The 60,948-nt window shown below is 29.1% G+C and overlaps 2 protein-coding genes, 2 long non-coding RNA genes, 1 other non-coding gene and 1 pseudogene across 6 annotated transcripts; 5 read left to right on the forward strand and 1 right to left on the reverse strand.

Annotated features, from left to right (window-relative positions):
* Window positions 1–2,352: 2,352 nt before the first annotated feature.
* LOC145953208 (uncharacterized) lies at window positions 2,353–10,864 on the reverse strand. Of its 2 annotated transcripts, XR_014430770.1 has the most exons (4): window positions 10,294–10,864; window positions 9,918–10,109; window positions 9,635–9,838; window positions 2,353–3,637 (listed from the first exon to the last, which is right to left on the reverse strand). It is a non-coding gene; the product is annotated as an uncharacterized LOC145953208 (long non-coding RNA). The 2 variants fall into 2 exon arrangements; XR_014430769.1 differs by having other exon boundaries at window positions 9,635–10,109.
* Window positions 5,637–7,763, forward strand: LOC145953207 (uncharacterized). Its single transcript, XR_014430768.1, has 2 exons — window positions 5,637–6,626; window positions 7,416–7,763. It is a non-coding gene; the product is annotated as an uncharacterized LOC145953207 (long non-coding RNA).
* A 28,074-nt stretch (window positions 10,865–38,938) lies between the features above and the next one.
* LOC109795856 (S-adenosyl-L-methionine-dependent methyltransferases superfamily protein) lies at window positions 38,939–41,990 on the forward strand. The gene is made up of 4 exons (XM_020355414.3): window positions 38,939–39,459; window positions 39,550–39,954; window positions 40,377–40,649; window positions 41,588–41,990. Exons 1-4 carry the CDS (start codon window positions 39,385–39,387, stop codon window positions 41,921–41,923), a joined length of 1,089 nt encoding a protein of 362 aa, XP_020211003.2. The 5' UTR covers window positions 38,939–39,384; the 3' UTR covers window positions 41,924–41,990.
* Window positions 41,991–49,868: 7,878 nt separating this feature from the next.
* Window positions 49,869–49,940, forward strand: TRNAD-GUC (transfer RNA aspartic acid (anticodon GUC)). The gene has a single exon. It is a non-coding gene; the product is annotated as a tRNA-Asp (tRNA).
* A 1,177-nt stretch (window positions 49,941–51,117) lies between these two features.
* LOC145953471 (uncharacterized) lies at window positions 51,118–52,461 on the forward strand. The gene has a single exon (XM_083067431.1). It carries the CDS (start codon window positions 51,118–51,120, stop codon window positions 52,459–52,461), a length of 1,344 nt encoding a protein of 447 aa, XP_082923557.1.
* Window positions 52,462–54,455: 1,994 nt separating this feature from the next.
* On the forward strand, window positions 54,456–54,923 carry LOC145953472 (secreted RxLR effector protein 161 pseudogene; annotated as a pseudogene).
* The last annotated feature ends 6,025 nt before the right edge of the window (window positions 54,924–60,948 follow it).

The following is a 60,948-nucleotide window of genomic DNA, read 5'->3' on the forward strand; positions in this document are numbered from 1 at the left end:
AAAATGAATAGGTAAATACTAGTAGGCTATTTTTATTTATATCTAGTAAACTAAATATATATATATATATATATATATATATATATATGTATGTATAATATCCAATTATATTATAAATATTTATAATATCTTATTATAATTAGATAACAAAACAACTTATTATAAGGTAACAGACATATAAAATGGAATGACTTAATGATTTGTCTAGTTATACATAGAGATTATAAGGTATAGGGCATAGGTTCAACTCTTGTTGGGTCTTCCTATATACCTATTTTAATAATTAAACAAGTTTTTCTCAGAATATAAAAAAAAAACAGAAAGAGAAAGAGAAAAAGAAAGAAAGATAAACAACCTTAAGGTAAGGGGGATGAGAACTTATCTCTTTAAAATTTTATATACTACTTTGTTTATTTATTTATGTTATTTTTTATGTATATATTTATTTAGTGAGGTGTCCTTAACCTCATTTATTTGCTTAATCTATGATTATTTTTATCCATAATAATTATTAATATATTCATATTTTATATTGTTTAATTATTTTATAATGATTATCATTGTCATTTAATTAATTGGTGCTCTTAATATATTTTATTTACGTATATGTTATTTAATTAAAGCTTAAATAATGATAAATTCTCAAATTTATTTAGCGTGATTGTTTTTATGATTGATTATAAAATAAGTTTTTTAAAATGTCTTTGACTCGTTTTAAAGATAAATATTATTCTATGGCTATAGAAGATAAAATTTGAATTATTTGTAACTGGAGGCTTGACCTTGGGGATTTAAATGAGTAAGGAGTTAAGATTAAAAATTCTTTTGTTGGTTGATATTGTAATGCTCATTTATCTTGACTAGTCACTGCAAGTGTAATTCAAATTTTTATATATTTTTTTTCTAATATTAACTATTGTTACGCATGCTCTGTGATTATAAATATTTCTTTGAAAATTGTTCTCACTCCTTATCTTTCTTGTTTAAAATTTTTATTAATTTATATATAAAATATATATATATATATATATATATATATATATATATATATATATATATATATATATATATATATATATAGATGAATGCGCCCCACATTCCAGGACCTTTTCCCTCAATGATATCTGCAGTATTTTCTGGAACTACATGGAGTGTTGATGCGGTAGCAAACGCAGTCACATTTAATGGAGTGGTGGTGTCGAGTTTTACCTTCTCTCCAAACCAAGAAGTCCTTACAGTGATCGACGGCCCAATAATAGTCACTTTCTTTTTACCGCCTGCTAACCATGTGAATCCAATTGTAAATTTGTTTCAACCACCCATGTAAATATTATAATAGAAGTAGAAAAAGTAACTATGTAAATAAGCACGTATTATAAATATTTTTAATAAAATGTAATATATATGTAAAAGTAAGTAACTACGCACGTAATGGTAAATATTACTAATACGTTATTATGTATAATATTACTACTAAACATGTATTTTCTATCTATAAATATTATATATATATATATATATATATATATATATATACGTATATTATTGGGACTAATATTAGTGGATTGGAGAAAAAGAAAAAGAAAAGATATGAGTGGATTGGAGAAAAAAGAAAAAGAAAAGAAAATTATAAGGATATTGATGATGACGATGTTAAAAGGAAAAATGAATTACAAGAGTTTCGGAGGGATGACTACATGTAATGATCGAGTTAAATAGGGGCTTGAAGGTGATCAAAATTCAAAGTACTTTCATACTTATGTAAATTGGAAAAGAAGGAAAAAATATTAAAGGCGTTGCATATTGACAATGCTTGGGTAGAAGATGTTAGTAGAGTAAAATGGGAAGTGGGAAATTTGTTTTGAGGGTAAATTTAGAGAAATAAAAATGTTTAGACCCAAGTTGGAGGGAGTGTGGTTTAAGAAGATTTATGTGAAAATAACATGATGCTTGTAGCTAAATTTGAAGAATTGAAGGTGATCGGGAAGTGTTATGGGAATGTGGTATCTTAAAATGTGTGGCTTGGATGGTTTCAACTTTAAGTTTATTTAATCATTTTGGAGCATTTTAAAAGATGACATAATGAGATTTCTTTATGAGTTTTATGATCAAGAAGTGTTGTGGAAAAGTGCATTCTTGGGTGAAAGGTATGTACTTCATAGTATTTTGGTGGCATATTTTGGTGGCATATTTTGGTGGCAAATGAGATAATAGAAGAGGCGAAAAAATTGAGGCATAAATACTTGGTTTTTAAGGTTAATTATGAGAAGACTTATGATTAAGCTAATAAGCAAACATCATTTTCCTGTAATTAAAATTTGTTTATTCTAACATAAGAAATCTTTAACTAAACTTACAAATAAAATAGAAAATTGCAAAGATTTTATTAAAATGTTTAATTATGATTGTGAAAAAATCTCAATTGTCAATACTCCCCTTTGAGATTTTTCTTTATCACTTCAAACTTTGATCTCTATTCATCCTTTAGACTTTTTTATTGGGTCACCTTCAAGTAAATGAGAATCAACAAACTTAATATCCCTAAACTTAACATTGACTTTACCAGTTCAAATAAGAATCCTTGAAATTGTTTCAATCCATTTCTGAAAGACCTGTACCATAAGAACTACAACAATTTTATCAACATTATTTTCCTTTACAAAGTTCATTGTTGTATTGACAATAAGAGGTATAATAAATTCAACTAAATTTTGTCAATCAAAATTTTTTTCTCCCCCTTTGGCTAAAGCCACAACTACCATGACCTATAAAAAAGGATTTAACATACATCCTAAAAGCTTTAAAATCTTATTTTATTTGTTCTCTTCATGTTTCTTGTGCCCAAAGGTGAACAACTTCTCTTGAGTAGCTTTTATTACGAGATCATTTGATTCAAAAATTAAAGTTTGAAATGCCTCTTCAAGTTACTCACTTCTCACATCTTCATTTGTTTTTATTTTTTATTTTTGAAGAAAAAGGAGGAGGAGGAGGAGAAGAAGAATTACAAATTGAAGTTTGAAATGCCTACTCAAGTTACTCACTTTCAAACTTTCGTATATTGGTATGATGAAATACCTCATTAACATGTACAACATGACTCAACTCATGTGTCTGTAAACAAAAACATTAATGATATGGGCTTTTTAACCTAAAAAAAATAATGAAAAAAATATTATTTTGTAAAATAAAATAAAATAAACTAATTATCAAAATAAATCGTTTCGGCCATGTAGGATGAGAAAAAATGTCATCGAAAGTGACGACTTCTGGAAAACTTCATCGTTTGTGACACCTTGCTTGCTGCTTACATGCTTGTGGTACTAGAAGCAGAAAACGTCAAGTGCATTGACGTTTCCTTCATGTATCCCATTAACGAGCAGGGGAGCAAAAAATGAAGAAGAAAACGTCAGCATGGATGATGCCTTTTGTTGAAGGTAAAAAATGCTAGCCTGGTTGACACCTTGTGCCTTGATCGAGTCCATTCAACATGTAGAGGAGCAGCTTTGCTCATGCAAGTTGTGCATGCAATGTAGTTAAGCATGCAAAGGAGCAAGCCAAGACCATGCAGAGGAGACCATTCATTGCACCTCCCAGTGCTGCTTCCCGAAGCATAACCCATTATAAGGTGAGGTTGAGCCTGAGGGAGAGAGACGTGTTGAGCTCCGAGTGAAGAGTGAAGAAGAAAAAGAAAGAAGAGTAAAGAAAGAGAAAGAGAAGAAGTAATTTTAATTTTTTTAATATTTTAAAATAATTATAGTATGACTTGTTCATATTTATTTTTAGGTTTAAAATAATATTTGTGGAAAATTTCTTTATGATTAAAATTTAGTATGTGAAAAAAAAATTAGGATTTAGGGTGAAGTAATAAAATTTGTATTTCTATGGTTTTAAATATATAGTTTTGATATAGTAGTATAAGATTATTTTGGTTAGGGTTAAATTTTATTTTTTTTTTGTTTAAATGTTATTTTTTTAATAATAATATTTATTGTTTGCATTTATATTTTTAGGTTATAGATTTGTTAAATATTTGTTGATATTATTGATGGTTAAAATTTATAGGAGTTTAGATTTTTTTTAAGTATTTAGAAATAGAAGAATGAATAATTGTGGTTTAGGGTTTTAATTTTGATTTTGATGTTGAGGTTGAGAAGATGAGTAGTTATAGTTTTGTGTTAAAAAAATTTTATTTATATGAGAATAAATTTTTTGTTAATTAAATTGAAGTTTAAATATGTAAGTTTTGTTAAGTTTTAAAAGAATTATATTTTGTTATTTTCATGTATATTTTGTAATTTTTAAGTTATCAAATTTTATATATGAAAAATATAAAATTTAGTATATGTGAAAATAATTTATGAAGTGTTAAAATTTTTGTTTTGATGGTTTTAGTTATATAATTTTTATTTAGTAGTATAAGATTATTTTGGTTAGGGTTTAAATTAATTTATGTTTAATTGTAATTTTTTATGTATAATAACAATATTTTGTTTTTTGCATTTATAATTTTAGGTTATAAATTTGTTTACATGAAATATTTGTTGATATTGTTGATGATTAAAATTTGAAGGAGTTTAGATTTTTTTTAAGTTTTTAGAAACAGAAGTAATTTTGTTTTGTGTTATAAAATTTAAATTAAATAAAATTAACTTTTTTAGTAAATTAAAATTAAGTTTAATTTTTTTTGTTTATGTGGTTTTAATTATATAATTTTGATGTAGTAGTATAAGATAATTTTTTTTAGGATTTAATTGATTATTCATTATTTAGGGGCTTAAATATTTATTATTTTAATTTTATGCATGCATTTCTTGATTTTGTATAATTTCATAATATCTCGTCAAAGAGTTAATTCAGGACCCATTGATGATTCTTTGTTGACTATGCAATCAATTCACGTCTTTAAGCACATGTGGAATTGTGAGCCTGATAGAGTTCTTTGTATTAAAATAGCTACCAAAAGCGGTCATCAAGTTGGGTCAATTCCTAATGAAGTAAGACCTTATCTAGCACAAGCAGGAATGTTGGAAGTGGTAGAAATGTCATACTTTCCTATTGACCACCAATTAATTTTAGCATTATTTGTGCGGTGGAGACCAGAAACACACACTTTCCACATGACATTTGGAGAGTGTACAATTACATTGGAAGATGTTTCAGTTTTGTTTGGTCTAAAGGTACATGGAGACCCAATTACTAGTTGTTCGACATATAAATGGGTCACACTTTTCAAAGCTTTGTTTGGAATAACACCACCAACAAATGCAATTAAAGGTGGAAGGATGAAGATGAGTTGGGTTGATAAACATTTTTTTTTATGTTTCCATCCATGTGCACAACGTGCAACAAATGGAATGATATGCTTGAGTTTATATTTTGCGGTTGCTTGGAGGTATACTTTTTTGACAAGTCTTCAACTCTAGTATCAATGCGATATTTGGTCATGTTAACAGATTTAGACCAATGTGGTCACCTTAGTTGGAGATCAGCCTTGCTTGCTCATTTATATAGAGAACTGTGCATTGCCACTAATTATAACAATAAAGAAATTAGTGGGACATGTATTTTACTGCACCACTAAAAATACTTTTGGCATTCCTTTAGGTGCAAGCTAATATTTTAAATTAAATTACCTTATTAAATATTAGATTTAACATTAGACAAATACTTTTAATTAATTTGTTGATTTTTTCATATTTTTAGGTAGAATAGTGCCTTGTAGGTGACACAAAGAACTTTTGTTCAGATTCGCGATGTGTTAAATAAGATGAATGTAACACCCCAGTTTTCCAAAATGGTTACTATTATTATTATGATATTTGGTAGTTATCTTTTATTCCAAATGTAGCTAATTCATACTCCATTTATGCTTAATTATAGGCTTTAGAAATATATGTATATTGTTGGGCTTAATTAGATAGTTGTAAACTTTCTTTTCAATAAAATCGTTTTCGCTGGGCTGACTGGCAAACCTCGGTGTTTAGGGCATAACTTGGGCTGTGATGGTCCAAATGATGCAAAATTGGTGTCAATGGAAATCTAAGAGAAAAACTCACAACTTTTACAGAAATAGCCATTTGCAAAATCGGTCGTTTAGGAGGTCAAAATTGGAATTTGATTGATACAATTGTTTCTCGCTGGACTGATTGGCAAGCCTCGGTTTGTGGGGTATAACTTGGTCGGTGGTTGTTCAAATGATACAAACTTGGTGGCTATGGAAAGATAAGAGAAAATCCTACAACTTTCATGAAGGAAATATTTTCAGATTCGGCTGTCTATAAGGTCCAAATCAGTAGCTAAAGTCGGTGAGGAAAAGAACATGGCACCAACTCCATTAATTCATCCCACCAACTTTAATAATTCATCTCACTAATTCATTCCACTTAGTTTTGTCTAAGATTTTTTCATTATTTTCCATTTTTTTAATGTGTCTTGAAGGCTATAAATAGCCCTTCACTTCTCCATTGCAAACCATCCCTCAATTCTCATTCTCTCTTCTCTTATACTCTCTTCTTCTCCTCTTCTTCTCTTTGAAGACCTAGAGGAATCCATAGGAGGTGGTTCTATCCTAGTAGAAGGAGCCTAGAGGAGGAAGCTCTTCTTTAGTTTCAGCGCTTGTCATCCAGGTAAGGGGGGAGTGAGAAACCTCGCTCTGGGTGTGGGATTGTATGCTGGGTAGTGGGATTGGCTCCCAATCCTGTGTTTGTTATATGTCATATTGTTTGTATGTTCTAATTGCTTGGTTAATATACGTGTATGAATAGAAACTATGTTGAGACTATGATTGTGAAAGTTGTGAATATGATGTGATAATGTGAATGTGATGATATGATATGATGATAATATGATATGATGTGATGATGAAATATGATGATGTGAAATGACCATGAGATAATATGAAATATGATTGAGACATGAGATATGAAATGTGATAATATGTTAATGAGATATGAAATGACCATGGAAAGTGATAAAGTAATATGAGAATGCATAGAGTCTTGTTTGACATGCATCATATGCATACAATACTCCAGGTGTGCCGCGAGGCCGCATACCCACGACTAACAAGGTGTACCTTTGGGTCACTCACGATATGATAACTAGGTGTACCTTTGGGTCACCCACGATATGATAACTAGGTGTACCTTTGGGTCACCCACGATATGATAACCAGGTGTACCTTAGGGTCACCCACGATGATATGAGAATCTTCCGTATGGCGCCACATGCATGCATTTGTGAGTCTAGTCAAGAAAACCAATGCATGATATATGTGCAAATATGAGATATTGTTATTTTACGTATGTATTGTTTGTGTTTGGCTATCTAGTATATATTCCTACACTGTGAGCCGAGTGAGATGTTTTCTCACTCCCTTTTTCTTTGTGTTATTTTTTTCTTTAACCGTTATACAGGTGATTATCAGCATGAGGCTGAGGATGTTGGTGGTGAAGCTTAGGCTTCTTTATGGGCTATGCTCTGATAGGACATGTGACATCGGGGTATAGATAAGATTAAATTAGGTTGTTAAGGTTATTTTAAATTACTTTGAAAACTTTGAGATTTATTTCTTTGTAATTTCCGCTGATTATGTTTGTTAAAAATGTGATACTCTGTAATCATGTTTGATTATTAAAGTTATATTATTTAAATTTATTGAAGTAGGATATGCGGGGTAGAGGGTGTCACAATGAAAGATAAAGATTTACGTTGAGAGTTTGTGTTGATTATAATTTTCAAGCAGACATCTTGAAATTACTATTCATTTATGACTTTTTGTGTTTTTTGTGTACAGTTTGTTTAATAGTCATACCTTCAATATTTTCATTCTCTATCACCATATTGTGTAGAAAACACAAATATTTAGAAGGCAGTAGTTCCATTGATAGACTTTCATATTATTGAGTATCACCATCATGACCGTGTGATGCACTATAGTTTGGCATGATACAACAGATTCCCTGTCCTCCACGCCCGTCAGATAATTTGCACGATCTAACTTTACATGGCAAAGATGATATTGATTGGTGAGTTCAGCATGCTATCTTAATTTGTACATGAGTGGGAAACAAGGTTAGACCATATTTGGATACAAGAAGCTTGTACTACTGCACGTTTAAGTAGTAATTTAGAGTACATATGGTGTGGTGTAAAAGACATACTAGACATTGGATTGCGCACATTACTGTAAAATAAGGTTATGTGGTAAGTCATATATAACAATAAATGTTTTATAAGTAATTGATTTAGTGTTTTTAATATTAAGTTGAACATGTAAAATTAACAAAAATTTTATTTACAAGAGGACACTATTAAGGAAATGTATCATAAGACCAAAACATAACCTAGAAGCAATTTTTCAATGGAAGAATTGACTGATAATATTGCTAACTACTTAGAGATATATAATGAATTTCACCAACTTCAATATCCTTATACATGTGCACTAGCACCATCGTAAGACGAGCCTGAACCTGTTGTTATGGAAGATATTGGTGCGGGCCGACGAAAAGGTCGTGGCCTTAGATGTCGACGCAAGCGTATAGATCACCAGCCTGTAGATATATATGTTCCATCACATGACCCCCCCTTTGGGTAGTTATTATGCTTATCGAATGACACCATTCGAGGGTTATAGTCAGTAGGTATATACTTTAGGTGATAGTGTGATACTATTATTGATAGTCATACTTCTACTGCTTACGTTTCATCTCTGTTTGATACATATTTACCACCATCTACTACATATATACCTTCTCCACCAAGACACACACCAGATGCTTATATGGGGAACATGATGACTCCGTCTGCACCATATTATCCATTTAGATATGGCAGAGATCATATGCAGGGTACTTATTTTAGATCTACTTCTTTTGCAAGTACTTCTTTTGAACAGCCTGCTTTTGGAGGTACTTATTTGAGATAGGCAGCTTTAGGGTATGACCTAAACCAAGCCTTTGCAAGCGAGCAATCAACAAAAGTTATAGAAAATGAGGACCCTATAAGAAGGAATCCAGATTGGGGTGGTAGGCATCGTGGACATCAATGTATTTTATCACCTCATGATCCGACAGATCCACAATGAAGGCCTAAGAGATTATTCATTTGTATCTGTTTTATTTTTGTTGTTTTTAGTACTTTGAATTATGTAATGAACTATAATTTATATTTCATATTATTCATTATTTCATATTATAACATGTGTGTTTGAAAAATATATAAAACTTACACATGACTGAATATTACATGACCTAAACTCTATAAACACATTAATAATTAAGGTCATCAATGATATTTAATGCTAGTTGAGGACAATTTGTTCTATTATGACCTTCAACCCTACAATGTCCACAACATTATCTTCGTTGTGAATTTGTCTAATCCATTTTATGTCCTATATGGATTAATTTTGGACGGCCATTAGCACACAACATAGTTTGGTTAGGGACAATGCGAGGTTCGTCAGTAGGATGAATGTTGTCATCACTATCAAGTAGGTACCATTGGCCTTTGATATATGCATTTGAGTAGGCAGCATTAACATAATTCAATGGATCTATGCGAATATAAGTACATGCGGCAGTGGTATATGAACATGGATATTTGTAAGCTTGGAAAGAACCACACTCACATTTTCGTTCATTAAGAATTATTGTCCAAGTGTGACCACCTCTTTGTGTAACTGAATTGAAAGTTTCTTCCACTTCAAATCTGGTGGCCTCATAGTCATATCTTTGAACGAAATGAAATGTTATTTTCTATTGGTTGTTCTGTATAGCATCCATTAACTTTTGACAATATCGTTGACCAACTGCAAGCTCTATGTTTGCTTGACCTAACATTTGCAAAAAAATACTCAACTAACCTAGCATATGTACATTTTATAAGAGTTGTTATTGGCGGATTACGAGCACCTTTTAAGATCTTGTTGACAATCTCAGACAAGTTTGTGGTCATGTAACTGTATCTGCAACCTTCGTCATTATAGCCGAGACTCCATTTTTCTAGCAAAATCCCATCAATCCATCGACGAATTTTTGGGCTAATCTCACGAAATCGTTCAAGCCTCTCAAAATAGTTATGTTTGCAAGTTGTATGTCCAAACTCTATGACAAAAAAAAGTTAATAGGATAACATATTATATAGTTCGAAAAACATAAAATATAAGAAGAAAATAATGTTATACCCATGTGAATCAACTCTTCTTTGAGTTTGACATTTTTAAACCAATGGTTAAAATTGCTTGTAATGTGACGAATACAATAAATATGATAGCCATAAGGTGGTTACCAATCATTATTTTGATTTTCCATGACTGATTTGATGCTTTGGTGTCGATTTGATATTAAAAGAATGTCTTTCTTTGTAGTTACAGATCAACAATTGTTGGACAGGAATCATGACCAATCACCCAATGTTTCACCTTCAACTACAAGAAAAGCAATTGGTAAAATGCGAGCATTGTCATCTTGTTTTGTAGTAATTAGTAGAGTGCCGCAATATTTCTCATATAAAAATGTTCCATCAATTTGTGTGATGAGTTTTGTGTAATTGAATGCATCACAAACAAGTTTGAATGTCCAAAACACACGATGAAACTTTCGAAAACATGCGTCAACAACATTATTGGACACATAATATGTTGTCTCAAGTCTATAAATAGACCCAAGACAACATTCTAGCATCATATTCAACCACCTTGACCAAAGGTCGTATGAATCTTTCCAATCACCAAAATCTCTTGAAATGGTTTTTTGTTTTGTTTTCCACACCTTTCTATACGAAACCTTATAATTAAATTGGCCACTTATTCTTTATTGAATTAACGAAATTGACACGGAAGCATCTTCCTTCACTATTCTTGAAACGAAATGTTAAGCATAAAATTAACAGTTATTAGGAAAATAACCTTTTTTAAAAATATTTGAAAGAGTATGTATAGATAAAGTTACCTAATATGCAAGAGTAAATGAATTCAGAGTCCAATTTTTTGTTATCTTGAGACAACATTACATTAATGCATGTGTGTCGACCACCCTTTTTCTTTATGACCCACTTTTTCTTCAACTTAGTGGACACAATAGCCCTTAGTTTCCAAGGGCAACCTTCATTTCTATTAGGACATCTTACAGACAAAATCTTTAATCTAGACTCAACAACTACAAATGTTTGGTGAGCATTCATAGAGTAGTGTTTAATGGCCATTTGGACATCAACTTTTATATGAAAACGTAGCCCTAACATATAACTCATCCTCAAGTGCCAAGAATTGGGAACATCTAACCCACCATACCGCATCTCTTGATTTGGATGAGACCAATCGATGTAACTATAATGTGGAGTATTGCTCCAAAGTGGAGGTTGTGATGGACCTACATGGTGGCAAGAGACACAAGATGAATAATAAATATTACAAAATTATAATGGTGGTAGAAAAAAATTTGTAATTACCTATTTCGTTCATTTTGAGAGGCTCAACTTCAAATGGTGATTGTACGTCTATCATACAATTATCATTGCTATCAATGTTATCTTCATCTAATGAGATATCATTTTCAATTTCATCATCTTGATCGACATTGATATCATCATCATCACTTAAGTTTATTGCAAAATCAACATTTGAATCATGATGATTTGTTGGTGGCGAAATTATTTGCTCAAACTGATGGTGACTACTCATTACATTTGAATGTGTTAAAATCGGGGGTTGATGTGCTTCTTCTGTTGTAGTTAAATCTTGTAAAGATAAAAGAAGATGTACCAACAATATCAACATCAATATATAATTCTACCATAGTCATATGACATTGTCGTTCAAAACTATCAAGCATGCACACATCTTCATTGTCAGCAATTTCTCCAGCTAGATAAAAAATGGGATTAAGAGAATGTAAATATCTCAACTGATACTAGAAACAATTTAGTTATGATGCAAGTTCAACTTGGCATGCATTTTTTTTTTAAAGATTCAAAATCCAATCTACGATTTACTTGGATTGTTTTTGTGTCACTTGTAAAAATATAACCTTGATCATTGTTAATTCTACAACCATTATAATACATTAAGCAAATGAAAGATATTTTGGAAATAAAAGTAGATTGATGCAAAAAAACACAAAGAAAAATGTAAAAAGATGCAAATATGAAGAATGAAGAGAAAGACTTGGGATGGAGATATGAAGAGAAGAAAAGAGTTGAGACATCTATATATAGTGAATCCAACTACTCAATGAGAGCTTCACGGGAGCACTCATGTTTCATAGGACTGCATATCTTCATTACTTATGGACAATAAAATAGCTAAGGAAATTCATGAGACTAAAGCGGATGGGACTTAAGCTTCAAAGGACTGCAACGAATGCGACTTAGCTACCACTGAATGAAAAATATTGCATGCAAAATGTCAACTATGGACACATTTTCAGTTCCATGGAAAATGTCAACCATAGTGACGTTTTTAGGTCTTCTTCTACATACAAATCACGTTCTAAAATCCAAAATCTTTCATAAAACGTCAAGCATGAAGACATTTTTCAATGTCCCAAAACATGCATAAAATGTCACCATTGTAGACGTTTTCAAAAGCTTTTAAACAACACACAAAGTGTCATCAATGTAGACGTTTTCTTATTTTGCTTTTAGATTGCACAAAACGTCACATAAAATGACATTTTCTTCATCCTACTTTCTACCGTGGCCAAAATAATTTATTTTGATAAATTATTTTTTATTTAATTTATTTTACTAATTTTTTTATTTATTATGGCCAAAAGGCAAATAATGTTTCAAATGAATGCCATAAAATTATTTTTCTTAATGCAAATGGTGTGCTTGTGGGTGTCCCACCTATGCACACATGCTTCCACCCTTCCTAAATGTTGGAATTTTTTGGGCTTATGTACACTTTGTACAAAAGTTAGCTTGATTCTACTTTGCTAACAAACTACTTTATACTCTATCAAATATCTACTTCAACTTTTTTCTAATTTTTTAGGTTCTTATGAAAATTTCAAAGTATTTATGAAAAACTTGAGTGAAAGTTCTTTTAATTTTATCCTCATCCCACGGGTCAATAACGAGAAATTAATAATAAAATGAAATATTTAAGCTCAAAATTTATCTCAAAACAAATAATTCAATTTACATCCTAAGAAATTAACAATTAATATTCAAAGATATATTTGTCGTGTTGCATGCTTATGATGTTTTAGAAGAAAATAAAAAAGAGTCAACTTCTTATTTCTAATAAATATTTTTAATTTGATAATTTTCTAAAGAGTTAAATATTTATTTCATCTCCACAAATATGTAAAATTTTGTTTTGTCCCTTTTCTTTAATACGTCAATTTTTTGTCATTGCTTTTATAATATGTGTCAAATTTTATTCTCAACACAAATTATGTTAATTTATTTTCTGGGTGACGTCCGATCACCATGCATATCATACATGTATGCATGATAATTTAAAGTCCTAAAAATAGCCGTGTTAGTTGTGCACTACTATTAAATTATATTAACGAAGTTAACAATGATGAAAAAAATTGACACATTTTAAAAAAGAGAGAACAAAAAATTGACATTTTAAAAATGAACGACTAAAAGCGAATTTTTAGATATTTATAAATATGAAAAGAAATGCTTAACTTTTTTTTTAATATATATATAATTGATTAGCTTAAATTTAATGTTTTAATCTTTTGTTTGTTTTTATAAATACTATATAATCTTTTAATATTAAAATTATAAATAATTGACTTAGCTTCGGTAAAAGGCGGTATTACGAACAAACTAACTTATAATCTCATAATTCTATCATTAACTAACAAAGATAACTAATGATAAAAAAAAAAAAAAAACTTTTAACTTTTTAATAGCAGTGAAACCAATTTTGGGGCGAACCAATCAACAATTAATTCATTTCGAACAAATTGTTTTTGATAAATAATACTTGTAGTTTATATACATAACAATTTGTTCAAGTTAAATAAAAATATTATAAGCAGCAATTTTTTTTATTTAAATAAGATATAAGACATACAAATATGATTTAAAAATAAGAATATGTGTTGTTAATATTTTCTTGTCAAAAAAAATTCCAGTTTTTTCATTGAAAATATAGCAGAAAAAGGCAACCACCAGTTTGTTGCTTTCACTTTACAATCAGTGTGAAAGAGGAGCTATTTATGTCGGTGGAATAATTTATTTTTCGACAAAAATCATTTTTAGTCATTTTAAAATTTTTAAAATTCATTTTTAATCATTTAAATATTTTCATAAAACTAGTCCCTCTAAAATAAAACATGTTGAGACTAATTCTTATTTATAAATTTAGAGGACTAATCTTACATGTATATTTTAGTAAATAAAAATCAAGTCCAATATATTTTATTTTTAGAATAATTAATTTAATGAAATAAAACTTAAAGAACTAAAAATGAATTTGGACAACTTTAGAGGAATTAAAACTAACTTCTTCACCTTTTTTTTTTTTTTTAATTCATTAAACCATGGACTCTCTTTTGTGTCTTGAGCAAAGTACCTAAAATGGACACTCTTGGAAGCCCATTTATGTCATTGGACTGTATGATTATCCATTACTACAAACTCAAGCCCCCACCCCTTAAAAAAAACGCATAAGGGTGATAAAGAATTGGATTAAGACATACCATACATTGAACCATTTATTGATTTTTCAAGACTACGACAGAAAGAAGAAAACGTATTAAGACACTGGTGGAGTAAACTTTATTATTTAATTCATTTCGGATTTCAAAATATTATTTTATATGTGATAATGTGATTTTCTACATCATCCACTTTCTTTATAATTTGACTAAAAAAAGAGTACGAACGTGTTAGACATGCGGAAGAAATGGGCTAAAAACCTATTTTGGTCCCTTATAATAATTTTTTGTTTTAATTTAGTCCTATTTTTATTTTTTGTCTCAATTTGGTCTCTAATAAATTAATTGGTCTCAATTTGGTCCCTAATAAATTAATTGGTTTCAATTTGAGATTTCCGTCCAAATTATTTAAACGGAATTAACTGTGTAGTCACGTGGATGCCACGTAGATGCATAGGTGTGAATGTCACGTGGATGCCAATTTTTTGAAAACACCTAGAACCAGAACAGTCCGTTCTGAAACCAGAACGGGTCGTTCTGGTTACACTTTTGGTATGTTAATTTTGCATCCGGAACGGCCCGTTCCAGGTGCAAAATTTACACACTAAAAGTGAAACCAGAACGGGCCGTTCTGGTTCCAGACTGCTAAGCATAAACAATCAATGATTATAGTTCACGGTTGTGAATCATGGAAGGAAAAAGACCCAAGGTACAAAACATTTCAAACACTGAATTTGGTAATATTGTCAATGGAAATTGATAACTTCAATTGCTAAACAGTTAGGCTATACAGTGTATTATTAAGGACATTGCAATATATCACTAAAGACAATGGTAGCAGATTTTATTTCATTTCAAACTGGAGTGAACCACTTACTACCAAATTGACACTATACAGTAAAGAATGAAATGACAGTATTTTTTCTTGAAGTCATTAACGATGTACCCCAACAACAACAACCTGTTCTTGAAGAGGTAGAACCTGAAGTAAAGGAAGAGGATATACAAGACTAACATTTCACCACAACCATATGCAGGGACAGATCTAATTTATTATATTTATCCTATTAATTTTTATCATTTTATTCCTCTAATTTTAAATAAGTTGCAAAAAATTATAAAGTGACACTTAAATATTTCTTCAGACAGAAAGAGAAAAAGAAAAGGTTATTACTCTATTTATAAGAATTGTATTTTATAAAAATAAATAATTTTAAATTTTTACCATAAAAAAATATTTTTCAAAATTATTATATTTTTTAATAAAATTAATAAAGAATATTCTATTCTCATTCTTGGAACGGCCCGTTCTGAATCCAGAACGGCCCGTTCTGCAACCAGAACGGCTCGTTCTAGTTTCAGAACGGACCGTTCTGGTGTACTGGTGGTGTGTGCATTTTGCATCTAGAACGGCTCGTTTCAAATGCAAAATTAACACACCAAGAGTGCATCCAGAACGGCCCATTCTGGTTTCAGAACGGACCATTCTGGTTCCAGGTATTTTCACAAAATTTGGCGTCCACGTGGTATCCACGTATGCATCCACGTGGCTAACAGTTAACTCCGTTTAAATAATTTAGATGAAAGTCCCAAATTGAAACTAATTAACTTATGAGGGACCAAATTGAGACAAAAAATAAAAGTAAAACTAAATTGAAACAAATAATTATTATAAGGGACCAAAATAGGTTTTTAGTCGAAGAAATTAAAGACCTAAGAAACTCGAATCCTTTAACAACATTTAGATATGAATCTACGTTGCACATTATAATGAGGGCTTCAAATGCTTCCACATGCATTTTTATAATTTGCCTGTATTTTTCAAAACTTTATACCAATAATATCAACTAAGAAAAAACTTTTAAAATATCTTAACGTTTAATAATAATTGAAACTTTTCTTAAAACATAATGACCCATACAATGTTGTCAAACGTGGAAGTCTATATAAAGTTATGGAGTTTCTGTTGACTCAACTCTTAAAACTCATTAAAGTTTATTTATTATAAAAAAAATAATATTAAAAAACTTATCAATGACATATATGTATTGTATAATACTTTTAACACAATAATAATTTAGCATTTTAACTCTATGTTAAAATGTTAAGACTTAAGTTCGATTTTCGTCGTCATTTTTATAGATAAATGTTTTTTATATTAAAGAAAAATCAAACTAAAATAAGAAAGTGTTACATGCACAATATAAAAATTACTTTTACTTAAAATTATATTCTCATAATTATTAAAAAGTAAAGATATAAGTTATAATAACATATATTAATATCATTCAAAATTAATACTAAAATTGTGTATTAATATATATATATCAAATAAATTTATATTTATATATATTATATTTATAGTGACACTTTAATTTTTATATGTCATTATACATAACATTTCTTAGAGTGATAAGATTAAACTACATAAATAATTAAATTATATAAATTCATAAATACAAGTTCACATTAAAAACTCATTATCGGAAATATGATTTTGAAAGTTGTAAAATTCTCATGTTTATTATAAACATTAATCTTAAAAAGTTTAACTAAAATTAACAAATTTTCTTAACCTAAAATAAAACTTAAAAGAGTTTCTTAGTTAATTAGAGAGTTTGAGAATCTTAAACGCATAACTTGACACCATGAATTGTTCATTAATAACGAAGGCTCTTCCTTTATCTAATGCAACAGATATGCATCACCCTTAACATGGTTGAGTGACCACCACCTCCAACAACACCATCAATGACCAGCCACCATTTCTGAATTATGCTCCAACCAACGTGCTACTCGACAAAATAATTAACTAATGCATGCAGTACCATTCATCTTTTCACACCTTTTCATCCCTTCTTTCTTCGTCCTCTATATTCTTTTTTTGGGGACTACCACTTTGGTGAGTGTTTAAGTTACAAAGATATATAGCTTCTGTTTATGATTCAGATAACTTGTTTTGTTTTGTATATACTACGGTTAAATCGACTTCATGAAGCGTTGGATTGTGTGAGCAGTGAAATTGGTGAAAGGAATTGCATGTATGGTTTTAGTTTTCATCAAATATATAGTAGATGTAGAAAGTGGGAGGAATGCAAAATATTTATGCACATAAATGAGGAAGAATGAGAATGGAAATTCATTATAATATAGCGAGTGACGAGGAGTTTATTCTGATTTTTGTTTTCCTTTGAAATTTGGTATTAACAAACTTTTTTTTTTTTGTTGCTAGTTATGGATTTTTATGCATATAATTCCTTGGATTTTTTCTCTATTTTTTTCAATTCTGTTGTTATCTTTACAAAAAAATAAATGCTTTAAAGTTGATATGTATACACAGTAAATTAAGGATATGTTTAGATAAATTTCTATGGAAACATTTTTTGAAGAGAAAAAAATAAAATAAATCAAAATAAATTTTTTTATCAGTTAAAATTAGGTTATACATTAGTTAAAAAATATTTTAGAAGAGTTATTAATAAGAAAGAATTTCTACAAAATAGACTATGCATAAATTAATGTTAGTTTATAGGCAAATTTATTTCATTTTTTTCTTCATATTTTGCTCTCTCTTAAAAGTGTTTGTAGAGAAATTTATTAAAAAAAACCCTTAAATGGTTGTTGGCCAATTTTGTTCACTCTATACTTTAAACTGCAACTTTTTTTTTCCCTCCATTTTGTTCACACTTCACGGTTCATATTAGTTGTCTCAGTTGGTTTGCATCGCTATGTATGCTTATATAGTACATTGATTACAACATTTATGTGGCTTTCTTAAGATAAGAATTTGGTATATTAAGTTTTTATTATATATTTCCTTTTGTTATTTTGCTAATGGCATGGTGGGTCTATATATTCTGTGCACGGTGCCATAATAAAGAGAATGATTACCATAGAATAATAGTTGAAATAGATGTGTTATGCAGTAACAAAACAAGCACATTAACTCTTAACAAACTTATAGTGGACAAGGACATGATTGAGGTCTTATTTATACCCACAATAAATTGAAAATATATAAGAAAAGTAGTTAGATAGATATAAAGTTTAGTCATAGGTATATTAATTAATGAAAATGTCCTGTCACATATTGAAATATAAAAAAGGTGGTTTTGTACACCACATGGGAGATTCCTTCATACACAAACGCATTCAATTAATCACCTCTAAAACATGAGTAGTCAATTTCTCAAAGAAAAATCTCACTTTCATGAATAATGGCATATCATGGGAAAATGATCACCGATGCTAATAATTGACAAGCAACTTGCATATTGTGTCATCAAGTCTTGAATGAAATCATCGAATCTTTTAATTTTGCATATGTAAATAAATGTATATGTGCACGCACTGCATGTCTTTATATATATATATATATATATATATATATATATATATATATATATATATATATATATATATATGAAGAGAGATCATTTTACTCCAGGAATAAGTTTACCTAGGTTTACTCTGTTCAATAACTCATGTTCTACATCAAATTTCAACAATCTAACTATTTAATTTAAAGTTCTTAATGTATAGATCAAATATGCAAATTTTTAGAAAATTTGAAAATCATTTAATACTTCATTTCATTAATTTGAATCAATATGTAAAATAATTTTATGATTATCCGTCAATTTGAATTAATGAAATAAAGTATCAAATGATTTTTAAATTTTCTAAAAATTTACAGATTTGATCTATACATTAAGAACTTTAAATTGAACGGTTGGATCGTTGAAATTTGATGTAGAATATGAATTATTGAACGGAATAAGTCTAAGTAAACTTACACCTAGAGTAAAAACTAAGATCCCTCCTCTCTCTCTCTCTCTCTCTATATATATATATATATTTGTCTTTATTTTGCAATTTGCATGTATGTTCTGAAATGTTAACTCTTCTCTTTTTTTGCTTGGCAACTACCAATATTAATTTGACAGGTTTTTGCCAAACGTGTTGAAAGGAATATGGTTGTACTTATGGAAGCTATAGAGCATCAAGGCTATACATAATTTGGATGCAAAATTGTCCACTTGTTTCAATGTTTTCAACCCGAAGGAGGTACAAGTTCAAAGATGCCTTACTAGATTAAGGTCATGCAACATTTTAAGAAAAATAAAAATGAATTCAAATAAGTCGAGTTTGGTGTGTATAGTTAAAATTAATTTATCATCTTAACTTGCATAGAAGTTATTGTTATTTAACTTTTCTAAAAGTTAAGGTGCATATAAATTCATTTTGATACATAGAGACTTTTAAGACATTTTTCATTTTATTTTCTTTTATTGTAAATATTTATTCAAATATATTTTAATTAAGAATGCGAAAATTTTCGTTATTTGTCCTTTAGAATGAATTCTAGAATGTTTATCAATTTGGTACATGTTATCTTAATTGGTATCCTAGCTATATCCACTCACCAAAAAAGTATCTTAGCAATATTGACGTACAAAATTTTCTTTATTCTAATATTGTACAATTCTGCAAAGCTTTTCACCATCTTCTGTACTTTAATTTTGATTACTTTACTAATGGTCCTTTACTTTACAAACATATATGAAAGAAGGGTATTAGAAAATCCTATATGGTCTGTTTCAATTTTTCAAATGCGATTTTTATATCTGGTAGATAATTGTCAATTAGTTTTAAGATAAAATCTAAGTAATATATATAAATTATTATAATTTTTTATACTGAGTTTGATTCTCACTATTATAAAATTATAAAAAAGAATTAATGAAGATATATTAAAGTATGTGGGTCATAATCTATTATAAATTTAGCGAAGAATCAAACGGATTACTATAGTAAACAACCGATACTTACATCTAAATTTTGATATTTAACTTTATTTTAATGGTTTCTTTATTGTCACACAGGATTTAAGAATATTCATTCATTTTTACTTCAATAGTATAATTTAACTTTTCATTGAAAAAATATAATTTAATTTGAATTCTTAACTTACTTTTAGTGAGTCTGGTTTTATTTTTTAATCACACAAAAACTCTTATTTTAACTTTAAATTAATATTTTTTTATAGTTAAGCAACATTGGTTGTAGTTGCTTATACAAACAAACTTCCATAAGAAGCCTTAGCCTATAAAAACTTATTGCTCCAATGGTATTTTCGAGTTGTTTAATTTAAAGAAGCCTAAACAATTCATTGCAGTTGCTTTTGTAGCATCTCCATTCCAGACCAGTATTTTTTTTGTATTATTTATTATACATATCTTAAGTGAACATCATTACACGTCATTAATTTTCACATTTTACAACTAATTTTTTTTTTCCAACTCAATAATTTTAAAAGATGTTGAATACATCATTTGGTTTCTAAAGTTTTAGAAATTTTTAATTAATTTTTAAAGTAAAAAATATATAATTAGGTTTTTCATTTTTTTATATTTTCTTTTTGTAATTTAATCCTTAGAGTTAAAAAAAATTGTTTATAATTTATGAAATTTCACAAAATATTTTTAATACATATGGATAATGATATTGAATAAAAATCTAATATAATTATCTAAGTATATATATATTAAAAATATTTTATAAAATTTCACAGATTTTAAATAAATTTCTAGTAACAGGGACTAAATTGTAAAAATATATTAAAAAATGAAGATCTAATTACACTTTTTTTAATTTAAAACCCTAATTGAACGTTTCGAAATATTTAAGGATAAAATGATATATTGAATTAAAATAATTCTTAAGGATTCATAAATAACCTTACATCTTTAAATTTTATTTATTATTAATTTTTAATATTAAATAGCGGAAAACTTGTGAATTGACTGCTTAAATAAGCACCTACGTTTTTCTTAAGATGCTTAATAAACACAACTCTTATATGGTGGGAGCATCATTGCTTAATAAGAAAAAGTAACATGAGCACCTCCCCTGTAGAATTGTTGTGCACCTTGTAGAGCAAAACGAACTGAAATAAATTGAATTTATAAAAATTGCAATAAACTTAAAAGAAATTTGTATGAAATGAGTTCTACTATATTAATTTAGATGAATTGAATTGAGTTGCTCTTTTGTTTATTGAATTAAACTAAATTGTACTATAAAAATTTGAATTCAATTGCAATGAATTGTTATGATATTTTAAATTAAATTATTTTAACTCGTTGGCCTATTTAGATAAAAAAAACAATTGCTAACTTTATTTTATTTAAATTTTTTAAAGGAAAATGTAGAAGAAAAATAATATATCAAGTCAAATAGATTCACTAGATTTCAAGCCTAAAAATTAGTGGTCTAACATAGTTCAATTGGCCCGGTAGATTTGGTTAAATTGGCACAATTTTTTTTTATCACTTTTTCTCAAGGTTTGGATCATTGGATTATAGACTAATCTATTAATATGAAACATTTTAGACGCATTTTATATTTACTCTTTTATAAAAATAGTTTAGTTTTTGTAGTTTAATTTAGTATTTTTTTAGACACACATGTTTGAATCAAAATCCTCATAATTTTACTTTTGGTCATTATTTAAAAGGTCTCTTAACAATTCACTATATATTTTTATAATGCAGTTTAGTTCAATTTTTGGTTCATACACATTTTTTCACATTGATAACATATTGTCTACTTTGAGTTTAAGTCCTCGTGATTTTACTTTTAGTCATCATTTAAAAGACTTCTTAAAAATGGAGACGTGTGTGGGTTTATAAACCCCCACCCTCTTGTTTTAACAATATGAGACTTTGATTATATCCTAACAATTCTCCCTTCAAATAAAGGATCATAGTTTAACCTCTCCATTGCAACGGAAACTATCATTCTATGAGTATATTCAATGGTGGTTCATAGAACTTAGTCACACTCTAATTTCTTGTACTATTGCTTCATCGTTAACTCAGGATAGTAGAGCACGCTTTCTAACTCTCCATGTTACCAAGAAGAATTCTTCCATATGTGAATCATCATTAGGAAGACGTTCGACATAGGGGATCATGTACTAGGATCCACATGCCAACCATCATACTCACCAAGTCGATCACTTCTTAATCGATCATCGACTATGATATCACCTGTTTTGTATTGAGGGCTCACACACACAAATGTCTGTATATTGATAAAATATTATTTATTTTATGTCTAAGCTTTCATGATTCTTTTTATCATTACCCAAAAAGTCTCTTAACGATGAAAACATGTGTGTTTATAAACCTATGTTCATCTTCTTAATTTAACAATGTAAGACTTTGGTTGTATCCTAACAAAAACATTACTTATTGATTTTGCCTAACCCACTCTTTCATTAGAATATCTCCATCTCAAGTCTCAATAGCCAACATCTTTTTATTTACTTTTAACATTTTAAATGTATTTAATTATTATTCATTACTCATTTTTACCTTTTACAATTTAAGTATCTATGTTTTCAAACCATTATTTTTAATTAAATGGGCCCAGTAATATATTTTAAATTTACATGTCTAAGTTACTAAAAATATAATATTTATGATATGTTGAATAGAAATTTTATATAATATATAAATTTTTATACAAATTATTATATATTATATGTAATATTTTAAACATTAATATAAATATATATATATATATATATATATATATAAAGAAGAATCTACTTTCTCTAAGAATAATGTACTTAGACTTACGATCTACTCAATATTTTACATCAAATTTTAATGATCCAATCATTGGATTAAAAGTTCTTAATACGTAGATTAAGCATGTAAAATTTTAAAAAATTTAGAAACTATTTGATACTCCGTTTCTTTAATTCAAATCAATGTATAAAATATTTTTATGATTATCTATCAATTTAAATTAATAAAAGAAGTATCAAATAGTTTTTAAATATTTTAAAATTTTGTAGACTTAATCTATGTACTAAGAATATTTAAATTAAAAGTTATTATCTTTGTTGCAACAACAACAAGAACAACAACAAGAATAATAATGATGATGGTTATAATAGTTATTATAATACGATTTGATAGTTACACCAAACTAACTATTAAGCTTTATTATTATTATATATATATATATATATATATATATAATGTTATAAATAAGAAATTTCTTAATATATTAAAATGAGAGTTATTGATATAATAATCTATAAAATAAACTGTTAAGATTAAAAAATTATAAATAAAAGTATCATATATTATTATTATTATAATTATCTTTATTATAATTGACATTATTATCATTATTATCGTTATTGTTCCCACAATTATCACCATCACTGTCATCATTATTACTTTTATTACAATATCAACACATACCCATCCCTATCATCTCTATTATTACCATCGGTTACTAATTCAATCTCAACCCACACATGTGCATATTCATCCCCAATCTCAATTTAAGTTAGACCATGTTTACACTTGTTTCATATGTAATAATTTCTGCCTTAGATATATATATAAAAAAAAAACTATTTATTGTAATTTTGCTATTGACGTAAGGTTTTACCTTCAAAATGTGTTAAAAAAAATACACAATCTTAAAAGAACATAGAGTTAATCACTTATACATTATCAGTATAAATTTTTTTACATTAGTAGTCAATCAAAATCATTAATAGTACTTTTTTTTATTTTAATTTAATTAAATAAGTAGATGAAAAGATATTATTAACAGCTCTAATTGACTGTCAATGTAAAAAAAACTTCACACTGTCAATGTATAGGTGATTAACTCAATAACATAAACGTGAAAATAACTCGTGGTAAGGGATTTAAGTATATTACAATATGGTGGAGTCTATTCCCTTGTGCGCGTGTTTGACGTACTTGACATAAGCCATGAACGCGCTTTCTTATCTTTTTCACAACATCACCCACCATATCTATTTCACTTCAGCCCCTCAGTATTGGATGCTGCATGTACTCCTTCATTAGTTTTTTCTATTTTACATTTTTTTATTGACACGACTTAATAAAAAAAACTGACATCCCAATTTTGATTATATGAGTTTTATTATTATAAAAAAAATTATAATATTTTATACACTAATTGTTTTATCACTTCATTAATCTTGCTCAATATCACAGACACCCATCTCTTTATTTTCCATAATATAAAATATTATAAGACTCTATTGTATAATTTTTTTATTTTGTATTTACACTTTAATTTTAAATATATATGAAATAAATAAATAAATAAATAATATACTTTTAGTCAAATCAAACTAGAGCATATGCTTCCAATTCCTATTTGGCATTGACAATGTGTCCAATTCCTATTCGTGTGTGCATTCCGATTCCTATTCGGCATTCGCAATGTGTCCTTAAGATTATGAGTTTTGTCTATTATAAAAACCTTGGTACGAGTGAGTTTCTTTAAGGTATCAAAGTTCCACATTTATGAATAAGAAAACGTGTTTCATTAAAAAATAATCTATCTGATTCTTTTAGCAAAATTTTGTTATCAATAAATTTGGTTAATATTTTGTAGTAGTAATATAATATAAAAAAAAATGCTAGATTCTAAATAGAATCACTATATATGGTTAGGCATGGAATTACTCCAATGATAAATGGAATTAGTAATCGATTCAAAAGTTTTTTTTTATCCAAAAAGATTTCAAAAGTTTTAAGTCGTAAAATAATATTTAAATATAAATTTATAATATAAAAATATTACATGTCAATAATAAAATATAAATATACATCATAATTATTATTTACGAGTTATCATTTTCATCAATTATCGCTAAAACTAAAATCACTATAATTATAGTTAATTTCATTTTAACATGATATTATATTTCTTTTTGAAAGATGAGACCAATAAAATAATATTGTTAAAATCATAAAAAAAAAAAAATTACAACAAAGATCACTTAAGAAATAATCTAACAAAACTATTAAAAAAATACATTAATACTTCTTACAGAAAAAAAAAACTAATTATAAAATAAACTCTTTCGATATTCAAAACTCAATATGATCAAAGGTTTAAATGATTTTGGGTGAGAAAAGGTAAATACAAAAGTTATTTAATATTCAAATTTTTGTAACACATACAAGCGGAAAACGAAAAAAGAAAAAGTATATGATTATAATGCAAGTTTTTTATTTATCAAAATTTGAATTCTGTTTTTTAAGAATATATTACATTTTATATGAGAGCATTAATATATATATATATATATATATATATATATATATATATATATATATAATATCTGTAACGTAGTTAGTAAACTAGAACAAAGCGTTTCTAAACTGGAACAGGCCGTTTCAAACTACTAAATAGGCTTATAAATTCTAGTTGAGAACGAGCCATTCCAAACATGATCGTTGTGAGTTAAACTCAACTTCAGAATGAGTCATTCTAGTTTAAGAACGGGTCGTTCTAGATGTGAGTTTTACACATGATGAAGGAGTACGGAACGGGCTGTTTCGGATCCGAAATGGACCGTTCTAGCCACTCCAGACTTTTATAAATAGGCCACATGCATGAAGTTGAGGAGAAAAAAAAAGGAACTTAAAGAGGTTTTAGAGAGAAGTTTTAGAGAGAAGAATTCTAGGTCCGTGAGCTCCTTTCTCTCCCAAATTTCTCTGTATGATTCTTCTTCTCCTCTAGATCACTAATGTCTTCTGTCTCCTCTTGAATTTTCAGACTAGGAAGCTTGCTTTTGGAAGATTGAAGTTTCCAGGTTGAGCTTCGGAAGGAAATTCTGCTTCTTCCTAGTTCTTGGCTATTTTGAGCCAATTTTCAGGTGAGGGAAGCTATGATCCTCATGGATTGGTTGCATGTGAGTTTAGAAACTCAATTGATGCATGAATAGGAAATTGATTTGCTGATTTGAGGGGTATTTTTCCTTTTTGGGGTTTTTGAGCTAAAATGGGGTTTTGGTCGGTCTTGATGAATTAGATGGGTACATGTTGTTTTTAGGACTTGGATTGAATTGTTGTTGGTGCATGGATGTTATTTCTTCCATTGCATATGTGGCTTAAAAAGTTGCTTGATACTATGTTGTATATTGGTTCATATATGTATTATATATGATGTAAATTGGAACTTGATTCATATGTATGCTTTGTAATGATATATATGAATGTTTAAATATGATATGACATGTGTATATGTTCATATGAGAATGATATTGATCATGATGGTGGATTGACCATGCATGATGCATGATGTATGATGCATTATTGCATGTGATGCCTTATGGCATGTGTCTAGCCTAGGACTTGAGGAGAATGAAAATATTTTCAAACTGGAAGAGCTCACATAGAGCCTCTTGAGAGTGGTGCTTGGATAGACTACTGATATAAATGAGAGTGATTCTTAGATAGGCCACTGGATTTGGGTGAGAGTGGTGCTCAGGTAGGGTGAGTCTCCTCTAAGTCCTTAGCTAGTGTTGGAGCAGAGTATGAGGTCGAGGGTTATTCCCTTAACCAAGTATTGGGGAAGGTGCGTGGATCCTTGCGGATAGTCGATGAGCGAACTCCACAAGTGACTTGGTAGTGCATGCCAAGGTCGTGGTAAGCCTGTACCCAGTTGTGTTATACCTGACGGTAGATCCAGACTTCCAATTGTGTAAGTGACATCATCCGAGTAAACCTGAGTGAGGATTATATCCTGTTTAGTTGTGACCGAGAGGACGCATTGGGCGTGAAAACGGTTGGGTGGTTTTGGTAGGATGGGATGTCACTTATACTGCTCTGCTGTTAGGGAGATCTCCTAGGTGTATGCGTGACGATGCATTAGATGATTGATATGTATTGATATCTGTCATGAGTTGCATGTTATTACATGATTGTTATGATGATGAAGTGTATGGTGTTTGACTTCATGTTTGATGAATGGATGATTGATTGATATGGAAGTTCCTTTGGGACTTGATTTGGATGCATGTGTAGTATAGATTTTATTCTGTACTTGTATGATTGCTTTTTGAATTCTAGCTTACCCTTCTGTTTTCATGTGGATGGACTGCGATGATGATACTTGTATGGAAGCAGGTCAGGGCTAGCTTGGAGTTGAGGTGACCGCTGCGAGTAAAGGAGTTTGGTCCTATTGGTTGTGCTTGACCACCACTAGGGTGATGTTATTTTGGGATAATTGTACATATATGATGTTATATTTTGTACATAGAAACTTGGTTATTTTACTTACATATATATATGTCTGTATGTATGAGTTGTCCAATTTTAATATTTCTCTTAGTTCACTAGTAGTAGTGCGATTCCACTAAGTGTAGAGATCAAGGCGAGTCGTTAAAATATCTCTTTTTTATTTAGGACAATTATATTGTTAAATATTAGGCAAGTTTACTAGTTTTCCATTCTATATAAATTGATAAAAGTTCAAGTATTGAATTTATAAGAACTTAGTTTACAATTGATTAATTTAATTTTAACACTAATTAGGTGATTTTATAAAAAGTGATGATTAGATAAAAATTTAGAAAGTAATTTAGGGTTTAGAAACAAGCAATAGGTTAAAATAATGATTATACAATTAATTGATGAGAACTGCCATAAATTTATTTCACTAATCTCACATGAATTCTTATCCATTTTTATTCAATTTTAGTAAATATTGACTTAATTCAAATGGTTAACAAACTTACTTAGATCTTAATTCTTTAAGCGAAAAATTATTAACTCCTTAATAAAAATTCTAATTCTTTGATCAAGTTTATTAAGCAGTCAACTTTAAGATCAAAGACCTAAAAACTAACTAATAATTCTTATTTTATTCCTAGTGATAAGTGTTTTTATCCAAATCATATTGTAAGAGGGTTTTCCAACCTCAATTAAAAGTATGAATTCATGCAATGGATGATCACACCACAACAAGCATTAAGAAAAGAGCATGAACAATTGAGGAGAAAAGAAATACACTAGAAGGGGGTTGAATAGTATTAATAAAAAATTCACACCTTTTCAAAATAATGAAGTAGTAGTGCAATTATAGGAGTGTAGATGAAAAAATAAGTCAAAAGAATACAAAGTATTTTTATACCGGTTCATTTCAACTACCGAAACTACTTCCAGTTCTTGAATAAACCCAATCAAGTTCTACTATCTTTTATAAAAATACGAGTATTTTTTCACTTGTTACTTCTAACTCAAATAAGTATTCTTTTATAGACAAGCTCTCTAGACTCAAACAAACAAGTTTTTTTACAAACAAGTCTCCCCAAGCATAACGCAATAACACAAAATTAAAGTTAGGTAAGATAATTATGTTGTTCGTCTTACTTTTAAGACATGATACAACAATATTAAGTACAAAGCTTATACACAAAAAGAATGAATATAATTTTACGATATGTTCTTCTTTCATTTGAGTTCTTCTCTATTTTTTTCTTTCTGAATCTTCAAACTTTCTTATATAGGTGCTTTCAATGAAGATGACTATTACAAATCTTTGAGCATCTCTCATAAGCTTGCTTTGTGTCTCTTCAATTTTTTTCCTTGTAGAGAGAAGTGTCCATTAGTGCATTAATTATTTACATTAAATGTGTTTTACCAAATTGTCACTTCTTATCTGATAAATGAAACTACTTATCACCTTTAAGGTACCAAACGGGTAGAGTCATGCATATGTCACTTCTTCCTTGTCTTGTTTTTTTTTATTGTGGGTACCGAAAAAGCTATTTCACTTCAATATATTAAGGAATCATATACACAAAGATTGATTTAGTTATCAAACATCTTAAATGATACGAATTCAAAATAAATGTCTTACATGTGAAGTGTTTAGTTTGTTAGACTATTTATGTCAAGATAATTGATCGTCTTAATGCATTCGTCTTATACTCATTGTCTTATTGAAATGATTTGAAAATCTTTTCTTTAGAAAATGTTTATATTTGTTATCAACAAAACTTATAACTTGAGGGATGTAAGATCGTCTTTTGATCTAACGATAATTAACTACATAAATACTTTATTGAATGAGAACAAGAAGAATCACATGAAGTTTGACAACTACATCAACCTCTAGCAATAAGACTTAACTACTTGTGACTAAGGAGTTCGCTCATAATTACAAAAAAATATCGTCAAATGATCCGTGATTATAAGAATTATTCTCACTTTTACCCTTTGAATAATCTGAAAATGAAATAACTTCCTATTAACTCGAGCCCTTCTTTATAATGTTTTTAATAAGCTTTTATTTGCATAATCTTGCTTAAGAAACAAGGTTAGCTCACTTAAGTGAGCTTGTTGACAGTCTAACATGGACTCGTTGTGTTCACTTGCTCAAAGCGACCAAATCTCTTGTTTTACGCAAGTTGCATAGTGCTCCTAAAGGATATTTATGTACTTACTCACTTAAACGATCATGTGACTCACTTTAATGAGCATAAAGTCATTCAAAATGTGCTTCTCTTTTGCTTTGAGAGAGAGCACCCAGTATCCAAAGTGCTTTTAGTCATATCTCTAATTATCCTTTTTCTATCACCTTATTTTCTCCCCTAGCTCTTTCCTCTTTTCCCTATATCTCAAAATTAACAAAAATCATCAAAAATACTTAAAACTTAAACAACATTACTAACTAAACAAACTTAATTTTAAATACTTATTTTTTATAAGAAGAGGAATCTAAAGCACAATATATGTTTGATAATTGCTTAAATTGGATCAAAGATACGGACATATATTTGAAACTTATTATATACCCTTTAATGAATTATAAAAAAATAAGAACCCTAAAAAATGTATAATTTATATGCAAGATTACATATATAAAATAAAATTTGTAACTTATTTACTAAATAAATATGATGGTTTAGTGGTTAAAGTTGTTTTAACTACTTAAGGGATATAGGTTCAAGTCTCTTTCCCTAAATTTTTTAAAATTATTTAGAAACTAAAATGAAAATAAATTGTATGTTATATTATTCATCCATGTAAGTTGACACAAAACTTGACACATAACGTACTAAAAAACCCTAAACTTCTATGACAATACCCTACATAGGATTTAAAGTAGTATTTTACTAAAAAAAACTCATGAAAGTGCATCTAATTAATTTTGTTTTTTCTTAAATGTATTGTGTTCAGTGACAGATCCAGAAATTTTAGATAATGGAGACAAAATTTTACATATAACTTTCAAAAATATAAATATATATGATAATTATTTTTTACAAATTTTTATATTTACGATTATGATTAAGGATGAAAATAAACTAGGTCAGACTAGGTTATATTATAATTTAGTAGGTTTGGACCTAACCTTCTTTAAAAATAATGTTCTAAATATGAATTTCTTATTTATCTATCATAAACACTTTTTAAATATTTGGTTAGAACTACAATTTTAAAGACCTGCTTTATGATGATTTAATACTAATAAAAATATAAAAATAAATATGTTAAATTTTATAAAATCAAGTTTAATTTATTTATGACATAAACATGTTTTTAATATCTAATATAAATTTTGAGATGATAATTTATTTTAAAACATATTTTATAATAAAATTTATAAATAGAACATAAATATTCCAATCTTTCCTCTTTTATTTTTTTAATTAATGTATACAATCTTATGATCTTTACTATTTTAATTTTTTTAATTAACGTATACAATAATTAAGTAGAAAACACAAAAGGTAAATACGTATATTATAAATTTTTTTATCAAAAATTATTTTTTAAAATATATTACGTCATATATGTGAGCATTAATATATATTAATATAGATATATATATTATAATTAAACTTTTAAAAAAAATTAATTTATTACTAAAGAATATTTTTTTATCATATATGAGAACTAATCTCTTTCAAAAGTTTGACAAATATCAAATAAATAAATATTTCTTTCAAATTCATATTTTATACATAAGATAATTTAAATATATATATATATATATATATATATATATATTTATTTTATTAAAATATAATTTTTACATTTTAAAATATATATTTTTTAAATATAAAAAATATGTATATATAAAATGATAGTGGGGGTAAGCCCCACACTCATGCAAGTGGATCCATGACTGATTGTGTTACATACTTTTACACTTTAAACAAAATCGAGTTGAATGCTAACGTAAACACCAACCAAACTAAACCACTTTACGGAGTACCACGAGAGAAGGTTTATGAATCTATCAAGTGTTGACTTTGTGTAGGGTACACATTGGGGCAGCTAATTAAGTGCGCATGCCTCCCATTCAAGTTATTCGGCTAAGTTTTATGTCCCCACTAACACCATTTTCAAAACTCACTTCATACCCAACATTATTATATATATTAAAAATATACTTTTTCCTTGCATTTAAGATTTTCGCAAGAGATTTAAGAAATATGATTAATATTTCTATTCACGAGACTATCCAAGTCAAAATCTAAAATATGTTCAAAGAACGGATAAAAAAATCCCACACTTAAAAAAATCTACTTATTTTTCAAAAGAATATATAATTGAAGGAATTAAAGTCAAGAGAGCAATTGTCAAATACCTGTGGGGTCCTAAACCCTCCAACTAGTGGGATACTACGGACACCAATTCCCCTATACTTAATTAGTGCATGAATGCATAGTCCATATATGCAGGTGATATATATTTTATACATATATTGGAGTCAAATTAATTGAATGTCCACTCCCCCATCACAAAACCAATCTAAATAAAGCTGAAATGAATAGTGTTAGCAGTACTATACTTCATGTGATTCTCAACTACTGGTCAGGTGTTCTTGCAGGAAAATTCCATATATATAAACTGCTTTTTTAAAATTTGGGGTGGTACACATGACTCTATATATGGTAGAGGTCAAATCCTTACATTATCATGACAAGTTGTTTGAAAGTGACCAAAATCGAAGAACCATGAGTTTTAAAATGTTCATAGAAATTTATGTGAAAGTTTAAGCAAATTGATCAAGGCTAATCTAGTTGAATATATTATATTTTTAATTTGAAAGTTTAGGAGATAATAGTTTCCTCATTATTGATGTTTGTCTTATTGCCTTAAACATGGGGCAATTATCCTAATCTAAACTAATATGTGTTGCACGTTTGATTTATTAGTGGAGGAAACACTCATTATGTATAATTAGTAGTTGAATTACATTGTGAAGAAATTTTATTTTGTGGACATATTTTCTCAAAGAAATTTCTTAGCATAAGACTAAATTTTCCGGTAGTCCCATGTTGATCTTCAAATTGATAAGTAGAGTGTATGTCATTGGCTCGTGGGGTAGTAGTTATGGTCATATCCTCTCTCTCTAGCATTTTATGAATGAAAAATATCATAAAATATTACAATCAAGATATCATGCAAGTTTTATATCCTATGCTTTCGTAGGTATATATATATATATATATATATATATATATATATATATATATATATATATATATATATATATATATCTTTATCTTGTTTTCCAAATACATGGGGTTTATGCTTAATTCTTGTAGTTATGTGAAGTATAACATTTAACATGGTGTTGCGTTGTTAGTAGAGCTGTCAAAATGGGCTTGACTCGCTGAGTCAACTCGACCCACCACGGGTTCGAGTCGGGTTGGGTTGAAAAAAATTTGAAAATTTCAATACGAATTAAATTTGAACTCGACTCACAACAACCCGACTCACCCGGGTTAAACCCGTGGTGAGCCGGGCTGACCCACCAACCCGTAATTAATTTTTTTTTTAAAAAAATACAATAATTATTGGGCCATAGTGCAGCCCAACACGAGACAATAATGATTTAATGTTGGATTGTGATTTATAATTTTTATGATTTTGGATTGTATTTGAAGTTTAAGATGATTTTGGATTATATTTGAAGTTTAAGATGATTTTGGATTATATTTATCTATTTGAGATTATTTAGATTTGATTTGATTGTATTTAAAATTATCATTTAATGTTTGGGATGAATGATTCATTTATGGATGTCTTAATTAAGAATCTCAAATTTTTAATTAAGGTTTAAATTTTTGGACTTTAGTTGTATATTAAGAAGAAAAAAAATTTAAAGGTGAATCAACCCGTTTAACCCACCAACCCGTGGTAGGTCAAACCGGGTTCAATTTTTTTGAGCTTACTAATAAATGAGTCGGGTTGGGTTGGCTCACCAAATAATCAACTCGTGATGGGTTAGGCCAGGCCGGACCGATAACCCGTTTTGACAACTCTAGTTGTTAGAGATAAGACAAAAGGACATGATCAAGAAACAAGATAAATGCAATGTATGGAGAAAAGATAGAAAAAGGTACGAAAGCAAAGACGGGGGAAACGGTGACGGGTCTCACTTGCCATCATTTTGTATTTCTGCTTTTGCTCCTCTTTAATCATTTTGCTTTTCATGTGGTGATATATTATGCATTAGTAATATTTTTGCTTAAGTTGGGTAGGAAGTTAACAAATATTTTAACTCAAACGAATGAATCTCAACTTGACATAATTAATTCTTTAAGTTAATTATTGCGGTAATATAAAGAATAAAAAATATATGTATTGATAGTGTAAAAAACAAATATTACACTATCATCTAATAACAAGTTATCACAAATAATTAAATTTTTTTTTTTACTATGTAATCGTATGAGGTAATGTAATCATCACCAATTTGCTAGTAATTAATTTTTATTGATGTGCATTGTACACATCACTTCCATAAGTATTCAAAATTTTCTCTCTCAACCATATTAAATTATTATATGCTTTTATTATTATTTATATTTATGATATTCTTAACATATGATCCTTTTTAATCTACTCTCTTTTGTTTCTACCCTTAAATTAAATTTTAATATTATTTAAAAAGAAGTTATCAGTAATTAGAAATAATTTATATTATAATTTAAATTATTTATTATAGATATAAATTAAAATAAGTAAACTAATTTATATATCTATTATTTTCCTCCATGAGTCTCTAATGTTCTTGAAGATAATAATGATCATGTGCTTCATAATGTAATAATTATATTCATGATTTCTCAGTTGATGCAGACATTATATATATAATTTAAATATATAAAATTAAAATATATTTAAATTTAAAATATTAGAGCTTCTTCCAAGTTGTATGAGGAAGGCCTCCCAACATCAAGTTTGGATCCAAAGAGCTAAGATAATGAATGGTAAACAATAAACAATTAGAGAATGAAATTATGATAGGAAAATTCTCACGTGTACCAAAAAACCTTGTACACTTCCTTGGTCAAGGGAAGGAATATTCTCACGTGTGATGGAATTTGACAGGAAAAACAGCTGTGAAAGGGTCTGCAATATCTGAAATTCCATTTTCTTCTCTCAATAAATCTCAATCTTTTCTCATATCTGTTAATAAATCACGCCTGCGTCTCTTATCCCTTCATTCTGCCACATCCATTACTTTTCTCCAACTTTCTCTCAAACATTGCCCAACACCACCACAAAGCTTCTTTCGGATAAGGCGCACCTTCATCAAAAGTACACACACACTATTAATATTGCAACTCAATTCTTAACCATAACTTACTAATTTCTAAATTATTCTTTAACCAAAACTTAAAGACTAACTTCTATGCTCTACCAATTTGAGAAATATTTACTCATCCATTTTCTATCACTAGTTAGATCATACGATGTTTTCTATGGTTGAAATTATAAGATCCTTAATACTATTGTTTTATGCTCCTCTTGTATGGTTATAATTCACCCATATATATGCTTATAAGTAAATTTTTGTCCACATTACAAAATATACACTTTTTTGCACATACCATTATTTTGCAAGTTCATACATTAATTTGGATACTGATACAAGTACCCCACAACAATTCCAGAAAGTTTTGGGGTCAGCACCTTACTCACTGTTATCTTCATCAACAAATGGGTCTAGTGGGTCACAAGAAATATGAAATGAAAGTTCGATTAGATCAATTGAATTTTATTAAAATTTGCAATTAGTTAAATATGTCATCCGTTCTATAAAATGGATAAATTTTTATTTTAATTCTAAAGATTTTTTTTTCTTTTAAAAAATTTGAAATCGATATTTTTTATTGTTATAAAATAAGTGAATTTTAATTTTAATTTTTTTTTATAGATTTTCTTTAATTTTCATCCTTTCATAATTTAAAGTTTTTATTTTTAAACCTCATATTAGGATAAATAAATTACGTACATTCACACTCTAAATAGGATAATTAATTGAATTGATATTCTAAATTTGATAAGTTTGAGGGCAAGTGATGAGAGTGGTACACCTTTAAGGGTGTGGGTAAAGGTTGATTAGACTTGCTCTTTACTGATTTAACTCTCTTATCTTTGGCCGTGCGAGAAGGAGGGAAAAAAGCTGGAAAAAAAAATGAAAAAAATGAGAGTTTAATTTGTATACATGGATTGTTAATGAAATTATTGTAACAAGAATAATAATAATAATTTATATTCATTCTTTACGTATTTCATTAAATAAAAGAAAAATATAATTATATTGGATTTTTTTATTTTAATGAATAATAATAATAATAATAATAATAAAGTTTTAACACAAAATATTGATATATTACTCGTATTATTTCAATATCTATCACTAAAATCAATAATCACCTCCAAAAATGTTGATTGTTATAATAATATAGAAAATATTAAAATAAAAGCATTTTAATCATTATTAAAAAATTATTTTTCTCCTCATCAATTTCTTGAAACTAGAGTGTCTAAAATTAAAATCTGACTTAACTTGATCTATTTAATAAAAAGTTATACTTTATAAAAAAAACATGTTAGACTTAATAGAAAAATCTATTTAATTATATAATATAATAAAATATAATATACATATTACATTATTAATAATATAATTAAAAAAAATAAAGTTGTAATACAATAAAATCATATTTATATATTTTACATTTTTATTGCACTTAAATATTTTACATGTATGAAAAATAAAAATTCTAGCATCTCTATTTTTGCTTGTTCTTTTCTTTCATCTATATGATGATTGATTATTTAAACTATTCTAAATTGAGATATATGAAAATTTTAGAAAATCATTTTTTTTACTAAGATTATTATCTCTTTAATCACAATTTATGCTTGAGTATATGAATATATATATATATATATATATATATAAATTCTCTATTTTGCATTAGTTTTTATTTTTCTTTAAAATCTAAATTTTAATAATAATAGAGTAAATTGTTTTTATTACATAAAAATTTAAAAATAACAACAACTTACGTACTTAAAAATAGATATTTTTAACTTATTTAAAATTAAATTTATTGAATTTTTAATATAAGATAAACTTTTAAATAAATTAATAAATTAGATATTTTTTGTAATAAAAAAAATCATGCCAAATTTATATATATATATATATATATATATATATATATATATAAGATAAATAATGAGAAGGGTTCAAACGACACCGGTGTAACTTTTACTAAGTGTTACACCGCTCAATAACTTTATATTAAATGTGAATTTTGAAAATCCAACCGTTGGATTGAAAATTCATATCTCTTAGATCATATATGTCAAATTTTATATTAATCTAAAATGATTTAATACTTCATTCTCATAAAACAAAATTGACGTAATATATACATTTCAAAATATACTAAAATATGAACACTTTGATTACCTTCAAGTTGTTGTTCAATTTTAACAAAATTTGACATATATGATCTAAGAGATATGAATTTTCAATCTAACGGTTGGATTTTCAAAATTCATATTTAATATAAAGTTATTAAGCGGTGTAACACTTAGTAAAAGTTACACCGGTGTCATTTGAACCCTCCTCTAAATAATAAATTAAAATTTGATTTTAATTTTATAAAATAAGTATATTGGAAACCTTATCTAACTGGTCGTGACCTATTGTATCTCTATTCATCCTCTTATATAACCAAAAAGTGAGATATTCTTTTGGGAAAAAAGAAAACAATTTTTTTTTTGTATCTTAACTAATTCTTTGAGTCCAAAGTCGACCAAACCAAACATGGTGTTAATAATAATGATGGGCCCTCTCATTCCCAAAGTTTTCAACCCAATCACGCTTCAACACTTTTTAAGGGTAAATTTTCTGTTTCGGTTGAGCACACATTAATTTTTCCACTTTGTACTTCACAAATCACAACCACCGTTGGTTTCGTCAATTTGCGCACACTCTAACCTAAATAAATTTCCAATCAAATAAAATTAATATTATTCTAATTTTTAATATAATATTAATTATATTTTTTTTATTTATATCCCTAATAATATTATTTAGGAAATGGTTAGTATGTTGTATCATTTCTAACGATAAAATTAATTAGAAGGTTAATTTTATAAAGTTATTATTTCCTTCTTCTACTTATTATTTTTTTAATCTATATAGATGACTTATGACAACACTTATTATGAGACAAATGGAGTATTACAGAGAAATTTGGATCCTCTCCATTTCAGGTGTCCATTTCTTGTTCATTATTAAAGTTAAGTATCTAAAAGACATATTTTTCATAATTGATATTTAATTTCCTTTGTAGATTCAAAAGAAAATGATAAATAAATGAAGGAAATCCAAACTCGAGAATGTTGCAATAAATAAAGTGTTCCATGATTAATAAATAACTTTATTTCTTAAACATATGATTATAAGATCTGATCTCTTATTCTTGTGTATGAAAAACACTTATTGAAATATGTCAATTCCTTAACTAAATGGGAATCCATCTAAAAATTAGTTATTAGTTTCTAATTAGGAAATATCTTAATTTAATAGATATATTTATATATAATATTGATATGATTCTTTTCGGTTTGTATAAGATTACTTTTGGTAAAAGATACATATGATCTGAGAGGAAAAAACAAGAAAAGTCTAATCTAAACAACATGCACCCGTCCCTTGCCCCCATTTCAAGAGTGCTTAATTGGTAACGAGTGCATCCAAAACTGTACCTTATTTCATGGTTCTTCCACTGGTGTGGGACAAATTATGGTCCTGTTTGAAAATTCATGTGTCTGAGCAGTGCATGTGGGAATGAATGTCCATGGCAGCATAAGCACCACATTTTGCCACAACTGCCTCTACGTGTCAAGAGCCAATTGTATCTAATTACCCATCTAAAGCTATACTGATTTGATGGACTCAAAGTTGTTGATCCAGACAAAGTGGCAGTGACTAGCACCAACACAAGTTGGTCCATCCCCTACTCAATCACAAGCCCTTGTAACCAAATGATCAAACTTTTTCGGGGACAAAATAGTGAATATCCACTATAGGACTTTCACTTCAATGATGCCTAACATCAAACTTTTTGACAGCTTGAATCATTAGTGTCAACAAAGAAAAGCAAAAACACCCCATACGTTAAGCCTTTTAAGCTAGGAAAGGGGATGTGGTTCAATCACCATATACATCAACTCCTCTCCTGCTCTATGACTTTGAGTACTCTCCCATATACACCACAGACACCTTTTCTTTTGGACTTCAAAATTTATTCCAATTCCTTTCACAAGGATTTAATGTAAGTTGGGTTAACCCTCCCTTCACCACATTGTTTGGTTAGTCTTGTTTCTCATCATCAGCAACAATTATTGTCACTTGTGACACTCTAAAAGGTGATTAATTCTGAACTCCCATGATTAGTAATGTGCCATATTTTTTTGGAAGAGCGGGGCTAAACAAAAATTAAAAAGAAATAAAAGAAAAAGTAGATGGCCACATCATTGAAATCTCCCTTTAAAAGATGACCACAACTTCAACAAGCTAGAAACTAGGAATAAGGCCGAATCCAATTGAAAAAACAATGGATGTTGAGAAAGCCTTCCACATGACTGGAGGAGTTGGCAAAACTAGCTATGCCAAGAATTCTTCACTACAGGTTCTCTCTTTCTTTCTTTCTTTTTCTTCTTTCATCTCAATCTACAATTGAATTCTCTGTGATTAATATACTTACCTTTGATTCCAACAGAAGAAGGCATCTGATAAGGTGAAACACATAATCATACAAACAGTTGAGGATCTTTACCTTACAACCACTCCCAAGAGCATAGGCATTGCTGATTTGGGATGTTCCTCTGGGCCAAACACCCTATCAATCATCAAAGACATCTTTCAGGCCATCCAAGGCATAAGCCACAAGATCATGCACCACTCCACAGAATTCAGGGTTTACTTTAATGATCTTCCAACAAATGACTTCAATTCAATCTTCAAGGCCCTGCCAGAGTTCCACCAGCTGCTTAGGCAAGACAGGAAAAATGGGTTTCCTTCCATTTTCATGGGAGGCTACCCTGGCTCATTTTATGGAAGACTATTCCCAAACAGTTACTTGCACTTTGTCCACTCCTCCTACAGTCTACACTGGCTTTCAAGGGTATAATAATACACTTTCCCCTTTCTAGACATGCTCATCATCTTCCACTGTTTTATTTCACCCATATCTATAACAATAATGTTTTTTTTTTTTTGAAGACAAACGATCATATGATAAGTGATATGATGTGACAGAAAAATAAAAATAAAAATAAAAATAAAAATAAAAATAAAAATAAAATAAAACTTACATGCAATATTATGATGTTGTTAGTATTGTTCTTCTATAAAAATTGGAGTTTCACTTCAGTAGTATACTAATAGAGGATTCTGATTAAAGAGTAACACCAATAGTATTTACAACACTTTATCTGATAGTTGTCTTGAAAGAAAAGAAAAATTGTCAAATGAGTGTTTACAATGCTGAAGTGTTGTATGCAGAAACATACATAGGTTTAATTATTGGTGGATTGTGTCATGCAGGTTCCTCCAGCTATCTATGATGAGCACAAGAGGTCATTGAACAAAGGGTGTGTTTACATTTGTGAATCAAGCCCTGAAGTGGTGTCTCAAGCATACTATCAACAATTCCAAGAAGATTTTTCCTTGTTTCTTGGGTCAAGGTCAGAAGAACTAGTAGTAGGTGGAAGAATGGTGCTGATATTTCTAGGGAGAAGGGGCCCAGAACATGTTGACAGAGGCAACTCTTTCTTCTGGGAGATTCTTTCCCGTTCATTTGCTATTCTAGTCTCACAGGTACGTACATCAATAGGACAAAATTCATGTTATTATTTTGTTCTGGAACACTCCATCATCATTGCCATTATTATTTTGTTCATGTTATAGCTGACAAGATGAAATTCATTATCTATACAAGGACAAAATAAAATCCAAAGTGTGTGTGACTTCCTTCTTAATTACCAAAACATAACTACAGTATCTGTAGGTGAAAAATGATTTATATATAAGGAAGTTCTGAAATGTTACCCTTGATAACTTCAGCAGCGGTTTTTGACAAGATCCTTAAATAATTTCTTGATTGCTATGTTTTGTAATAAATGCTTAGCTAGCTAGCTTGACACTAAAGTCAATGAAACGATTTTGGTTGGATTTTTATTGGTGAACTCGCATTCCCAAATTGTCAGTTAGTTAATTTTATCATAAGCTCTCATGTCGAAGAACAGTTTATCTTTTCTCTTCTAAACTTTGATGTTAAAGAAAAAAGTTAGTCCAAGGAATATATAAAACTAAAGTTTATGTTCAGTCTCCTAAGTGATACTTTGTGTTATTTTATTTCTTTTAAAAAAATTATATAAAATCAGTCCTGAGGAATAAACTAGTTTAAAAACTAAAAAAATTAATAATAAGATATATCTGTCAACAAACTAATACTTTTGACCCATATACACAAAGATATACTTTTTAAGATCAAAACTTGAAGAATCAAATTATATACATTAACTCTAATATATATGTTTTTTGGAATCATACAATTAAGGGCTTAGCTTTAAAATAAAAAAAAAAAGGTATATTTATTTATATATTACAAACTTGTTCACTTTAAATTAAAGATAAATGCACCTTTACTCTCTTTTTTTTCTGCTTCAAATTCTGTCGAAGTACTCATAAAAGGTATATGGATAACCATGAAATCTTTTGTCACCTTTTCTTCTTTTTCTTTCTTGGTGATGTAGGGAGAAATAGAACAGGAGAAGTTGGACTCATATGATGTACATTTCTATGCACCATCAAGGGAAGAGATAGAGGAAGAGGTGAGAAAAGAAGGGTCGTTGAAGTTGGAGAGGCTAGAGATGTTTGAGATGGACAAGAACGAGCAAGGGAGTGGTGAGAGCTATGGCACACAGATTTCAGTGGCAGTGAGAGCCATTCAAGAATCAATGATCTCACACCACTTTGGAGAAAGGATCTTGGACGGTTTGTTCAAGAATTATGCAAGGTTGGTGGATCAAGAAGTGGCTAAGGAGGAAATAAGACCCATCTCTTTTGTTCTCGTTCTAAGAAAAATATAATATATGATATCATTATTGTACAAATTATTCTATTATTAAGGTTATTATTTATGTTGGTTTGCAGTAATGAGACGTGTTTAAATTGCAGCCATTCACTGCCCCCATCACTCTAATCATTAAATGATCACTCTAATGTAAAGTGTTGGTGTTTTTTCCTTAAAAAATGTTTCATCCTCCGAAAAGTTATTCCGAAAATTGATCCAAATTAATAAAAAATTGATTTAAAAAATAAAATGTTAAATTAAATAATTATTTTATAATACATTTATTTAAAAATATTAATATTTTAATTATTTGGATGTTGATTCGACTTATCATTCGCAATATATAGCAAAGCTCTTTCTTCTTTCGTGTTTGTACTATATGTTAGGGGTGAGCAACGGGTGGGTTTGATCAGGTTCGGGTGAAAAATGTCTAACTCGTTGTAAATCGACTTTAAAAAAATGTGACCCATATCCGACCGATTGAGCTTTCGATTTGAGGCGGTTCGGATTGAAACGGATTCGGATTTGAGCGGGTGGGTACAATTGGGTTTGAATTTTTTTGTAGACTAATTTATCTTAATGAAGATAAAGCTTAAAACGATAAAAAAGTATTTTTAAAATAGTGTATAAAAATAGAATGAAGGTGACAATATATGGTGTAAATAGATTCGTAGTTAAAACATTTACAAACTAAAGAAGCAAAAATAAAAGATAAGAAAATTCATAGTTGTTACATGCAAAATAAATTTAAAGTTAGATTACAAAACCCATAAGAAATCACAGTCGCACAAGTTGTACTCAAAATGGAGATAAGAAAATGGAAAAGAAAGACAAAGAAAGAAGTAAAAAGATAATAAAAATGGACTAGTGTGTTGAGAAGTTGAATGAGGAAGGAGAAGACAAAATAAATATTAAGTTATGAGAAAAAGGAAAAAATAAGTTACAAATTAATGGCTATATTATACTTGAAATAAATACTTTTAAGTTTGGACCATTGTTGTTTAGATATACAAAAATAATAAAAATTTAAACTTATCTCATTTTCGGTTGGGTTCGGTTTTTAGCAGATTTAAAAATTCAAAACCGAACCCATCCAATATAACCCGTATAAAATCAAAATTGTAACCTGATTTACCCATAAGACCCACCCGAATCCACCCAAAAGCAATATCTTTTATCGGGTTTTTCATGTTCGGTTCGGGTATCGATTTAATGCTTACCCCTACTCTATATATATATATATATATATATATATATATATATATATATATATATATATATATATATATATATATATATATATATATATATATATATATACTCTTCCTATTTCGGGTGTTCAATCGTATATTTCATATGTTTGGAATACTTTAAAATATACTAATTTTAATGGTGGAAGTTTGAAAATTCATCAATGTATTTGGGATCTCCAAAAATTGAGGAAGAAAACACAATTTTATACCATCGAATATATTTTAAATTTTTTTTGCAGAATGTATATATAATCTGACGTTGGGTAAAGAAATACTTAATATAAAAATTATATCTATAAAATTAATGTTTAGTTAATGCACTACAAGAAAAATGTTGATTTCTAATGGAAATTTTTTATAGATTTTTTTTTCGACGGATTTAAATCCGTCGGAAATGTTAGAAATAATTTAATCCGTTGAAAATTTCCGACAAAAAATTTTGTCAGAAAATTCCGTCAGAAATATACAATCTCGTACTTGTAATAATAATTTTATATTACGAATAATAATAATAATAATAATATATTTAATTATTTGTTATTTATATGTACTTACTTTTATAATTAACATCTACTTATTTTTATTTAAAATTATAATTTAAATTATTTAATTTTATAATTTATAATGATAATATAATTTATAAAATTATAAATATTTATTTATTACATACTTATAAATTAAATTTTAACATTTTAAATATAAAATTCAAAAAATGTATTTATCCTTGTTTTATTTTATAATTATCAACCATTAATAAAATACTAACTTAAAATCTTATCTAATTATATCATAATATTCTCATATCAAATTTAAAACCAGATATTAGTTATACAAAAATATTAAGATCATATAGTAAATTGTCAATTATAAGATTTTAGTTAAATAATTTAAAATAATTAATGTTTCAATTATATTGTTAATTAGCAAATAATTTATTCCAAAGCTAATTAATTTTTTATATATTAATTATTAGTAAAATTTAATAACTTTTAATTTAACAATTAATTGGATCGATGAAATTCAACACACACCATGAGTTATTGAGCAGAATAACTTTACCAAGAGTTATTTTGTAAGTTATCTTAAATCAAACATATAAAATTCAAAAAATGTATTTATCCTTGTTTTATTTTTTAATTATCAACTATTAATAAAATACTAACTTAAAATCTTATCTAATTATATCATAATATTTTCATATCAAATTTAAAACCAGTTCATACATTTTCGATAAATATAAATTTGTCTAAAATATTCTATCAATAATATAGCTTTTCCTACAAATTTTTTCTCATCGAAAATATAAATTTTTTGACAGATTTAATTTTATTTTATAAGAAATCATCTTCGATTAATATAACATTTTGTATATATGATTTAAGAGTAAAGAATTTTTAATTTAACGGTTGGATTTACAAAATTCATATTTAATATAAAGTTATTGAACGGTGTAATATTTAGTAAAAGTCACATTTAATATATATATATATATATATATATATATATATATATATGAGGGGGGTTATAATTACACCGGTGTAAATTTTACTAAGTATTACACCGCTCAATAACTTTATATTAAATGTGAATTTGGTAAATCCAACCGTTAGATTGAAATTTCATATCTCTTAGATCATATATACAAAATTTTATATTAATCCAAGATGATTTGATACTTCATTTTTATAAAACAAAATTGATGTAATATATTCATTTCAAAATACACTAAAATATGAACAATTTGATTACCTTCCAGTTGTTGTTCAATTTTAACAAAATTTGATATACACATATAATGTGATATGAACTTTCAATTTAACGGTTAGATTTACAAAATTCACATTTAATATAAAGTTATTGAGCGGCGTAATACTTAGTAAAAGTTACATTGGTATAATTATAACCTCCTATATTATATATATATATATATATATATATATATATATATATATATATATGTATGTAATTTTAAGCTTATTACTTCTAGAAAATAAAATTTTTTTTTCTTCTAAAATATAAAACTACTATTTATGCTAAATAAACTAATATATGCACTAATTATTTAATAGAAAACCCATGAAACACACAAATATGAAAATATTCACACTTGAACTTGTTTACTATAATTTTAAAGACAATATATTAACATCTCTAAGTAGTTTATAAATATTTTAAAATAAATATTATTTTTTTAAAATAATTGTTAAGATCAAAAATATTAATTTTAGAAGGTTTAAATATATTTTAGTCCCTATAAGATGGGTGATTTTGATTTTGGTCTTTGTAAATTTTTTCTTTATTTTTCATCCTTGTAAGATTTATAAAGATTGTTTCTTACTTGTAAAATGAGTAAAATATTTTCTTTGATTTTCATCCCTCTGAAATATAAATTCACTAGTTAGATTATTTTAAGGTAGATAAATAATATTTATTTTAAAAAACTAAAAAAAATTAGAGGTATTAAATATCAATACGATAATAGTACGTAATTTTTGTAGGTGACACCTAAGATAATTATTTATCTTTTTTTTTTTAAAATAAAAAGTAGTTAAAAATAATTACATAAAAAAATAAGTATTAAAAATAAAAATTCCAATTTTAGAAAATGAAAATAAGAATTAAAAATAAAAATTAAAAATAAAATTAAAAATTAAAAATTAAAAATGAGAATTAAAAATAAGAATTAAAAATAAGAAATTTTCGACAGATTTATATTTTCGTCGAAAATTTCTGACGGAAATATAAATCCGTCAGAAATTTTTGACGGAATATAGTCAGAAATTTCCGATGGATTTATTTTTCCATCAGATTTATATTTCTGTCGGAAATTTTCAATGAAAAATTTCTGACGGAAAATTTTGTCAGAAATTTCCGATAGAAATATAAATCCGTCAAAAAAATTTTGTCAAAAAATATAAATTTTCGACGGATTCATATCCGTGAGAAATTTTCTATCAAAATTTTGTGTTTTTCTTGTAGTGATATACATTAAAATTAATAATATATACACATTTTAAAATAATAATTTATTATTATTATTATTATTTTACATAAACAATCTAACTAGCTAGACAATATATGGGTGGTTATCTCATTATAATAATATTCAACAATTAGATAGTTAAAAATCCTAAGAAGATGTAAACTGGTCTCTCTTCCACGAAATTAGTTATTTTTACAAGGCATGCACGTTTTAGAAACTTTAGTTGTTCTTTTATATAAGTTGCTTTAAAAATTTTATAAAGTATTAAAAAAAAATTTCAAATCTATTCTTAATCTCTAATTTCGTCATATCTTTTTAATTTTCTGATCCGTTAATTACATCATATCCCATTACTCTACTCTTTCCTATACGTTTTTCAACTCTTCTGATAACGGTAAATATCAATTGTTTATAATATAATAAAATTAATGAGTTATATAAGCATAAAAAAAGGTAATGAGTTATTGGAAAGATAATTAAGATGGAGAGATAAATAAATAAATTTATGGATCTTTAAATAAGGCTAATTTAGAAAGTTATTATAATTTGTTTTTGGTAAATTGAAGACTATCAATTTATTTTAACATTTTCTTAATTTTGTGAAGTAGTTAAAAATTACTTTATAATAAATAAATAAAAAAGGGATATTTATCTGTATGTAAATGTAATACAAAACTTTGGTCTCGCAATTATTTACTCTTTCATTTGTTGATAAATGTGGTAATAATATATTGAACATTGAAAGTAAGCTTTACTTTCTATTAGAATTGGACCGGACCTAAATCAATCAAAAAATTAAGGAAGTTCATTGCACAAGTATTACAAGGTTATCATGGTCATATTCCTAATAAATGTGAGATATCTTAATATATCGTCTTATGTAAAAAAAACTAGACATTTTTTGGTATAGAATTTGCATGATTCAATTTCTACAAGGGACGCAATACCAACAGGTTGTGATACAGTCATGAAACGTAAAATCTGGCGTCGTCCCGCCCTGTTGCCATGCCTATGTTTCATGTCTAAGTGTAATTAATTTCTCCCTTACTAGGATTTGATGTAACTTAACTCATTCTCATGTGTACATTCTAAATTATTAATCATAGTTATTATTTAGTATGATGGCTCTCTTCTTTGCTTAATATTTATTATGGTTTGGTCTTTTTAACTTAATTTTATGGGTTTAAAGTACATAGTTGAAAAATACACGTGAACCTTTGAACTTAAGTAGTAAAGCTAATGGTATCTAGCTACCTTTAAGAATGGAGTAAATGTTATTAGTCATTCATAAACTTTTGTTCTTATAGTTGTGTTTTTAGTTAAGTTATGTAGTGAATTAATAACATAGCCAAAAATATTTAAAGTTTAACTTGTGAGAAATTAAGGTTTGAGTTTGTTAGTTCAATGATAATTTTTGAACTTATAATTAGATTAAAACTTCTTTTGAAGAATGAGATGTTGGTTTGGTGAAGTAAGCCGACAATATATTTCATAATTATGTCAAAATTAATTGTTGCATTCAAAATATTTATAAAAAAGTATCAAAAAGATTTTATATCACATTTATCTTTGTTTCAACACTTTATTTATTTATGCAATTATTCAAAATTTTGAGAAGTTTAACAAACACCGACAATTAGTAAATAAAATACTAAAAATAAATATTATAAAATACTATTCATCACTAGTGCTTAAATTAATTGCACAAGATTATTTTAATTTAACTAGCATCGCATGTGTGGGCATTGGGCATGCAAATATATTAAAACTCAAAAATAGAACTTGTTACACATAGTGACCTACTAGACTTGAATATTATTGTTTCATGTGAAGGATACTCAATTTCTCATTAAAAAAAGCTAAATTATATTTTTAATCTCCTATAATATTCTATTTATAATTTATCTTTAATTTTTTATTATGTAATTTTAATTTTTTAATTTTATAAAATTTATAATAATTAGTTCTTTATTTGTTGATTTTTAAAAATTGTAATGATTATATGATTTAGCATTGATTAGATGACATGATAATTATTTTTTAATAATATTTAAGTCAAATTTGACTTTTATTTCTCATTGTTGTCTGACAAGAATGTTAAATGGGATGAAAATGATAAAAATAAAAAACAGTAAAAACTAAGAGTGTAATTTAATATAAACATTATTATATATTTTATTATATTATTTACTTAATGACAAGTCATAATTAATATTACAATTTTATAATTGGATAGATTCAATAAAGAAGTAAATATTATACATTTTATAAAATTAAGATTAAGAGATTAAAATTATAAAATTTAAAATTTAAAAACCAAAATTATAAATTAAATATTATAAGGAGACTAAAATGCAATTAAACCTTAGCTCATTGCATTAACACAACATACACTACAGATAAAAAGTAAGACAAATAATATGTTAAATTGAAATAATTCAGCTATATATGAGAGTTAAAAAGTCTTTAGCATTTTGGTGTGTACTTTACATTTTTTTTTTTACATTTCATTTTATTTATTTTTCAAATTTGTTTCAATATCAATAAAGAAAAATAAATGTAACTAAAATAAAAGGCATACTATCTGCTCTATGTCTCTCTATTTGGATCAGAAAATATATAAAAATAATAAAAATAAAGCTTCAAATTTAACAAGAGAAAGAAACAAATACAGTGTATGAATTTAAGTAAAATATACACAATCACACATGACTATGGATAAAAAAAAATGGATTAAAAAATCACATATGATATTCGGTGTTTACTTTTTAAAAGAATTAAAAACATTTCAGACAATTTTGTTCGATTTCAAAAGATAATGGTTAACTTTACTTTCTGTTGTCATGGATATGAATCTTATCTCGTACTATTTAATGACTTTTCATGTTTGAAAAATGATTTTATTTTTATTTTTACTTTCTTAAAAAAAAAAATGCTGCATGTGGGTTTGGATTACAATCAGAGGAATCAACTCTCCGCAAGAACTTGAAAGTCAAGAACACGTGTACAAAATTAATGCACCAAAATTAAGTGTATCAGATTTGTTCATGTGTTAGGAAACACACTTCAATTATCTTTGTTGTAGCGGGTCGGATCTTGGGTCTCGGTCTTCTCGTTCTTATCTGGGTAGTCCGATGTGAGGAGGGGTGTGCCTGCAAAGACACTCCAACACTCAAGTAAGTGCTCGGCATAATAAATGCGCTAGTTGAAAGTTAGTTACGTACCTCGTTGGAACCCTATTTATAGGACTTTTTATTGGGCCGTGATTAGGGATTGGACCCCGGGAAATTAGGGGGCTAATCCAATGCATTACGTTAATTAAGCTCTTTGTAATCGTCTTGGAGTAGGCACAGGGTTTTGGCCGAGCATACCGACATACTTCGTTCGATTCTCAAGTGGTCGGTATGTTAGGGCGTTCGGCCAAGTGTTCTAGTGGTCGGGTTTTCGGCCCAAGTGTTCGGGGGGTCGGGTATTCGACCCAAGTGTTCGGAAGGTCGGGTATTCGGCCCAAGTGTTCGAGGGGTCGGGTATTCGGTCAGGTCAGCCATCATACGGTATAAGATTAATTAGGCTATTAATTATAAAATATTAAAGTGGTTAAGTTAACTAATCGTAGTTATCTTCTATTAGTTAACAATTTGATTGATTTGAGTTTTCAACTTTGCAACAAAAATATCATTATAATTGATTATATATAGTTTTTATAAAGACACTATTTCAACGAAGTCGTTGTAGTATAGTGGTAAGTATTTCCGCCTGTCACGCGGACGACCCGGGTTCGATCCCCGGCAACGGCGTTTTTTTTATTTTTATTTTATTTTTCGTTAATTTTGATCAATTTCAACTTTTTGGCTTAGATATTTCACTTGATTTTACTATATCTTTGTAATGCATGTTTTCCTCCTTCTTTATACAGATTTTGGTGACTTTGAGAGGGTAGAATTTCAGAAGAAACAGTAAAGGGTTATCCAAATCGATGATTTAAAACACGAATTTTCACTTTGGTTTAAGATAAACCAAAGTTTTGTACTAGTAGGATGGTAGTGTACTATTTTTTCCCTGCACTTCTTTATGATGTTTTGTCGAATCTATATAACAAAAACACATTAGGTGCTATGCTATGCATGCAAACAAACAAAAACGTTACTGGGATTATGATCAATTATGGAATTGCAATGTTTGATTTCAACAATGGCAAGGGAATTCAAGGTTACTGTTCTGTCAAGTGTTATCAACTTTGTGAAATTTAAAAAAATCATGTATAGTTTGCGACTATTGGTTTCTCTCTGTCCTTTTTCTTCTGGGGGGAATTTGGATGTGCACTGTTTACAGCTTTACACTTTGCGTATGGGAAGGAAATAGTAGCCATAGAGAAATGAATATATGAACTGGACCTGACAAATTAATATCACACAGTTCTGATGTGACTGATTTTAGTTCTCATTCCCTTTCTGGTTCTGTGCTGAGAATGGAATGCTGATGCAGATTGAATTGATGGACTTGCTTTCATTCGTAACAATCTTTTCGACTATCATACGTGTCAAAATTTTGTGGCATCACCACTTCTGTTGGAATAGATAAAATTTTAGAAAATATTATGTACATTGTGTATACTAAGTTCATGTTACTAATCAAGGCTAGTTACTGATATGAAACTTAAATTAGGAGTTTTATTTTGTTTTAATAATATTAATGGTGTGAATTATGAGAGGCATTTAAAGATGTAAACGTTGTGTTTTTCTTTCAACTATAAATAAATGTAATTTCATTTGCAACATGAATGTGAATATAGAGAGTTTGTTTTGCTCCCAAATTTATGCCTTTTATCATTAACAAATTAGCATCAGAGCTTGTGTGCGTGAGGTGAGAGTGAGCCGACCTGAGTCGACCTGAGCCGACCTGGTGTACCCAGCCCGAGAGAAGAGAAAAAAATTCTTGTGAGGTATGTGAGTGGAGCGTATACACTCAAGAGAGATGGCAGGTTTAACTAATGGCATTCCATTACCCAAATTGACTAAAGATGTCAATTACGACAACTGGAAGCTGCAGATGAAGGCCCTTCACGGCTCCCAAGACAACTGGGATGTGGTTGAGAATGGGTACGAGGAACCGGTGACCACTGAGGGGTATACAAATGCCCAACTGAATGCATTGAAGGTTGCTCGGGCAAAGGACAAGGCAGCACTGTATTTGCTGTACCGAGCTGTTGACGAGTCGGGTTTTGAGAAGATTGCTAATGCTAAATCTTCAAAAGAGGCATGGGACATACTCGAGAAAGCAAAAAAGGGAGATGAACGCGTGAAGCAAGTTCGGCTTCAAACCCTTAGGGGCGAACTGGAAAACATGAGGATGAAGGAGTCAGAAGGTGTATCCGAGTTCATTACTCGGGTGGAGACTGTGGCGAACAAACTAAACAGGAATGGAGAGAATCTTCCCTCAAGCCGAGTTGTGGAGAAGATCTTAAGGTCATTGACAGATGACTTTGAGAATATAGTGTGTGCAATTGAAGAGTCCAAGGATCTGTCAACGCTCACTGTCGAAGAGCTTACTGGGTCCCTGGAGGCGTATGAGCAGAGAAAGAAGAATAAGAAGGAGAAGGGGGAATCCCTTGAACAAGCTCTCCAGGCAAAGGCGACAATAAAGGAGGAAAAGGTGCTCTATGCTCAGAATAATAGAGGACGAGGAAGAGGTAGAGGCCTAGGTGGTCGAGGAAGAGGAGGACGAGGTAATGAGTATGTCGGCCAACAGAACTGGCGTGGCCGAGGTCAAACTCAGGGTGGCCGAGGTCAAGCGCGGGGAGGCCGAGGTCAGACCTGGGGTGGCCGATCAAACAGAAATAACATTATTGAATGTTATAACTGTGGGAAGTATGGACATGTGGCCAAGGAGTGTTACTCGATAAAATGCTACAATTGTAGAAATCTGGGTCATATTTCCAAAGATTGTAGGTCCGAGAAGAAAAAGGAGGAATCAACAAATTTTCTTGCCGAGGAAGAAGATGAAGGATTGTTGCTGGTGACAACTATTCCAGAAACCGAGATCAAACCGAGCTGTTCTTCCGAGATCAAACCGAGTTGTACTGATAACTCTGTTTGGTACTTGGACACCGGCGCAAGCAATCACATGTGTGGTGACGAGCACTTGTTCAAAATGCTTTCAAAGGAGGAGTTCGGATCTGTTTCTTTCGGAGATGCTTCAAAAGTAACTGTTAAAGGCCAAGGAACGATCCGATATCAACAGAGAAATGGGAAAATCGGAGAGATCAGAGATGTATACTACGTACCCGATCTCAAAAGCAACATACTAAGCATGGGATAGTTAATGGAGAAAGAGTACTCGGTTCTGATGAAGGACCGAGAACTACAACTGAAGGATAAACTCGGGAGGCTTATTGCTCAAGTAGAGATGAAGAAAAATCGCATGTACAAACTTGAACTGAAAATAGTTCGAGATGAATGCATGCAACTTGATTTGGAGGATGAGGCCATGAAGTGGCATCGGAGGTTCGGTCATCTTCACTTTAGGGGGTTGACCGAGCTGGTGAAAAAGGAGATGGTGATTGGACTGCCTAAAATGGAGTTTGAAAAGAAGTTCTGTGAAGAATGTGTGATCGGGAAGCACGCGAGGACTTCTTTCCCAAGGAGTTCTGAGTACCGAGCAAAGGAGCAACTCGGACTGATCCATACCGATCTATGTGGGCCGATAACTCCAGAATCATTCAGTGGTAAGAAATATTTCGTCTCTTTCATTGATGATTTCTCAAGAAAGACATGGGTTTATTTTTTGAAGGAAAAGTTAGAAGTATTTGAAACCTTCAAGAAATTCAAAGTGATGGTGGAGAAAGAGATGAGTACATTTGTCAAAGCAGTCCGATCTGACCGAGGTGGCGAGTTCACTTCTGTTGAGTTCAACAAATACTGCGAGGAACATGGGATTAAGCGTTTCTTGACTGCCCCATATTCTCCGCAGCAAAATGGTGTAGCGGAACGGAAGAACCGAACTATTCTTGATATGGTTCGATCTATGTTGAAAGGGAAAAATATGCCGAAGAAGTTTTGGGCAGAGGCAGTGCAGTGTGCAGTCTATGTGCAAAATAGATGTCCACATGCAAAGCTAGGAGAGAAGACGCCTCAGGAGATCTGGAGTGGCATGAAGCCAAGTGTTTCTCATCTTAGGGTGTTCGGTAGCTTGGCCTATGGGCAAGTACCAAGACAGCAGAGGACAAAGTTAGAAGATCGAAGCAAGAAGTATATATTTATTGGATATGATGAAAAATCCAAAGCATACAAGTTATTTGATCCTGATAACAAAAAGGTGGTGGTGAGTCGAGATGTTCACGTGGAGGAAACAAAGCAATGGTGTTGGAGTAACTCGGCCGAAGAAGAAACCAGCTCGGACATTGTTGTACCTTCAACAATAACTACGACCGAGCTCTCAGATGAAGAATCCGAGCTACAACAGCCAAGGATGAGAAGCCTGAGGGAAATTTACGACACTACAAGTGAAGTCCATGCTGTATGTCTTCTTGCCGACTCTGAAGACTTGAGTTTTGAGAAAGCTGTCCAAGATGAGAAGTGGAGAACAACTATGGATGAGGAGTTTGAAGCGATTGAACGTAATAAAACTTGGGAATTGACCAACCTTCCTGAAGGAGCTCGGCCCATTGGAGTAAAATGGGTGTACAAAAAGAAGTTGAATGCTGAGGGAGAAGTTGAGCGTTATAAAGCTCGGCTTGTTGTGAAGGGCTATAAACAAAAGGAAGGAGTTGACTATGATGAGGTTTTTGCTCCTGTCACGAGAATGGAGTCAATCCGACTTCTGATCTCGTTAGCTGCTCAGAGACAATGGAAAATTCTACAGATGGATGTGAAGTCAGCCTTTCTAAATGGAGTGCTGAAGGAGGAGGTGTATGTTGAGCAACCACTCGGGTACATGAAGAGAGGAGAAGAAAAGAAGGTGCTGAGATTGAGAAAAGCCCTCTACGGGTTGAAGCAAGCTCCTCGTGCTTGGAATGAAAGGATCGATGAGTATTTTAAGAAAAACGGATATGAGCAATGTCCGTACGAGCATGCCTTGTACATAAAGAAATCAGGAAAGGATATGATGGTAGTTGCTCTCTATGTAGACGACCTCATATTCACTGGAAGCAATGCAAAGCTGATTAAGGAGTTCAAGGAGATAATGGAAAAGGAGTTCGAGATGACTGACTTAGGCTTGATGAAATATTTTCTTGGCCTAGAAGTGAAGCAATCGGATGAAGGGATTTTATATCCCAAGAAAGGTATGCACTTGAAATCCTAAAGAAGTTTAAAATGGAGGATTGCAATCCGGTTTCTACTCCAATGGAACCAGGCACAAAACTTTCAAAGTTTGATGGAGGAGATCGAGCTGATTCTGGGAGATATCGGAGCTTAGTCGGAGATCTGAGGTACCTTACAAGCACGAGACCCGACTTAATGTTGAGTGTTGGGATAACGAGCAGATTTATGGAGGATCCGAGTTACACACACTGGAAGGCCTTGAAGAGAATTCTGAGATATGTTCGAGGAAGCCTATCACTTGGTCTTTTCTATTCAAAATCGGACGACTACCGATTAGTGTGTTACTCGGACAGTGATTGGTGTGGAGATGTTGATGATCGGAAGAGTACCTCGGGTTATGTATTTCTACTCGGGAATACGGCTTTTACTTGGCTGTCAAAGAAGCAACCCATTGTAACTCTGTCGACTTGCGAGGCTGAGTACGTGGCGGCATCTTGGAGCGTATGTCATGCAGTTTGACTTTCAAATTTACTAAGGCATATGGGAGTGATCCGAGATGAAGCGATTGTGATCCGAGTTGATAACAAGTCGGCAATCGAGTTGGCAAAGAACCCGGTTAATCATGGAAGGAGCAAGCACATCGACGTCCGATTTCATTTCATCCGAGAGCAGATCAGACAAGGAAAAGTCGAGTTGGAGCATGTCGGAAGCCGAGTTCAAGCAGCAGACATATTTACCAAGCCACTGCCGACTACACTGCTGGAGAATTGCAAAAAGCTGATTGGAATGAGAGATGGGAAAAGCATTTAAGTTTAAGGGGGAGATTTGTTATGAAACTTAAATTAGGAGTTTTATTTTGTTTTAATAATATTAATGGTGTGAATTATGAGAGGCATTTAAAGATGTAAACGTTGTGTTTTTCTTTCAACTACAAATAAGTGTAATTTCATTTGCAACATGAATGAGAATATAGAGAGTTTGTTTTGCTCCCAAATTTATGCCTTTTATCATTAACATTTACTGGTAAATTGACTAGTCTTATGGTGTGTTTTTTTTTTTCTTCTTTTTCAAATCTGATTAAAATCTAAGATGAGAACAGTGATTTCGATTCAGGTGGCTGGGATGAGGTAATGTATTACAATGGTGACAGTTCTGCTTTTTTTTCAAGCAAGGCTATATATCATTGATGTTTGAATGAATGAGGAGTTCACCATTGGCACTTGAGATATCGTGCCTTCTAGGGAGCTATAACAATAAAGAACACAATAAATTGGATGTGCTATAGGATTTTGTTCTGGTAAACCAGCATATTTTGTCATATGTATAAGTAAGAATTTTGTTGTTATAATTTGTTCTATATTGATTTAAAGAAAATTGTGAGATATCTTGATTTATTCATCAGAATCGAATTCATTACCAACATGTTTAAAACAATTCTAACACTTGATTTAACAAATTGAGTTAAACCCTTTTTTGTGAGTTAAACCCTTTTGATTCCACAAAATATTTATTTAAGGTGTTGACTTTTATTGATTAATATTTTTTTATATACATTAATTTGAGTATACTTTGTTTGTTCTCTAATATAAATATAAAAAAAATTGATTTCACATTATTAAGAAAATTAATTATCTAAATTAAATTTTACTAATTTTATAATATTTTTTTTTTTAAATTATTGATATTAAAAAAAAAGTAGTACAACTCAAAGGCTATACATTAAAAGAAAGATACTTTAGGAAGAGTATTATTAAATGAGACAAAATTAATTAAAAAACATTATATTCAAGAACAAAAAATTATGCATTTTTTTTGTTGCTTATAATAGAGAACAATGAGACTACTTAATATCTGTAAAAGTTAATTATAAAAAATGTATTTTAATGAGTATAATATGATTTTAATAATTAATTAAAAATAGAAAATAAATTTAATATCTTTATAATTTATTTCATATTTATAAATACTTTACCATGGTATTAATTACTAATTTATGGATTAATTTGTAAAAAAAAAAAAGAATTTGATCCATAAGAATTATAATGAGAGAAAAAAAATTCAAATATAAGATTTTGTGTAAACTACTTTAATTTTTTATCATAAGACCAACCATATATTATAATTATTTTTGTTAACATGATTTAATCACATCTCTATTTTTTTATAAAATAAGATGGAAATATAAGTATTTATAATTATTATATATTGAGTGAAGTCGAAGAAATGTGCTTTTTTCTACATTAGATGTTTTTGGTTACAAGAGAAAATAAACCAAAAAAAATACATCAAATGCAAGAAACTAGTTCCCATAACATCTGCAAAGAAAGTAAAGCTAAGTTGCTTAGTTTTTCAAGATAATTAGCACATTGATTGTCTTTCCTTAGTGAGTGATACTCTACATGCCAAGTTCACTGCTCCATTTCCCTGATGGAGGCTATGATGCTACTTACATGTGAAAATGACTCACTTCCTAATCTGTAATGAGCGATAAAGCATATGTACATAACACTTCTTTGTGTAACACCCTTTACTCTACATACTATAATACAAAAATAAATAAAATTGAATAGAAAACTCTATCAAATAAATCTCCAATGTTCAACATAGAAGGCATCATATTTTAATTTAAACAAAAGTAAATTGAAATCCAATTGGAATTACAGTGAAAATGAAGAATTGACTTAAAACATAACAACAAGAAAAAATTTCCTAACTAAATTCTGATGTCACATCCCATCAAAGCATAACCCATTTATGAGGACTAAGCCTCATTACCAATATCATCAACATCGTATTAAAGATCACCTACAATAACATACAAGAAGAACAACACAAAAAAGGGAGTGAGAAACATTTCATTCTGACTCATGATGTAAGAATGTCACCAAATAGTCAAACACAAATAAGATATACATATATATATATATATATATATATATATATATATATATATATATTCACACACACACACATAACATAGGTAGATTAGTAACATTAACACACTTCACTCATTCATGACATAATTATTAAATAACACATAACATTAAGATGCATATGCAATGGATATGGACTACATATATCATACATGTGACACCAGTAAAAACATCACACATCACACTTGTGCATTACCGCTAGCAATACACATAAAGTAGCCTAAGAGTACATGCCGAGTTACACCATCAATGCACTCTCATTAGGAGGACATACTAGTAGAATTTGGTTAGGAAAACTGAGTTGTACAAGATACATCCTATGCACACAAAAGGTGATATTAGGACTTCTAAAACAAGCTATCTCCAAGGATTGATTCCCAAGCTTTTACACAAGAGGGTCTTCCATAACGACGTATTCTATATCGTACCGTTAAAAACACTTTTATGCATATGATGCATGTTAATAGACTCTATGCATAGAAATTCACATGATCTCATTAATTCACATATCACACATCTTATCGTATCACATTATCACATCATTTCACTATCAACTAATCATCAATTGTTTTCAATATAACAATTAACAATTCAACTATATTAATTAAATATTAGCAATCAATGGCATAAGGGATCACATCACTACAACTCATACATAGCTCATAATCATATCAATAATATACTTATATATCACAACAAGTTATCAATATTAATTAGTATAATGATTACACATGTTTGCGATTTAAACACAACAATTACACAATATCATCTGACACACCTCAAGATAGAATCATTATGAGATCGTCTTATCATATGTTATCACCTCGATCATAGTTACTAAGAGATCAATGTCTTCAAGCACTTAAATCAATAGCTTAACTAGCCTAGCAGCCTTATCAATATCGCACACACTAAGTCCTTAGACATCAAAACACCTTAAGTCATGAATAATTAACTTATATCATAACTTATTAAGAATTAATTTCTTCCATGATTTATCTTTCATAGACATTGATATAAGTACCTCAAATCATTTTTAAGATCAAACACTTAAAGGTAAAGTTATTCATCATCAACATTCACAAACTACATTTTCATAACTTAATCTTAAAGACTTCGCGTAATCCAAATACCTTATCTAGAGCTATATATATGTTATCAAGAGATCTTAATTTTCTTATAAAGCTAAAATAACCATCTCCAACTTGTATATTTCCTCATGAGTTAATTCTACCATCTACATATAATTTTAAAAAAAATATAAAACCACAGCATTTCAATCTATCTAATAGTTTGACATTCACTCACTAATTTAATCATAACACGAGCTATAGACCTTTTTTTAGGTGATCTCAATGGCATTTGAAATTTAACATCTAAGGCTAAATGATGGAAGAGCATGGGCTAAAGGCCCAACCACTAGAGCTATGGCCAGAAGATTACTTGAAGACTTGACTACTTCAGAGCTTAGTAGGCCCAATGGGCTTGGTGGGCCTAGGGTGCTTCTCACTTGGACTTTGATTGATTAAACACCATGTTTTATTGCATTACTTAGTTTAGGAAGTTACTTTGATTTTTTGTCTTGTATTTTGACCATAGTTTAGGGTTGTTGTGCTTGGGCTTATTTTTTGGACTTCTTAAGCTTTGGGCTTTTGATACCCAATATTAGGCTCATTCTTCTTCTTATATTTTTTCCTATTCATTGTATTCATTAGACCAATGTATTTCGGTCATTAGATTAGGATTATATGAAGAATACATTAATAGGAGAATTAGGTTTCATTTATGCATCATTTAGAAGTAATTTGAGATGAATTTGAGTCACGTGGATGGCATGTAGTAGTTCCGGCCATGTGAGCTCAAATTCACTTCAAATCACTCCTAAATGACACCTAAATGAAGGTAGCAATCCGGTTTAAGCATGTGAGTGGCCAAAGTTTGAATTTCAAATTTAAAATTTGAAATTCAAACTTGGCGCCAACTATGCCTACTTGGTTGGCACCAACTATGCCTACTTGGTTGCCGCCAAGCTTAACCTAATTTTCCTCCTATAATTGTATCTCTTCCCTCCATGTAAAAACACTTTTGAATATATGAGAATTTCTAAACATTACCTTCAGCTAATTCCCTCAAGAGTCACCGAAATATCCAAGAGAGAAAACCTAAGAGAATGCCTTCAAAAACCTTAGGAAAACCTAGTTTCCTTCACTTTGAAGTGTGCAATCCCTTGAATTCTTGAGCTTGGATGCTTCCTTCTTCCATTTTAGCAAGTGTTCTTCATCTTCACGAGTTCTTCAAGTGTGTTTCCATCTCCATTGAAGAAGATCCGAGCCTAGGAGGAGTTTAGGAAGAGTTTGAGTTTCACTACTTCTACTCACCTCCATCACTAAAACACTTATGAAGACACCAAAGACTAATTCGGTCATTTGGGATGCTTGCATAAGCATGCAAATGGGTGCGCACCCATGCCAATTGCGATTTAGCACAGGATTTTTCAACATTGATTGCACGGGCATTCCAATTGCTACCTTGGGGTGAAATTCATTGTAACGAAGTGCAAAAATCATACATAATGAATTCAAAACCCCAAAGTTCCAAACCAATAAGAAAAATCATGATTAAATCTTAATATTACTTAATTATATCATCAATTACTCCAATCCAACCCTTAATTTCACATTCTAATTACATATTCGATTAAATATTCACACAATAACCATATAGGGTTCCCACGGGAACCGACATGAACACCCAAACATACAATTTTGAGCCCATTTTCAAAGATTACCAACACATACATATAATTTACCTCAAATAGAACATACAAGGAGAAACAAAGAAGATAAAAACACATTTGAAAAAATCTTGTCATACTTAGACATACAACAAAGACAAGATTGGGGGTCAATTTCACTATCCAACATACAATCTCACATCTAGAGTGAGATTACTCACTCCTCCCTTACCTTGGTGAGTAGAAGGAAACAGTCTTGCAACTTTGAGGCGGTTTCCTTTGTTCTCCGATTCCCCGAGCACTGAAGCATAGCGTATGTGAAAAAGAAAGCATAAAAAAAGCCTGATTAGAAACTTAATCTTTAAAAAACTTGACCATTCTTTAACCCTTTAGTTAAAATACCTAACTATAGTTACAAATTTTCTTCCCTTTAATAAATCAATAAATAAATAATACATTTAGTTATAAGATCTTAATATATATATATATATATATATATATATATATATATATATATATATACACACGCAAACACTCACACACACATACATATACAAATAATTAAAACAAACCTAAATAATTATAACAAAATATAATAATTAATAATTAACAAATATATTTCTCCCAATACAATTATAATTAAAATAATATATATATATATATATATATAATAAGCAATTATAATAAAAACATATTTTTTCTCTAAATACTTATTATAGAAAAATATCATTAAAAATATAATTTTTCTAATAAATATTATATAAAATAATTCTTACAAATATTTATTATTTAATTAAAATACTTATAATTATTAAAAATTTCTAAAATATTTTATAAAATTCTTTAATTAATTAAAATATCTTTTTAATAATTTTAA

This window comes from Cajanus cajan, chromosome 11, assembly GCF_000230855.2.
Source record: "Cajanus cajan strain Asha chromosome 11, NIPB_CcT2T_4, whole genome shotgun sequence".
Taxonomy (NCBI): domain Eukaryota; kingdom Viridiplantae; phylum Streptophyta; class Magnoliopsida; order Fabales; family Fabaceae; genus Cajanus; species Cajanus cajan.

Excerpts from the sequence above, each read along its gene's own strand:
- LOC145953471 (XM_083067431.1), top strand. The coding sequence starts at position 51,118 with ATGGCAGGTTTAACTAATGGCATTCCATTACCCAAATTGACTAAAGAT.
- LOC109795856 (XM_020355414.3), top strand. The coding sequence starts at position 39,385 with ATGGATGTTGAGAAAGCCTTCCACATGACTGGAGGAGTTGGCAAAACT. Across the intron at positions 39,460-39,549 it reads CCAAGAATTCTTCACTACAG|AAGAAGGCATCTGATAAGGT; the intron begins GTTCTCTCTTTC and ends TGATTCCAACAG. Across the intron at positions 39,955-40,376 it reads GTCTACACTGGCTTTCAAGG|GTTCCTCCAGCTATCTATGA; the intron begins GTATAATAATAC and ends TGTGTCATGCAG.